General features: G+C 41.9%; 1 long non-coding RNA gene across 1 annotated transcript; it reads right to left on the minus strand.

The window, feature by feature from the left end:
• Positions 1–6,019: 6,019 nt before the first annotated feature.
• LOC105712077 (uncharacterized) lies at positions 6,020–43,825 on the minus strand. Its single transcript, XR_001106236.2, has 3 exons — positions 43,744–43,825; positions 8,108–8,459; positions 6,020–7,884 (listed from the first exon to the last, which is right to left on the minus strand). It is a non-coding gene; the product is annotated as an uncharacterized LOC105712077 (long non-coding RNA).
• Between the last annotated feature and the right edge of the window lie 28,264 nt (positions 43,826–72,089).

Consider the following 72,089-nt stretch of genomic DNA (forward strand, 5'->3'; position numbering starts at 1 on the left):
TATTCCTCTGTAGCAACACAAATGGACTAAGACAAATAAAACAAAATTGGAATCCAGGAAAGGAGAGAGTGGAAAACAAACCCCAGAATAACATAGGAGAGGAATCCCAAAACAACTGTTCAATGAGCCTGAAGAGCAACCAAGGCAGACCGTGGGAGTTTGGAGAACTCTAGGAGGAAAGCCTCAAGCTGGGAGCAGGGGTCAGGTGGGAGAATTCTAGATTATTTAATATCTCTAACTTGGGGAAAACTGTGTGAGAAGCATTTACACAGCTGTCAGAAGATACAAGGAAAATTAGTGATAGGTTCACAGAACACTAAGCAAAGGGAAAAAGAAAGACAGTTATTAACTTCTGGGGAAAACATTGTATAATAAACTAGATGTAAATATAGTACTTATTTGGCTCAGTAGTAATAATATTTACATAGCCACAATAATGTAAACCCTGAATGTGGGCTGTAAATATGAAAATGTGCTGTAAATATGTTGAGGAGGAAGGGAGAGAGGAAGGGAATGATTAGAGAAAAGCTTCACGAACATAATACAGAGTAAATAATATCTAAAACAGATAAATCAAGAATTAGCAATATTAGCAAATTATTTATAAATGTGCAGGGACATAAGAAAAAACTAAAAGCTCTAGAAGGACCTGGCAATGAATGGAGAGAAAATGGGGGTGGAGAAAAGTGAAACTAGGGTGCTGTTAGGTTTGATTTTAAACCTTTAACTGATAAATGGGATGACTGAGCTTGTGTTGGAGGGGTTTGTTTGTTTGTTTGTTTGTGAGACAGGATCTTACTCTGCCACCCAGGCTTGAGTGCTGCGGCATCATCATAGCTCACTTTAGTCTCAAACTCCTGGGCTCAAACAATCTCCTGCCTTGGCCTCCCAAAGCACTGGAATTACAAGCATGAGCCATCATACCTGGCCAAATCGTTAAAATCATGCCCGCATAGATGGCTTTAATACCTATAAAAATAATACTAAATAAATGAATATAAAGAAATAGATGAGAGAGAGAGAGAATGAGACAGACAGCAAAACGACAGGAAGTAAGGTTTGAAGGAATAAGCAGGAAGCCTGCTGTTGATGCCAGAAACCATGAAGGGAGACCCAGGCTGAGCCAGGCACAGGTGCTGTTTTGCCAGAAATACAAGATGGGCATTGGGGAATCAGGCAGAAAGAAATAGAAGATGGGCATCGGGGAATCAGGCAGAAAGAAATTGCTTTTTAGATTATGTAGGAAAGATTCTGGCTTGGACTGAGAGAAAAATAACATTGGTACTAAGGAAAATGTTCTTACTGCTGGGAGAGTCCGGCAGAAATGAACCTGCAGTGGTCATGAGCCAGCCTTGCATTGCCCAACTGCAGGGGACACCATTCCCATCAAACTCCATGTGACCCATGCTCCCTGGAGTTATACAGGTGGATGCACCAGCCCTGTGGGAGATCCAGGATCTAAATTTTATTTCTTAAACTGTACCTCAACTCTTTCAAATTATATTTCTTCTTTGTAACTACTTGCCTGTTTGAAACTGTATCTGATAATTCTTAAGACCTTCAGCAATGAAGATACATTGCCCATAAGAAAGACATTGCTGCCTTAGTCTTAAGAAGATGATACGTTCTAGGAAAAATAATAAAATGACAGGCCCCAAGTGAAGTTCTTTTTTTTTTTAGACAGAGTCTCACTCTGTTGCCCAGGCTGGAGTGCAGTGACATGATCACAGCTCACCACAGCCTTGAACTCCTGAACTCCTGGGCTCAAGCGATCCTCCTGTCTCAGCCTCCTGAGTAGCTAGAACTACAGGTGTGCACCACCATGCTCAGATAATATTTTGCTTTTTTTTTTTTTTTTTTTTTTGTGGAGACAGAGTCTCTCTTAGTTGCCCAGGCTGGTCTTGAACTCCTGGCTTCAAGGGATCCTCTCACCTCTGCCTCCCAAAGCGTTAGGATCACAGGCATGAGCCACTTGGCCCAGCAAGAGGAAGTTCTTAAGTCCTCAAATGGTAGCAGAAGTGATAGCAGGCCAGGTACAGTGGCTCATGCCTGTAATCCCAGCATTTTGGGAGGCCAAGGTGGGTGGATCACGAGGTCAGGAGTTCAAGACCAGTCTGGTCAACATAGTGAAACCCCATCTCTACTAAAAATACAAAAATTAGCCAGGCATGGTGGTGGGCATTTGTAATCCTAGCTACTCAGAAGGGTGAGGCAGGAGAATCGCTTGAACCCAGGAGACAAAGGTTGCTGCGAGCCAAGATCACACCACTGCACCAGCCCAGGTGACCATGTGAGACTCCATTTCAAAAAGAAAAAAAAAAGAAATGATAGCAAAGCTGGTCTTGGTATTGGGCTCACAGCCATTCCCTAACAAAAGTGAGAGATCTCAGGCAGATGACTTCCCTAACCTTACCTAAGTGTCAAGACATTTACTGAGATGAGGAGTTGCACTAAATACAGAGTATGGCCCATTCCAGCTCTGAACACTTAGCTATGTCTAAATTACGCTGCTGGAGGAGCAGCAGCTGCCTTGTGGACAGAAGTTCTCAGCCACTGCCATTCTATCAGGTTCCCCCACAGGGCTGGGTGCCATTTCACAACACTTCAGCTTCTGCCCAAAGGGCTTCCTCTTTGTGCCACAAAAGCCACTCTACTGAATGCTCAACCTGTACCTCGAGTCAGGTCTCATCAGATCTCCTTTTGTGTGTATTTTCTTCTGATTTTAATAAATTCACAGTGAAGAACTAGTCATAATCCTCTACTAGCTCCTTCTGGAACAGGTGTTTGGTGGCAGAGGTCATCATGCGACATCGTTTGGCGTGTCCCTCCTGGTTGTTCCATTTGAGTTGGAAGGTGGCTACGGAGACTTTGCAGAAGACAAAGTCAGGATATAAGACAATCTTCTATAGAGTTGCCTAAAGAAGTGCTAGGTGGTGAAAACGTAAAACACATAGGGTTTGTAAGTTGGCCTTAAACTCAAGCTCTAGTCCATTTGGTCAACATGCCACTCACTGAGTTTTAATGGAAGCCCACTTATTATCAAAGCAGTCAGTGCCCCAGCTGACAAGCAGTATTGCCATTTCCCCTTTCCTGGACTAGGGTCATCAAGATTACTGCAATCTGATTCCAAGTCTTCTCTTCAGCCTTTTCTGCTTTACACACTACACAAAGTAGCCACTCCCCCAACATGCTTTATCATTTCTCATTTTCACCCTTTTTCTCAAATTCCAAATCTCTGGACTGTTTCTCCTTTACTCTATATTTGGAGTCCTTTGCACCTGTGCAAATTCAGACCCTTACCCCCACCCTAGCACACTTTCCCCAAATCTCACTGGCTGAAGGGTTTCCTTGCCCACTAAGCTTCAAGACACTGATCCCCTTGAGGACTCCACAGCATAGACAAACCTTCATAACCCTGCTTCCACCACCTTGAATATTACTTAACTATTCTTCTTATCTCTGCTAATCTCACCAGATTATAAGTATCTTAACAGCAGGATATACATCTTATATTTCACAGTCCTTCCCACAGCAATTGGTCCACACCTCAATAAATACTCCTTCATTATTATTACTAGTATTGCTGAATAAGAAGTGTTTCAATAGGAGACACCTGTCATAGGTCACAATGGATATGAATAACATGTCCATTTCTTCAACTCTAGGATCATTTTTACTCAACATGTCACTTGTGGAAAGTAGAAAAGTTCCTCTTCAAAGTTTCCTTTCTTGTTAAATAAATCCTTCTTGCTTTTTTGTTAATAACTCTTTGTTAAGCCCTATGTAGCTGTTAAACATGCTTACAGGCATGTAGTACATTCTATGTCCTTGTACTTTAACCAAGATATCTGTGCTGGATGTGCTCACAGGCATGTACCAATTATGCCAGCCTATGCCCCTTCCTTATTTGGACTTCCTTTTTGTTCTCCATTGCTTTTACCTGTTTAGAAAAATTTTAAGTTGTAAGCTAATTGGGTTTTAGTTTAGATTTTGAGGTCTGGCTCCAACCAACAGAGATCAGACACAGCAGTAAAGAGAGTCCCAAATGCGTAAGGGATAAATATGTCTGCTTTTCCTTTGTTCATTGTACTGTTGTGGCAAGATGGCTAGCAAGGGTACCCTTCCTGCAGGAAGTAAAAATTGCCTTGCTGAGAGATCCCTTGTCTTCGTGCTAATTTTTCTTTGTGGTACCGAGCATCTATTTCCAACATCACTCAGATTTAATGACCTTCACTACCAGAAGCCCAGAGTTCTAAAGTTAACCATTTCCTACTTGACCCTGGTGCAGTATTGGCCAATAAAGAGGCAGCGTGATGAAAAACAGACAATGGAGCTCGGTGCTCAACTACCTGGGATCTGGGGCCAGACTCCACTTTGAAACTTTGGACCAGTTATTTCACCTCTTTTGACTTCCATTTCGTCCTCTGTAAAATTGTCCTCTCTCCCCAGAAATAATTCTTTGGTGGATCTTAACCTCTTTATGATCCATTATATTTTACAATTCTTCCTTCAAGAGAGAGTTATGCACAGGACTCTGAATGACAATCAAAGAGATGGATCCAAGACTCAGCTGGGCTGATGAGACAACTTCCTTGGCCTTCCCATTTGCAAGCTCTGCTTGAATGACTTTGGTTGTTAGGCACAATAAAAATACTTCTAATAACAAATGTGATGTTCCTACAGGAAATTGAGAGTGTGATGGTTGAAGACAGCTTATCTTTCACCAAATGTTTCTGGTCAGCTTCTGCTCACTCCATGGGGGTGGAAAGGGGTACACAGGCTACTCCTGAAAGAAAGCTATCTCTGAATATCAGTTGGGGTTGAGATTTACACAGTTGAGGAACCTTTTTCTCCTGAGGCTTTCCCATTGAACAACTCTTTTCTCCTGGGGCTAAGAGTTATAGACTGAATGACCTTCCCCCACGGCCTGTGAGCTGCCCTGTACTCTTGGTACTGGGTCAGAAAGACGAGGAGGCTGCTGAAGTCTGTGATCAGCCTATCTGCAGGCTGGAGCCCTGTCACCAGGGGACACTTTTACTGACTTCCATATCCATGTAAGGCAAGAGAAATGACACAATAGCTGTGCACTCAAAAATCACAGTGTGTGTCCAAGTCTTAAGAACCATTTACTACCATAATAATCACCCAGTTACTTGTTCAACCGTCCTAGGGAGAAGCTTATATTTGGGAGACTGGAGAGAAGGAAAGAGAGAGAGAAAGGTTCTCTCTCTCTCTCTCTCTGTCTCTGTCTCTCTCTCTCTCTCTCACACACACACACACACACACAGAGTGAGAGAGGAGACAGTGAAAGAGGAAAGAGAAAAAGAGGGAGAGAGAGATGAGAATTTGAAGAACTAGACAGACATTAAACAGAATGTGCCCTCAGAAGCCTCACACACCGGTGACAAGCCATGCAGCCACCGTCGTGTGGAAGGGCTTTGATGGCTTTATCCTCCAGCCCAAGAGCAGAGCTAGAGCTGCAGGGCCGGGTGTGCAGCAGCTGCTCTCTGCCTCTACCTGCTGCAGCCGAGGTTTGTCCTTAAAGTGCCCGCGAGGCAACGTTTTCATGAGCTGTCTCGGCAATTGATAAGTCGTTGGTCGGGAAGTGGAGACATTCACAGGTTCAGACCTGAAGCTCGGTCCTTAAAATGAATTGGAAGCATCTGGCTGTTTTGCTGTCTGTAGGTAATGATGCAGCCGCGTCACACACCCAGATGTGATTCTACATTTCTGCAGCTGTTCTGGTGGGAGTTTCAACACCCAAAACATCTGCTGCTGGGACTCTGTGGTACAATTCTCACTCCATGTCTCTGGGTTCTTATTCTTTTCCCAGAAAATGTACTTTCTTTCTGCTCAATATTTTTTCTATTTTTCAAAGGAGTTATTCCCAGCAAAGGGATACCCACCAAATTCTATTTCACATGGAAGAGAAATTCATATAATCTTCAAAATTCACAGGCAAACTGAGGGGGTATGATGCTAATTAGTTTTATGAGGTTTGATGAGATAGAACATTAGAACCAGGCAAAGAATTCATAGTTTATTGCACATTTAGAAGAAATGGCTTTAATGAAGTCACTTCTGTATGTTAAACAAAATAGGCATCGTGATTAACATTAACTTCTGTATGTTAAACATAAAGAGAACATCTTTAAAAAATGTTCACCTCTGGGATATCTGTCAGCATCATCAAACTGCACACATAAAGCTCTCTCAGTACTGCAAATTTAGTCAATAAAATGCCCTCGTAAAGCATGATTCCTCAAACATTTTAGGTCATAATATAAAGTCACATAATAGTTTTGAAAATCAACAAGAAATATCAAGAGTCAAAATATTTATGCACTTTCACCCTGTAATTTCTGGGGGTTTATCCTAAATAAATTATCTTATATATAGAAAAGGCTTATGTATAAATATACTTACCATGAGATTAATTACAGTGAAAATGGATTTGATCCATTGTCTCAAAATACAGAAATAGTTAATACGGTTTCTCTACTTCCATAGGACACATGGAAAGTCAATACGAGAGACTGAATTGTTCCAACTGCTTGGGCAGCAATTAAAAAGATATTTACTGAAACTAATCATAATATGGGGAAATGCTTCTGACATATATTAAGAGAAAAAGCGATACATAAAGTTGTTTGTACATTACGCTTAGAATCATACCAAAACTCAGCATTTGAAAATGACTCAAAGTAATTGCTCCAAAACCATCATACCTATTGTGTTTGAGAGGTAAAATTACGGGCAATTTTCTTCTTTTCTCTATTTTCCTAATCATTTATGAAATGGTTATATTGCTTGAATGAATAAAAAGTCAAAGAAAAGTGAGTTCTTACAGTATGGCCAAGACACAGAATCTGCCAAGGCAACAGAGTCTGGTAAAAAAGCAAGACCACTTAATTCTGAGGCACGTCTTCAAAGGCAGTCAGGAGCAAGCTGACTTCAGACAGAGGCCTGTTTCCCCACTATAACCACAGCCTTCTGTCTGTTTTCTCCAGCATTTTAAGAAACCCAAAATGAAATTAACCCAATTCCGACTTTCACCTGACAGAGCTAGAAATACAATGACTAACTTTGATTAAACCAACCCAGCTTCAGATGGAGGCTCATGAATAACTACATCTGGGAAAACTTATTTTCCTTCATTTCAGTGACAGAAAAAACTTGGAACGCAGTTCCTCTCTTTGGTTCCACCAAATAACTTTTCCAAGCCCACAAAACTTGGGAAGGGTGAATACGGTACTTGTGTCTCACTGTACCCAAATGCCTTTGCCAACTCCTATTAAACTTGAAGGAGAAAACAGACAAGTGAACATTGCTTCGGGCTGACTTTTAAAACACTCCTCTCAAATTTTAAAATAGTACAATTGATTTTTTTAATATCCAGAAATAGACTGCTATTTCATAGCATTTTGGAGGACAGTTTTCCTTTAGAATTGAAAAGGGATGATTGAGTGATAGGAAACTGATTAATCTCAGGATTTCTCAAGGAAATGCCGATCCAGCATTGGGCCCTCACACACACGATTATAATTCTTTGATTTCCTGTCACTGCAGATCTGAAAGTAAATAGGAGACATGGAAAATCAATGTGAGGTACTGAATTATTCCAGCTGCTGCGGTTCTGTTAATTACATCATATTTTTATGGAGACATTCGGCTCAGACGTGCCAAGTGACCGCATCTGGAAGCATCGCCTGCCATCCTGTTGGGGGAAGCTCTTCTCCCCAGACATCTCGGTTAACTGCAAAAGGACAAGCTACCCCAGGAAAGCAGCTTGTACAGCCCAAGTCTCGGAGGCAAAATCCGGATGATCAGCGTGTCTTCCGTTACCATAGCAATAAGGTGCGGGGCACTGGAGAGGGGCCACACCTGTGCAGGAAGCAGGTTAGTCGGTATACGCAGTGCAGACCTAAGGAAAACGAGTCTGTTCTACTCGGATGGCCAGGCCTCAGTGGGCTAAGTGGGAGAGAGCCGAGAAGAGACCGCAGCAAGCAGGCAGAGAGGAACAGTGAGAGCAAAAGGACGGGGTTTAAAGTGCCAGGGCCTGGGGAGCCACGATGGGCTTCCAAGACAAAGGCCTTTGAGCACCTACCTCCTTGCCAGTACACTAAAATGAAGCTCTCAGCGCTAGCACAAACTTCACAGACTGTTTCAGTAAAGGCTCTTCCTCATTTCCTTGTAATTTACACACTTCCGAAGTCCTTCTTGGTTTATCTTCCTCCTCTCCATCCCACTTCCTTGCCTTTTTCTTTCCTCTCACCCTTCCAGAAGTTTCCGAGGCCCTACTTTCTTTCCAGCTTTACGGGAGCTAGGGCCAGCTTCTTCATCCAGGCGTCTCTATCTCAGCACAATTCATTCTCTCTTTTGTTTTTCTCTCTACAGCACCTCCTTCCCTCATCTATTTCTTGCTATTTTTTTCTCATTGTAGCTTCTTGCACAAGTAGCTAAATGAAATAAAAATCTAGTGTTAGCAAAGATGCTCTGAGACATTCCTTAATTTCCTGTCCCTGCTGCCCACCTTATCCTTAGTGATGGGGTCTTAGGCCCAGTCTTGGCCCAAGCCTCTGATTTTCCAAATCCTACATTCGTCGGAAGGCATCCAAGGGCTCTATACATATTTTAATTTCATTATTTAAATATGTATTTCAAATGTATGGAACCTATCTCCTATTCGCTACCTCCCAACCTGAAAAAAAAAACTTATCCATTTTTAGTGTAAATTAAATGTACATTACATTTAAATGTCAACACATGAAATATGTATGTACATAAATTTAATACATGTGAAAGTGCATTCCATTTTTAATATAAATTCAATATAAATTGTAAGTTTTTAAAACTTACAAGCTTTAGCACATTGTGAACTTGTGCCTACCAAGTAAATCATTTTGTACGGATCTGGGAATAAAGGTTCTACTAGTCTCTAAGAACTGTCTCTTTGAGTAGGAATGTGGTAGGGCAGCACTGATATTTGTATAAATTCTGGCCTGTGCCTGAAGGTTCAAGTAAAATTGCATACAAGCACACCTTGAGCACATGAGTGAAGGGCTTGATCCAAGGCCAGCAAGGGTTCCTGCCTCTGCTTGGGGCTTCCTCTTGTCATGGGGTAATTGCACTCATGCAATGGTGAGAGGTTGTACCATGTCGGAGACTATTTAAGCTCTGGTTTCAATGCCCTGGTTGCTTTCTGTAGTGACTTTAGGAATTTGAACATTTACTAAACATCGTGAGTGATTCAACCTTCAAATATAAATTTCCTGCTACTCCTCATGCAAGAGTCCAAGTCACTTTGACTAAGGGAATCTCCTAAAATTGGAAAGCCAGCTGCCAACAAACTTGTCCTTTACAGCATTTATCTGAGCAAATTTGCTGATTCTGGATAATTTAAGGCTGAACTGTTATCTGGAGCCACCAGTTTCTAAATTTTGTGTTCATTCCAATAGCTTCATCTATATAATTTATAAAGATAATTGTTATACATTTGAATGAAAATGTATATTAATAAATTACTTAATTGGTTTTATTGACTGGAATTTCCATTTAGATTTCATTTGAAAAGAAATGCTTTGCAAAAGAAAAGTTGAAAACCATTGGCTTCACCACTGCCCCCCAGCCGCCTCCTCCTCTCCGTCTCCCCTACTTCTGCTTTTGGCCCCAGGGGACCCATTGCCTATATCCTGCCTCCCCACCAACGGTCCTTGTTCTTCCAGGCTGTCCTCTGCCCTCCTGCCTCCTCCTTTCCAACTTGATCTCACAACTCTTTCCCTAGAAATCTGGACACCATGCTCTAAGCTGTCTGCTCCAGTGTGATAAACTGATTCACACTAAGGGAATCATTTCTAAAAATGACTTAAGGGGTTACTACTGCCTGGTGGGAGGTGAAGGTGGCAGACTGACATCTTACCCTGACCTCCCTAAGTCTTAGCGAATTGATGTAAAAAGGCAAATCACTCACATTGAAATTTTAGGCACCTTGACATTCAGAAGAATCTATCAGAGGCAACCCATGGTCTATCTCCTACCCTTTCAAAGTGTTTCCCAAACTATCAACTGAGCACCCGAGCATCAGAACCACCTGTGAGGTGCTTACTAAAAAGGCAGATTCCTGGTATCTAGCCTGAACTCTTCAGAGGCTAAGACCTAAAGCCGCCTTTTTAGCCAGCTCCTCAAATAACTCTGCATGTTGAAGCTCAAGGGTGCCTGCCGCCACCATCTGCACGTGGGCATGAAAGGCCAGGGTTGAGTGGGGACACTGTCTCTGCCTCCATGGGAAGATACAGACTGAATGGCAAGCCAGGGAAGAGAAGTACACAAGCAAGACGAGGACCACCCAGAGACAGGACATAACACCCAGTGAGCATTCCAAAAAGGAAAAGATAAATAATGCAAGTTCTCTTTTCTCCAGCTCCAAATTAATCGGTCAGCATTGGCGGAGCAGAAACAGATGGGGGACATCTGAACCACAAGGCAGCCCAGCTCCCAGCACATCCTGGAGGAAACAGCAGCAGGAAGGGGAGGGTCGGGCAGGGCGATGCTTGAAGGCAAAGCCACAGGCTGTGGGGGCCGGTGGAAGCACCAAGCCAAGCCCTGCTCCCTCTGATCTGCCTACGTGGAAGGCGGTCATTGCTGGATGCACTGCCTTTTCAGCACTTCTTCTCCAGGGCAGGCCCAGAATTCCTGGAAGGCCCGGGCAGAACGCACTTGAGCAGATCAAGCAGAGTCCCACTTCCTCAGGCTATCATTTGTGCCTCTGTTCTTCCTTAATAAAAATCCACCATGCACTCCAAAAGAGTAACTAGGACACTTCGTTTTTATTCCACATGCATCTCATTTGTCTTCAGTAGGTTCTTCCATAATCTCATCATTATTGCTATGGCCCTCGGAGGACAGCTGACTTGCATTAATCAGGCGAGCCCCTCATCGCTCACCAGATTCTTTACACTTTTACCATGCCCTGGGGCATCCTAACTTACTTGAAAAATTAATAAACCTCCCCCCTCTTATCTTACCTTATTAATGTCTGTCTTTGTAACCCATTATCCCCGCATATCATCAGAGATCACTGGAGGGTGCGGTGAACACCAGCTTGCTCCCCTAATTCTATTCCTGAAACTGGAACACCCCTCTCCCTGAATGGCCAGAAAGAAAATGGCCTTCGTGGGCCAGCAGGGTGTTTACCAGCTCAGATGGCACCGTGGACCACAGGCAGGAGAATTCTTAGGCTTCAACTAAAGGCTATTAAGGCCCATTAAGTTGTTCTCTTCTCCTCCACGTCCCTCTCCCTCTCTTGTGCACCCTAGTAAATCTGACTCATTAGCTTTAGATGTTTTGAAATAGTGGTACATTAATCACTTGTGTTTGCACACTGTTTATGTGGGTTGTTGGTCATGGTCTGTAGTTATACTGGCTGTCTCCCTTGCTTACTTAAAGGTACAATCCAATTGAAAATAAAGATTTTTGCAGGTTTGCTCATTACACACAGTGTCGGCAGCTGGTGAGTGTCTTTTGCAATTCATCAGAGGCCTCCCAGACCACCTGCTCTCGGCATCCTGCAAACAGCTGGCTCTGGGTAAGTACCATAAGCTATTACCTTATACAACAAATAAATAAATAAAGGGATGGATGGGTAGACAAATAGGTAAATAAGTTGAATTGTCAGCCCTGAATCATTGCTTCTGGAAGGGAAAAGTCCATTTTAAATAAGGGAAAAAGTACATCTAGCCCAAACCTTTGGGGTTTCATTTATAGGAAAAAAAGAGGAGGGAGGTGAAGCTCCCAAAACTTTGAGTGGAAATATTTTGTCATGTGAGTCACAAGGCAGTCAAGAAAAGAACTCTATGACAGGCTGGCAATGTGGTTTGGTACAGAACATGAGAAGGTGGGGGATTGAGTTTAATTGCCTGCTGGATTTTCTTTTTTTTTTTTTCTTTTTTTCCAGAAAAAGCCATAGGGAGGCTTTGCGAAGCTTGAGCTAAAGCCACCAGATGTCCCAGGATTAAGAAGCCAATCCCAGTTTCCAAGGTTGTCACCACTTTAGTTTTTTGTAATGTTTGCCTCAATTTTTAACCCTGAAATGATCCTCTGGGTGGCTGTGCTCTGCTCCAGTCCCTAAAGAAAAGCTAGAGGCAGTGGGAGCAGGAGCTGCAAGCTGGGCGCTGCCAGGAAGGAAGGACAAGGTTAGAGAGGAGACAAGCTGCAGGTCAGCTGCAGTGTGCTTGACCTTGACAATACAGAAACTCTAAACCAGGTGAGGGCCTGGGGAAAGGTGTCATTTTGCGAGACTTCCAACGTTTATCACAGACAGTCAAAAACTTCCCTAAGGTCTACTGGGAAAGTTCTCATAATTTGAAGCTGGATCCTGGATCACCCAATACAAACTTGAAGGAAAAAGTTATTCATGATACTTGTTATAGAATGGTGAGGCAAACTCTATTCAGAGGGGATACTTCAGTGGGTTTTTGTAGTAGGAAAGAGAAATCGGGCTCAACTCAGAATACAAGGAAAAGTGGAATCCACAGGCAAGGTCAAGGAGCAGGGTGGAGAGGAGTCCATGCAAAATTACTAAGAGGAAACCTCAGGGCCGGGTGTAGTGGCTCACACTTGTAATCCCAACACTTTGGAAGGCCAGGGCAGGTGGATCACTTGAGATCAGGAGTTCGAGACCAGCCTGGCCAACACGGCGAAACCCTGTCTCTACTAAAAATACAAAAATTAGCCAGGCATGGCTACATGGCAATGCCGCAAGCACGTGCCTCCAGACCTCCAAGGACAAGTCAGGAGGCTGAGGCAGGAGAATTGCTTAAATCAGGAGGTAGAGGTTGCAGTGAGCAGAGGTCATGCTGCCACTGCACTCCAGCTGAGGCAACAGAGCGAGACTCCATCTCAAAAAAAAAGGGTGGGGGGAACCTGAGGGGTAAGGGGGACTCTGCCTAAACTGACCTAACAGGATTCTTGCTGAGAGCAGGCCAGGGTGGCCAGACATCACCTGAGGGGCCGGTGGATGGAGGATGAAGAACCCCATCAGATATCAAGGGTGATCAGATATCACAGGTGGGAGAGTCTGTCTAAACTGACTTAACAGGGATCCTGCTAAAACTGGACAATGCATGGAATTCAATGAATATAAGAGTTCAAAGGTCAGGGCCTAGTTGGATTCAGGGCCTAGTTGGTTAGAGTTCAGTCCACTAAACAATCATTGTCATCCCCCAGAATGATTTCGTGTAGCCTCTGTGAATTGATCAAGATTTGTCTGTGTCTTTTTACCTTGTCCTTGTAAAACTGGAAGGGAATTCTGGCATAGGATGCGCACCTAACTGACTCACTGTTTACAAGCTTCGTCAATCAAATACCTGAATGAAGCTCTTAGAAACTGTTATTTTTATCTTATGGCTGGTTAAAATCTGAAAAATTCTGCAGGTTTATTTTTGCCCGCTTTTTTAGTGTTTTTTTTTTAAGAGTGTTTATGGATTGAATTAATGTAGAAAAATGTTTTGCATTTTACCAAATTGAGAAGTTGGAAAATAAAAATAATTCAATATTGCTAAATTTTTCTTACTTTAATTCTTCAAGAACCTTGCTGTTAGAACCTAGTTACTCTGTGAGGCTGAGGAGCAGTAGCATCAGCATCAACTGAGGGGCTTGTCAGAAATACAGACTCCCAGAATCAGAATCTACATTTTAACATTTCAGATTCTCAGCTGACTTGTTTGCGCATTAAAGGTTGAAAAAGTTCTTCATCCTCTTCTGTACCCTTAATTGTTTTAGGTCAAATGTATCTGGTAGATTGCTACCAGCCACATCAATACTAAGGTGATCATAAGAATTTGAATAAGAAAATGCAAACCGAGGAATTTCCTCACCAGTGTTTTGGAGAAGCAGCACAATGTAGCAGAAAAGAATGATGGAGTCAAAAGTCTGGGTTGACTCTGACTTTGCAACTTAATAGAATCCTGACTTTGGGCTATCACTCCACTGAGGCTTAATTCTCTCACTTGACAACAGAGAGAACAGCAACTCCGATGCCTCCCTTCAAGGCCATTTCAGAAATACAGGAGTTCCTTTATGTGGAATCATATACTAAGCTCTAAATGTGTTACACATGTACAGTTACGTTGTAGTAGTAATAGGAGTAAGTGATGAGGATCTTGGAGCTGGATGGCTCACCAACTGGATGAGAATGGAGACCCAGCCTGGTGGAAGGTGGAGAAGAGGTAGGCCCTGGCATGCTGCAGTACTGCCACTGTTCACATTTTCCCTGGTGGAAGTGAATGCAACCACTGGTGAGGTCTCTCTGGCCCTTGAGAAGAATGTGGGATATGAAAAATAAAAGGAAGTGCTGAGGACCATTGACTGATTGAAGAGAGATTACAATTAGGATGGTCATTCAACAATTCAAGCAAACTTATCAAAGCCAGAGGGCCTTCTGGGCAACATTTAAGGAAATGCTGATCTCAGGTAGCCAGTGGATGTACAGAGAGAATGATCATGTTCACAGGTAGCAGAGCTTCAGAGAAAGCTGAATTCTCATCCTAGAAGGTGTTCTATGCTAAGATCAGCCTCTAACAGGAAAACCATAGGACCCTGAGACTTGGAATGGAGATATCTGAGTAATGCCATTGAGAATATTCAGCTCCTAGATTCCCGTGCAGAAGAGGCCCACCTCGCTTTGGTAGGAATAGTGCCCTGCAAATTGCTTTGAAGCAAGTGTCTATGTGTGTAGAGTCCCCAAGACCACTCCAAGTTTGATTTTTCACTAGAAGGACTCACAAGACTCAGAATACAGTCATAATCACAGCTGTGATTTATCACAGAAAAGCATACAAAGCAAAATCAGCAAAGGGAAAAGGCACATGGAGTGAAATCCAGGGAAACCAGGCCAAGAGTTCTCTCCCAAAGGAGTCACACAGGACACACCGAATTCTCCCAGCAATGAGTTGTGACAACACGTGGAAAATGCTGCCAATCAGAGAAACTCAATAGAGACTCAGCACCCAGGGTTTTAACTGGGGGCTGATCATGTAGGCAGTCTCTACCCGGCAAGTAGCAAAATTCCAGATTCCCAGAAATAAACCACATTGTTTTAGTATAAACCATGTTGTTTGCACAAACAATTTAGGCACAGTCAGCCACTCTTACCCATTCCAGGAATGGTAGGAACCCTCCCAAAACCCAAGTTACAAATCCCAGTCAAAGGCTAACCTTATCAGCATGCCTTTCAATTAATAACAGCCAGGCCTGCTATGTTAACTCTTTTCTGCACTACCGTTATAATTTTTTAATTTTTTAATTTTTTATTTTTTTTTGGAGACAGGGTCTTGCTCTGTTGACCAGGCTGGAGTGCAGTGGCACAGTCACAGCTTACTGTAACCCAAACTCCTGGGTTTAAAGTATCCTCCCACCTCAGTCTCCTGGGTAGCTGTGGGAGGTATGTGCCACCACACCTGGCTAATTTTTATTTTTATTTGCTTTGTTGTTGTTGAGATGGGGTCTGTATTACCCAGGCTGGTCTTGAACTCCTACTTTCAAGTGATCCTCTCACCTTGGCCTCCCAAAGAGCTGGGATTACAAGCCTTAGCCACCCCACCCAGCCTTATAAATTTTATGTAACAAATCACCCCCCAGGACTTAGTGGCTTAAAACAATAAACATCTATTTGCTCGCAATTCTGTGGGTTAACCTTTGTGGCTGGGATGAGCTGAAATGGTTTGTCTGTGCCTCGTGTGCTGTTGTGGCATTCTCTCCTGAGCTTGCAGTCAGTCAGTCATCTAGCTAGGGATGGACTGTCCCCACAAATCTCCTCACACATCTGGCAGTGAACTGGTCAGCTATAACGCAGAACTGCTAAGTTTTCCTACATGTGGCCTCTCCACCTGGCAAAGCTCACAGCATGGCCACTGGGCTCCATGAAGAAGACAACAACAAAAGTTGCATGACCTTTTGAGGCCTCAGTTTGTAAATTTCACAATATCACTTCCTAGTCTCCTCTGTCAGTCAATGCAAATTACACGATCAGCCCAGGTTCAACAAGGTAGAGCGATAGACTCTACCTCTTGATGGGGAGCATGGCAAAGAGGTACAAGCAGACTTTGGTGCCACGTTTTCCAAATTATCACAGTGCTTGGCCAGTCATCAATTTATTGCCTCTTGGCTCCAATCCATCCTCCTTTGCTCCGCTTTGTGATCCTGGAGCTAGAGTTTGTAATCATTCCTTTATTTTCCGATGGTATAATATCTTTATCAACAAAGGGCACTGGGGTGACACTGCAAGGTCACAGCCAGAGGAAGGAGATTCTTTTACTGGTTCCATAGGGCCATTTTTCTTTGTCCTGGCTGCTAGCAGATCAGCGTGCAGGAGGCCTGGTAATGCTCACCTTACCAGATCTTGTGGACTAGTTCCAGCCTCCCTGCACCCTCCAGCAATTTTCTCCACCACCCAGTGGGCTGTTTCCTGCAGACCAGCTCCATCTGTGCCTTCTACTAAGTTTCTTCATCACCAACATACTGTGTGTTCCCATGGCAACCACACCCTCTCCAAGGGAGTTTGGACCTCAGCCTCAAAGGAGGAAGATGGAGAAGATATCTTTTCTAAGTTCCTCGTCTCTCCCTCAGCTCGCAGTGGTAGCTGCTTTCCATGTATGCTATTTTTATCTTCCTTAGACCCCTCTTTTATGCCTCTCTGTAGTTAAATATATTTTACTACTTAATACTTCTTAGGTTAAATTTTCTCTGTTCAAATTACGGTATGGTTACTGTCTCCTGATTGGACCCTGATTGATGCCATGCCTTAAAAAATAATTTTTGCTCCACCCTGCTGCTCCTCCTGAGCAACAGAAAAATAGCAAGGTTAAATCTCAGTATACCCTAACCAGAGATGTACTGGGCCTGCTAAGAGGCCAGGGCCTGTACACCGAAGAACAGGCCAACAGAAGTTGGGAAAGTACGTGGGAATAGATGCTGAGAGGTGGGGCTGTAGGACACAAAGTTAGACAAAGGAGAGTTAATCAGTGTGGGAATACTCTCCCATGATACCCAACTCTGGGCAAATATTCCAGAGAGAGTACTACTACACTGCAAGCATGGCTTGGAAAATAATCAAGGCCCATCCATCTATTTGACCCAATGAATTAGAAATACCAAAACTGATATGGCAAAAGGTCTGAAAATGGCATTTAAAGCTCAAAGAAGTGAGTATGCTAAAGAGGATGTACCAGGTAAGTTTAGAGAGCCAGAAATGTGCCAGAGGAGGGCCCCAAGGACAGTCTTTCAAAAAAGGGGTAAGGAATACATTCGTGACAATCAAAGGTGTTGCACAAATTATCGAACTAAAAGAAATCAAGAACAGATGATCAAAAGTCTGCAAACCTCTGCCTGAATAAGAAGTTACGATTGTTTAACAAGCTTCTGAACTTGAGCCAGTTCTCAGTTTAAGAATGACTGAAGGAGAAGCCACGTCCCCATGACAAAAAACCGTGCAATATCACAGAAGTATATTTAGTAGTAATTCTCCCAGTTCTTCCCCAAAGAGAACAACAGCCATTTACTTAGATAACTGTCCAGTGGAAAAAAGGGAACACCCAAAACTTCCAAGGATCTAAGTATAAGTTTACTTTGATTCCCAGGGATCCAAAGCACCATTATGCCCCTCCATTTGAATAGAGAAGGATGGGGACCAGTTATGACCCACATCCAGTTCACAGTGGCTCCACTGGGTCCATTAATTCAGCCAGTGATCATTTCCCTGTACTTTGCTCAAAACTTACAAGGATTATTGGGCCAAGGTCTGAATTGACTGTGACATTCAGGGACACAAAGCTCCATTGTGCTTCCCATTATAATAGGGTGAGATGAAGGCTAATAATGACCCAGCTCGAACCTCCCTATGGGTCCAGTGGGTTCATAGATCCAGTCAGTGATCATTTCCCTGTGCCCAAATGTGTAATTGTAATGGATATACATGATAAATGACAGAACTCTTACATCAAGTTCTTGATCTGTGGTGCAAAAGCTATTGAAGTGTGGAAAGCCAAATGAAGCCACTGAAATTTCCCCACTATCCCCTACCAAAGACGATAAATAAAAACATTACCATATCCCAAGGGAAATGGCAAAATTTAGTGCCATCATCAAAATTTTGAAGAATGCAAAACTGGTGATGGACATGATAACCTCATTTTGTTCATCACTTTAGCCCCTACAAAAACTCTATTGATTATTCACTAGGAGGACTCACAAGACTCAGAATATACTAATACTCACTGCTGTGATTTATTGCAGCAAAACAAAGCAAAATCAGCAAAGGGAAAAGGTTCATGGAGCAAAATCATGATACATGATAAATGGCAGTGGACTACCACCAATGATGTGCTGGTAAACATTTAACAACGGGCTCTCCGGGAGTAAAGGAACGATTGCTGCATAGCATTTGCCAATTTCCAGAGTACAATGCTCCCACCATAGGTTTAACAACCAGCTCACAAGGCTCCTGAAAATTTAACGGTTGGCTCTTACAGGCCAGTATGAGCCTGCTTTAGCACAAAAACTGTCACAGCCTTAACCAAATAAAAGTCTCAATTGCAGCTACTATGCCAATGTGGCATCTTTACTAGAACAAATGGTTTGAATGTGTACCCTCCAAAATTCAGATATTGCCAATGTGATAATATTAAGAGGTGGAGATTTAAGTGGTAATTAGGCCATGAGGGCTCCTCCTTTATGAATGGGATTAGGGCACTCATAAAAGAGGCTTCACACAATGTTTGGCTGGTTTGCCTGTCTCCCTTGTGAGGATGCAGCATTCCTTCCCTCCAGAGGATGCAGCAACAAGGCACCATCTTGAAAGTAGAGAACAGCCTTTATCAGACAACTGAACCTGACAGCACCTTGACTTTGGACTTCTGAGCCTCCAGAACTGTGAGAAAATAAATTTTTATTCTTTATAAATTACCTAATCTGTGGTCTTTTGTCTGGCACAAAACAGACTCAGACAAGAAATTTCATCATCATAGCCATAACTGGAATGGGCCAACTTTTTGTTTCCATTTCCATCAGGAAGAAGAATCAGAAAGCAGTTCACATTCATGTGGGATAGTTAACAATACACTCTCATGGTCGTCCCACAGGGCTTCATTAACAGAGTTAACTCTCTGTTAACTGCCCTCACAGCCTCTGTCATAAGATGGTCCAAAGGGACTTGGACATTTCACTAAACACCATATTGGTCCACAACATCAGTGACATTATGTTAATCGGACTCGATTTGTAAAAAGTGACAAGTGCTTTGTAGTATCTCGGTAAGAGATATGAGCTCCAAAGATGGAAGGAAAGCCATACGAAGATTTAGGAATTGCTGATATTAATGAAGAGTTTGTAGGGACCAAGCTAACTAAAGCATGTTAGAGCATCCATTCCAAAACAAAAGACAATTTATTAGATCTCATACCTTTTTAAAAAGTAGTATTATGCAGGTATAATCAATACTGTGACTTGAGTCAAAGATCTATCACAGCATCTGTGACAGGAAAAAAAAAAAGAATACCCTGCGAAGTTTGCAACACAACATCCCACTGAGAACTGGCACTGCCTTGTCCAAGGCTGCTCTCCCCTCGACCAGGGGACAGACCAAACCAATGTCGCTGATGTAGGGGCATAAAGGCTTAACCTTAGCTTCAGTTTGGAACAGTTATCAAGACCTTCTACCCCCGCCCCAAAAATTCCACTGCAGAGATCTGTGGAGAATCAGCTCAGCCTTCAGTTGCAAATGCTTCTCAGATCAGCCTCCCCTTCCACCCAATGCTGCCTTCCTCACTTCTGTATAGATGCCTCTCGGAGTATCCCCCAGTAAACAATCTGCATGCAACTCTCCATCTCGGGGTCTGTTTCCAAGGAACGCAATCTAAAACAGCATACAATGGAACTCAAGTTCACTCTCTCTTTATTTGCTTCTTTCTCTTTTCTTGTTGTCAGCATCACTGTTACCTGGTAAGATTTCATCTGAAGGGAAAAACTTGCAAAGCAAGAATCAGTCAACATCTCAGTGAACTTGAAAGGATCCCTCATGTTCATTGTCTCATAACAAACCATTGTCTGCTAAAACCTGAACTGAAGTTTAGACCCTGCTACCAAGTCCAGTATGGCAAATACATGTTCTTTTCACATGCTACTGGGAGTGACTTCCAGCATAACTTTAAGAAGTGTTCTAAGGTCCTTTTCATCAGAAAACGAGCATAATCAATTAATCATAATTAGTTAATCAACTAAATCAATCAATTAAATAATCAACTAAATAAATCAACTTAATCAATTAGTGATGTGAGCCCTGAGTAGGATGTAAGAAACAGTGGTTGCCTATGTGATATATATTTGCAGAACCATTGTAGAAATTATATAAGACTATGTACTAGGAATGAGTATCAGCACAGGAAATTACTGGTATAAACCCCACAACTAATACAGAATTGGGTATTCCGGGGAGAAGAATGGCCTGTTTTACTGGAAGCAGAACTCCTGGGTTAGAAGCATGGCAAAACAGTTCTTCCCATAAAAGAGATGACACTGCATGAATTTAACCCAAATCACTATCAGATTGGGGGGCACATGCCTCCTTGATCCCAAGGACACTGAACAGGTTGTTCCAGAATTCAGAGACAGCTGGGACACCAAACACAGAATGCTTCTGAGACTGTAGCAACTTAAGAGTTTCCAGGAGGAGGAAGGCTCACAGGATTGGCTATAGAAATCACAAAAAAAGGAAAACCAGTCCTATTTGTGATCGAAAGGAATCAACTAAAAAACTGAAAGTGCTTGAGACTTTGAAAATCCAAAAAGATGACTATTACAAAATAAATAGATAAAAGTTTACAGCATTTAAGATGTAACATAAAAGAAGTAGATCTTACACTAAATGTGTGTATATGTGCATGTGGGGGTGGGCAGGGTAATACAGTTTGGGAAATAACTTAGCAAAAGAATCTATATACCTGCCGAATCTCTATGGGAGGAAAACCTTTGCCAATCTTAACCTCAGATCCATTCCTCACCCTCAGATCCATTCCTCACTCTTCCTCTGCTCTGGTCTTAATATAAAGGGCTGACAACTCCAAGCTACATTTTCTGTCAGGATTTGATCAATGGGAGGCACTTCTGGGAGATTTTTTTCTTCTAGGAAAAGGAAGAAACCCAGGAGTTCTTCTAGGAGAAGGAAGAAATTCAGGTATTTTGCCCCCTCCTCTGTGCCTCAGGCAGCATCTCAAAAGAGACTATTTTCTCTATGGCTCCAGCCGCCACGTGAAAAGTGCTTCAAGCGTCCAGTTGATGCCAGCCACTGGCACCAGTAACACTGTCTCCTCCCTGCCCTTTCAGCCTAGGGTGTGGGGATTTCCCATTGCTGCTCATGTCCAGGTTTCCACACTGTCCCCTGTTGGCCTTCTTAGCTCATTTGCCACTCATATCACCAATCAATAGCATTAAATTGCCTCTGTTTAAAATACTCAAATTGTTAATAATAATAATAATCCCATTAAAAAGTGGGCAAAGGACATGAACAGACACTTCTCAAAAGATGGTATACATGCAGCCAACACGCATATGAAGAAAAGTTCAACATCGCTTTAGAGAAATGCCAATCAAAACCACAATGAGATATCATCTCATGCCTGTCAGAATAGTGATTATTAAAAAATCAAGAAATAGCAGATGCTGGTGAGGTTGCAAAGAAAAAAGAACACTTTTATGCTGTTGGTGGGAGTGTAAGTTAGTTCGATCATTGTGGAAAATGGTGTGGTGATTCCACATAGACCTAAAAAACTGAACTACCATTTGACCCATATATCCAAAAGAATATAAGTAGTTCTATCATAAAGGCACATGCATACATGTGTTCATTGCAGCACTATTCACAATAGCAAAGACATGGAATCAACCTGAAAAGCATAAAGAAAATGTGCTACATATACACCATAGAATACTATGCAGCCATAAAAAAAAATAACAAGATCATATCCTTTGCAGCAACATGGATGGGTCTGGAGGCCATTATCCCTAGCAAACTAACACAAGAGCAGAAAGCAAAATACCATATGTTCTTACTTATAAGTGGGAGCTAAATGATGAGAACATATGGACACATAGAGAGGAACACACACAGTGGGCCTAACAGAGAGTCCGCAGGGTGGGAGGAGGGAAAAATAACTAATGGGTACCAAGATTAATAACTGAGTGCTGAAATAATCTGTACAAAAAAACCCATGACACAAATTTACCAATATAACAAACCTCCACATACATCCCTGAACTTAAAATGAAAGTTAAAAAGAAATACTCAAATTGTTTTTCTTTCTTGCTTAGACACTATTACAAAAAAAAAAAAAAATTACTGCTGAGGAATAAAAACATTTAGTTATTGAAAAGATGAGTTTCCTGCTGCAGCTTCTCATACCACCCTCCCTTCATCTGAACCCTCCTCAGGGAGCCCAGCAGCTAACCACAACATTAACACAGATCATCCAGGCCTCCAGCTCAAGAGGGACATGGAGGATCCAAACAATGGCTAACTTGATAAAGAGTAGAGCAAAATGCTTCAGAAACTAGTATTCAAAACAAACAGCCATCCAGGATAGAAATGTCCCTACTCAAAGATGAACAACATGATACCTAAACAATAATTCTGTAACAAAAACACAAAGAAGGAATGTTTAGTCGGGCATGGTGGCACAATGCCTTTAGTCCCAGCTACTCAGGAGGCTGAGGCACGAGGATCACTTGAGCCAAGAAGTTTGAGGCTCCAGTGGGCTATTATCATGCCACTGCACTCCAGCCTCCATGACAGAATGAGATCCCATCTCCCCTCAAAAAAAAAAGAAAGAAAAAGAAAAGAATGGAAAATAGTAATGAATTAAGAACTGTGTAGATAATTCTTTAGTTTAGGAAACTAAAGAAGCTTTTAGGTGACAACTACTTTGCATTCCCTGGGTAATCAAAGAAATAAAATGAAAGATGGTAGAATAAAATATACTGAGATGAAAAGGGAATTAGAAGAGTTAAGTGAAAAATATTTGATACAAATTATAGCATAGAATTTAAGCCTGTCTTAGAAGCATAATTAAATCCATAGAATGACAATGATGGAATTTAGAGCATAGGTTTGCAGAAATCACTCAGAACAAATAGGAAAATAATTACAATAATGAATTACATTTGAAATAAATAAGTACCTCTTGAAACCTCTTGCTATGTGGGCTCTGGACTAATGACACCAGGTAGCCATAAAATGCCATAAACTGGGCACCATAACTCATACCCTATAGTTACACAATGTATAACCAATCACTAACCACTATTATTTCTGTAAAACAACTTTGAGACTTTCTGTCAAACAACTTTGCATCAGCCCACTCCTTGTTCTCTTTTGCCTTTAAAAACTTGATTATAACTGGCTGGGCACAGTGGCTCACACCTGTGATCTCAGCACTTTGGGAGGATGAGACAGGTGGATCACTGAGGTCAGGAATTCAAGACCAACCTGGCCAACATAGTGAAACCCCATCTCTACCAAAAATACAAAAATTAGCCCAGTATGGTGGTGCATGCCTGTAATCGAGCTATTCAGGAAGCTGAGGCAGGAGGATCTCTTGAACCTGGAAGGTGGAGGTTCCAGTGAACCAATATCATGCCACTGCACTCCAGCCTGGGCAATAGAGCAAGACTCTGTCTCCAAAAAAAAAAAAAAACAGAAAAAAAAACTTGCTTATAACAAAGGCTGAAGGGAGCATTCTCCAAGGCAACTTGGAGGTGTGTCCCAGGCTGTAGTCTTTAACCTTGGCCCAAATAAACTTTCTATGTCAATTTTGCCTGTTTATTTCTTTAGGTTGACAGAAGGAAGGTTTCCACCTAGACTTTAGAGAGCTCATTGTATTCTGGCGAAAATTATCACCATCATTATCATCATCTCACAGCAAATGAGATTCTTACAGCTCTTAGACATTTTACATGAGTCTACTGGTTAGACAGGGTCAGGCTGTTTCTGCCAAATGTTTTAAGGTCATAAAACCATTGTTCCTGTAGTATCTTTGATACTTGCTTACTATGTGAGTTAAAGCTGTAACAGCTGGCTACTGGGCTCCTCCAAAACCTTACACACATATTACTATGAGCTTGTCTTTATCATTAAGCATCTAATTCTGGGGGGTCTAGAGAAGTGACCATGGTGAGGCATGGGAACAACACCTGGGCCTCATCCTCCTTGGACTGGCTGTGCCTCTTGTCCATACTGGAAAAGATTAGATCCTCCAGGAATTGTCCGCACTGACACATAATTAAAATTGCCTACCTCCTGGATTTTTACTGAAAATAAGGGTTACTAAGAGTAAACATTACAGCTATTATATATAATTAAAACTACTGGATACAGGAGAAACAATTCTGTATAACAAGTGTATAGGAAAAGTAGAATACGTTTTTGGTTTTTAAAAAGTTATAAGAAGGCATAAAAATGTGATTTTTGTTAAAAGGAAAGTAATTTTGTCTAGAGGATTTTATAAGTTGTAAATTGAAGGAGCAAATGAAAAATAAAACTAAAAGGATATAAAAAGTTAAGAAAAGAAAAAGAATGAGGCCTGGTGCAGGGCCTCATACTTGTAATCCCAGGACTTTGGAAGGCCAAGGTGGGGGGGATCACCTGAGGTCAGGAGTTTGAGACCAGCCTGGCCAATATAGTGAATACTCATCCCTACTAAAAATACAAAATTAGCCAGGAGTGGTGGCATGCACTGATAGTCCCAGCTACTTGGGAGGCTGAGGGAGGAGAATCACTTGACCCTGGGAGGCAGAGTTTGCAGTGAGACAAGATCACACCACTGCACTCTAGTCTGGGCAACAGAGTGAGACTCTGTCTCAGAAGAAGAAAGAGGAAGAAGAAGAAGAAGAAAGAAGAAGGAAGAAGGAAGAAGAAGAAGAAGAAGGAGGAGGAAGAAGAAGAGGAAGGAGGAGGAGGAGGAGAAGGAGGAGAAAAAGGAGAAAGAGAAGGAGAAGAAGGATGGAGAAGGGAGAAGGAGAAGAAGGATGGAGAAGGATGAAGGAGAAGAAGAAAATGAAGAAGAGGAGGAGGAGGGGGAGGAGGAAGGAGAGGAGGAGGGGGAGGAGGAAGGAGAGGAGGAGGGGAATAAAAAAACTGTAAGAGGATGTATATAAAAGGTTTATGGAAATCTTATTTTATATGTTAAAACTGATGGAGTTTGAATGGATTAGTTTATAAGGTTTTGTTATAATTAGCTTTAGCATTAATACACTAATGCAAATGTAAAATTTGGTTTTCTCTTTTAAACAAGATGTCTGTGTGATATTAATGAGATTTGTTTACCTTTTAACTAAACTGCAAATAAAATAATGGGGAAAGATGGAGAGACAGATACAGTTTGTTTCACAGCATCTTTCTCAGGTCTTATGATTGTTTAGGAAAGTCTTCCTCTATCAGAAAATAAAGGTTTTTGGTTTTTGAAATCTTGGAATTATCACTTTGACTAACTGAAAAACTATTATTTTATAGTGGCATGTGAGTATATTCTGAGCAAGAGTTTTAAACCTTTGATATTTGACAAACTTTCCAACATCAAAATTTTAAATTCTAAATTCAGTCTCTTGAACCTCTAACTAACTTTTTGGATATTAGGGTCCCTGGAAATTCAGGAGAGATATATTAGATTTATTTGGTATGCTGAAGTCATATAGAAAACACTGTCAAATATAGAATGTTCTTTAATTTTCTTTGGGTTATATTTATATAAAGGTGATATTAATATATCTTCCAAAATTGTATGTGATTTCTAAAATTCTGATATGTCTTATTACATGTTATCAGTAATAATTATAATTATTGTGTTTAATTGTTGTATGCCACAAAATAACCAAATTTCCTTGTTAATTGTGTTTTTAACCATGGCTATTCAAACACTTTTGTCATCCACAGACAATCATTGTTTTACCTTGATTATTCTCAAAAAGTGGCTTATCATCAACAGTAGTCTAAAATTTGCTTCTTCTTTAAAGAAATTCATAGAAAAGACTCTTATAAATACTCCTGAATACAGATTTCTGGTTTCTGATAACTTTTGGAGATCATACCATTAGACAAAAAAGAAAAAAGAAAGAAAAAATCCAGAGTTCTAATGGAAAAGCTGCTACATTTATGGGAATTGCTCCACCTAACATTAAATCAAAAAGAAAAAAAAAGATAAGTTAATTACATAGGACTCACTCATAGAAGACTAACATAATTTTTCATGACTTTTTGTTTGAAACATTGCTGATTCTTCTTAGGCTTTGTTTTCCAGAATCAATAAAATGTTTGTTTTCTTTTTTTGAGCTACTTATAGCTTATAATGAGTTGGGTGAAGTATACTTTTGTGAATAAAATTTGAAATTATTGCCTTTCTCTCCACCTGATTTCTCTGGAATTTAGAAACTATTTGTGAGTATTCTTAATTTATAACAATATAGTTATTTGCATAAGTTCAGTAAGAACCTGTTTTCTTTTGTAACAGCACACAATTGAAGACACTGATTATGTTACCAGGGGTTTGACTGGAATGGCATATCTTCAGATGTAAACAGACTGTTTTAAGAAATTGAACCTTGAGGAATCACCACACTGTCTTCTACAATGGTTGAACTAATTTACATTCTCACCAACAGTGTAAAAGCATTCCCATTTCTCTACAGCCTCAACAACAATCCCATTACTAGGTATATAGCCAAAGGAATATAAGTTATTCTACTATAAAGACACATGCACACACATGTTTATTGCAGCACTATTTACAATAGAAAAGACATGGAATCAACCCAAATGCCCATCAATGATAGACTGGATAAAGAAAATGTGGTACATATACATTATAGAATACTATGCAGCCATAAAAAGGAATGAGATTTTGTCCTTAGCAGGGACATGTTAGCAAACTAACACAGGCACAGAAAACCAAACACCATAGTATGTTCTCACTCATAAGTAGGAGTTGAACAGTGAAAACACATGGACACAGGGAGGGGAACAACACATACCAGGGCCTGTGAGGGGGTGGGTTAAGGAGAGGGAGAGCATCAGGACAAACAGCTAATGCATGCAGAACTTAAAACCTAAATGATGGGTTGATAGGTGTAGCAAACCACCATGGCACATGCCTATGCAACAAACCTGAATAATCTGCACATGTATCCCAGAACTTAAAGTAAAATAAAAAAATAAGAAAATTAAAGAAAAGAAATTGAAGTTGATTTTATAGACCTGATACAAAGCTCCTTGGAAAAACTAGTCTGGAATCTGTCTACATGGTTTCTTTACAAGGTTCCTGGCCTGTGGTAAGTAAAGAATGTCACTTTACGTAGGATCAGAAACCTCAAGTTATTCTGAGACCTCAAAAAAAGAGGAATTCACCCAATTCACACAAGTATTACAGGACAGTTTAATGACAAATCTTTGGCTTGGTTAGCCTCAGGAGGCTTTTGAAAGTCTTATCTGAAATTCCTTATAAAAAGTTCCAGCAAACCCAATTTAAAAAGACCATATGTGGCCAATCACTATTTTTGCCACACTTTATGCAAACAATCAGGCCAAGTAAAATAAGACTAAGACTTATTTTGCAAATAAATTGGACTATGATTTGTCATTGGTAGAAACAGGGGACTGGAGGAAAATTATGTTTCAGAAGAAAACTTTAATATATCTGTTATTAGATTCTAGCCTTGTCCATTGTTTTTGAGTTTTTATTATTTACCTACAATTTGGACTGAATACTGAAGGTTTTACTGGCTCCAAACTATCGTTTACAAGTTTTTGACTTAAAATCACTAAAATTAAAATTGCTTTTTTTCCTAAAGCCTTGTAAGCTAAAGCTAGACAACTTGATTTAAAAAACATCAAAAAAAAATCATTACAGCAACTTCATGTATAAACAGCCTTTGTGCTGGCTGGCGTACAGACTACTCCAAAAGTTCACTGGAACACGTGATACAAACTACAAACCAGAAAAAAAATCTGTCAGATTGCCACTGTCTGCTCTCACTTCATCAGAAGATGCTTCAAGCCCAACATCTAAAAATCTTAACTGGCTTCCCTCTGGATCAGAAACTAAGTTTGTAGTTTGTTCTAATCATTAGCCTTTGTTTTTCTTTTGTTTCCATAGGAATGCTTCTTATTAAATATCTGACTGCTCAAATCATACAGAGGCCTGACTTTGGTGGAAGCCCATCTGCAGCACTACTGCCTGCAATGAGACACAGTATTAACTGCTTAATTGGACTACTTTATTCTCAGGACTGAGAGACTGATTCAGTGGATTATAAAACAATCCACCAACCCAATATCTGGACTGTGAAACTTCTTGGGGAAGTTTCAGACTGGGGAATGTAAGGGTTCAGAAAACAATATCCTAAAATGAAGGCCTCAGAAGCAAAAGCTTTTTTCCAACCTTCTCCTACCCTCCTGTCTCTCAGAACCATTTTCCCCCAAGGCTATCCATAGAAACTAGAATCCCTCTTCTCCAAGGCAGGTCACAGAAACCAGAACCCCTTCCCAAAAACCAGCCATAAAACCTAAAAATATTCATCTAACTTTCCCTTTGCCTTTCTGTATAAAAACTGACCATAAAAAAAATTATCTGATCTACGTTTTTTGACTGTAGGTCCTAAGACTTCAATTTCAGAGGGCCCTACCCCATACCCAGAACAAATAAAAAAGAAAAAAGCATACTCAGAGAGGCCACAAATAATCTAGACAGATAGATCTTGCTGGGTTCCTCCACTCAGTCTATTAGCCTTAGATCACACCCTTTTTTTTTTTCAATTATATTTCTACAGAGCTGTCCATACTTTCACCTAAGTATAAAAATGGAAAAATTTCCCTGTATATAGGGGTTTTCATTGTGGAGGCTCCCATGTATACATGTTAAATAAATTTGTATGCCTTTTCTCCAATTAATCTGCCTTGTGCAAATTGATTTTTCAGTGGAACGTCAGAGGGCCAAGGGGAAAGTTTCTTGGCCCCTACATATGTTTACGTCATACATCTTTATTTGTGTGTGTGTGTGTGTGTGTGTGTGTGTGTGTGTGTGTGTCTGTGTAAATCTACAAGTTCATGCTGGTACCTCCAATTCCAATCCAACACTACAGGGTTTATTTTATCCAAGATTACCAGATAAAATACAAGATGCCCAGTTAAATTAGAATTTCAGATAACAACTTTCTAGTATAAATCTGTTCCAAATAGTGTTCTGTATTTTTATTTGCTAAATTTGGAACCCCAATTCTAGTCATCTCCATTTCCATATTCCAAACAATAAGAGATCCAACTCCAATTAGCCTCAAGGCATTTCTCAGTCCTCCAAAACATAGCAATTCACTTAACACAGCCTCCTTGTCCACAGGCCTTGATCCCTGCTTGGCTTGCCTACTTCATTCTGGCCTGCTAATCATTTTCAACGATGAATGGAGGAGGGGAAGGAGGAAAGAAAATAGTTTTAAAGAATTAAAGAATGAATGGGGTAGAGGAAGGGAAACATGGTAACTGCAGTAGCAAACAACCCCAAATCTCAATGACTTCCCCCAACAAACATTTACTCTTGCTTGCAGGTCTCAAGGTGGGCTGCAGTTCTGCTGTGCTCAGCTGAGCTCTGACAGCTCCTTATGTCTTCTCATTCCATGTCCCAAGCTGAAGGGGCAACCACCATCAGGGGATTCTTGTGCCAGGGGACAGAAGCTCCAGGGACAAGCCAAACTCATGGTGTGTCTTAAGCCTCTGATCAAAACTGGCCACTGTTCCTTCCATCTACACTACATAGGTCAAAACAACCAACCCCATAGCAAAGCCCAAAGTCAATATGGCAGGAAAGGAAAGTATACTCTGCCTGCTATAAAATACACCTAAGTGGGGAAGTGGATAAATACTTGAGAACAATAATGCAATCTATCACCATTGCAAATTAAATAAAAACAAACACAACCAACATAACAATTATACATAAAGAATAAAGCATCAATGCAAAAACAAAAAACAAAACCCCTCATGCTGAATCAAAAACTGAACTCAACTGAATTGTGTATAAAAGAAAAACACCTAAAATAAAATAACTCAGGATGCTTGAAAGGGAAAGAATAATTGTAAAAAGAGCAAAGAAGCATGTTATTACTGTCTAAAAATTTGACCCCATATCCCCATGCAGAACTCTCTATTTCATCAAGCAATTACCTTTCTTCTTTTTTTTGTGAGATGGAATCTTGCTATGTCACCAGACTGGAGTGCAGTGGTACAATCTCAGCTCACTGCAACCTCCACCTCCCAGGTTTAAGCAATTCTTCTGCCTCAACTTCACGAGTAGCTGGGACTATAGGTGTGCACCACCACCACACCTAGCTTCATTTTATTTTTATTTTTATTTTTATTTTTGTATTTCAGTGCAGACAGGGTTTCACCATGTTGTCCAGGATGGCTCAATCTCCTAACCTTGTGATCCACCTGCCTCCATCTCCCAAAGTGCTGTGATTACAGGCGTGAGCCATTGCGCCCAGCTAATCAAGCAAATACTTAATCTAAAAGTCAAAAGGGTCTCCTCCCCCAACAAACCAAATTCCAAATTTCAAATCCCTTTTTTAAAAAAGTTCAAACCCACATTTAGCAGTAATTGAAATTACAGATAAGAAATTAGACATAGGTATATACTACATAGAGATTGTATTAATATCTTCTTATAACATTTACAAAAATTGAACTATATTATACTACAGAAAAAAAATAAATTCCAACTAATAAGTGTTCTTCAGACCATATTCACTGACCACAAGAGAAAAAACAGATACAAATAGATTAATGTTATCGAAAGAAACAAGGAATGAGACCCACTCCTGAGAGATCAGAACATTCAAATTTCACTGGTAAAGGGAAAAAAGCAAAACCACACTTGTAGAATATTTAAGAGAATAACAATAATGGGAACACTACATATATATGCTAAAGCTGGCATTTCTAATTAAAGAGGAAAAGACGTTGGAACAATTAGCCAGCCTTCTGGGAGACAAAAAGTAAATTTGATTCCTTGCTGCATAATTCTTTAAGCTAGATGAATTCCAGATGGATTAAAAATTAAAATATAAAGAAGAGAATTCATACTTAGCCATAGATTTATTTTTACATTTTAGGGGTGGCCAAGACATTTTTTTATGTTGAATCAAAAGCAGAAACTAAATAGATAACATTGGTATATTACACACCATTAAAATTTAAAGTTCTGCAGAGAAAACAAAATGGCTAAAAGAAATTAAATTCTGAGGGAGACACTGCTAAAATTTTTAAACAAAATGTTTAATAGCCCTAATATGCTAAAATGATCATGTAAGTCTACATGAAAATACTGAAACCCAACCAAATAAAAATGCAAATTACATAAACACTTTAGAAGTGAAAAAAATTAAAATTTTCAGTAAGTATAAAAAGAGATGTTTGGCCTGGGTAATAATGTGTGCTTAAGTCTACATGCCCATGTGTGTAAATCCACAGGAAAATGTCTGGAAAGATAGAAAATGTCTAGGAAAGAAAGATGTTCTTTGGTGTTTTCCAGTTATTTACGATAAATAGTTTTTAAAAAATCAATAGTTTTTAAACAATGAATGCTATAGCTGCTAAAAGTAATAGTCCCAGACAATGAGGCCCTCATAATCATTGCAAAGTTTAGGAATCCCAGTTCTATTTTTCAGGAATAAAGCAGGGGCCCCATAATAAATGCAGAGTACTGAGCAATCCACTTCACAGATTCTGTAAACCAGGGACAGAAAGAAAAATACTGCATGATCTAAATTATATGTTGAATCTAAAAGTACTGAACTCATAGAATTAGAGAGAAGAATGAGGGTTGGCAGGACGGGGAATGGAGAGATATTGATCAAAAGGTAGAAAGTTTTAGTTAGATGGAAGGACTAAGTTTTAGCGAGCTATTGCATAGCATAGTGACCATAGTTAATCATGGTGTATTGTATATTCCAAAATTGCTCAAAAAGTAGATTTCAAATGTTCTCACTACAAACAAATAAAGTATGTGAGGTGATGAATATGTTAATTAGCTTGATATAATAATTCCACAGTGTATACATCAATCAAAACATCACATTGTACTTTGTAAATATACACAATATTTGTCAAAGTAAACATTTAAAAAATAAGTTTTAAAATAAGAGTGGAGCTGTTTATGCAGCATCTAAGCCTTGGTAACAACTCCCGCTCAACAAATATTATGGGGCACCTTATAATACCAGGCATGAGAGGAGATGAAGAGGAACGTGATAGAGCCCCTCTCTTCATGGAGCCCACAGCCAAAAAGAAAGATGAAGTGAATACACAATGTGAAGTGTGCAATGACAGGCCCAGAATGGAAGAGGGTGTGAAGGAGAGTGACCAGCTTTCTCAGTTAAGCAGGGACTGAAGGGACATGAGACTTTCAGTGCTAAAACCAGGAAGTCCTGCCCAAACCAGAACAAGATGATCACCCCAGAGTGAGGACTGGGGCAGCTTCCAAGCTCAGGTTCATCCTAAGTGGTGTTCTGAAAGATAACTGGGTATATTTTTAGGAGACAGAAGTCCTGCCCCATGGTTTCATCCTTGCCCAGATCTTTGTTGGGAAGGCAAAAGATTGTGTGGAGAACAGAATCAGGTTTGCAGCAGATCATTTGCTGCTTTGGGGGTTACCAAAGCACTTTCAGAAATGAGATGAAAATGGATTCTAACCTTGACAGAGGCCTCGAACCTTGCTTCCTATAAAGAAGCTGGGCCGGGCGCAGTGGCTCAGGCCTGTAATTCCAGCACTTTGGGAGGCTGAGGTAGGCGGATCACGAGGTTAAGAGATCGACACCATCCTGGCTAACATGGTGAAACCCCATCTCTACTAAAAATATAAAAATTAGTGCATGCCTGTAGTCCCAGCTACTTGGGAGGCTGAGGCAGGAGAATTGCTTGAACCTGGGAAGTGGAGGTTGTAGTGAGCTGAGATCACACCACTGCACTCCAGCCTGGTGACAGAGCAAGACTCGATCTCAAAAAAGGTCCCCAAAAAAAAGAGTGAGGGAGGACTTTCGCCAAGATGGCCAAATAGGAATAGCTCCGGAACGCAGATCCCGGTGAGAGAGATGCAGCAGGTGAGTGAGCTCCGCATTTCCAACCAAGGTAACAGGTTCATTTCAATGGGACTGGTTGGGCAGTGGGTGTAGCCCAAAGAGGGTGAACTGTTTCAGGACAGGGTGCTGCCCCACCTGGGAAGTGCAACTTCCCCAATCCTCTCCTGGCCTGAGGATTGGGGACTTTACCCCGGCAAGTTGGGGACTTCACCCTCTCGGCACTCCGGTTCAGATACTGCGCTTCTCCCATGGCCTTTGCAACCCACAGTCCAGAAGAACAATGCCAGGCTGAAAAGCGCTGCAAGTTACCAACACAGATCTAAGCAGCAGCTCCAGCCGGCCTGGCACTGCAAGTTGTCGGCACAATTGGGGCATAAGTTTTGACTAGCACTGAGAGTGTCTGCAGAATGGATCTATCTGCCCCCCAAAAAAGAGGGAGAGCTGAAAGCAGGGATACAGGTGATATGGCTTGGCAGGTCCCATCCCCATAAAGACCAGCAAACTGGAGCCCTCTCACTTGAGAGTTTCGCAGCCAACCCCGGAGGAACAAGGTCGACGGCGGGGAAGGGCATCCGCTATTACGAAGGTGGGTCTAATCTCACCTGTGTAAACAAGAGCCAGAGGAAGCCTACACAGCAGCCAGGCTGAGTCCGAGGCAGCCCAGCAGTGCCTCTGCAGGCAAACAAGGGACACACTGCCTCCTCAAGCGGCCCCCTGACCCCTGGCTAACCAAAACAATACCTCACACAGGAGAGCTCTGGCTGACATCTGGAAGGTACTCTTCTGGGACAAAGATACTAGAGGAAAGATCAGGCAGCAATCCTCACTGCTCTGCAGCCCCCATGGGTGATTCCCAGGCAAGCAAGGTCTGGAGTGGACCTCCAGAAGTCCTATAGCAGAGGGGCCTGACTGTTAGAAGGAAAAGTAAAAAGCAAAAAGAAATAGTTTCAACATCAACAGAAAAAAGGTCCACTCAGATACCCCATCCAAAATCACCAACTTCAAAGACCAAAGGTAGATAAATCCACAAAGATGGCAAGAAACCAGCTCAAAAAAGAGTGAAATTATCAAAGACCAGAACACCTCTCCTCCTCCAAGGGATCACAACTCGTCATCAGCAAGGGAACAAAACAGGATGGAGAATGAGTTTGACAAATTGACAGAAGCAGGCTTCAGAGGGTGGGTAATAACAAACTTCTCTGAGCTAAAGGAACATGTTCTAACCCAATGCAAAGAAACTAAAAGCCTTGAAAAAAGGTTAGACGAAATGCTAACTAGAATAACCAGCTTAGAAGAAAAACATAAACAACTAGATGAAGCTGAAAAACACAGCACAAGAACTTTGCGAAGCATACACAAGTTTCAGTAGCCAAATCGATCAAGCAGAAGAAAGGATATCAGAGATTGAAGATCAACTCAATCAAATAAAATGAGAAGGCAAGATTAGAGAAAAAAGAGTGAAAAGAAATGAACAAAGCCTCCAAGAAATTTTAGTATTTATATTTTAGGATTATGTTAAAAGACCTAATTACACTTCATCGGTGTACCTGAATGTGATGGGGAGAATGAATCCAAACTGGAAAACACTCTTCAGGATATTATCCAGGTGAACTTCCCCAACCTAGCAAGACAGGCCAACATTCAAATCCAGGAAATACAGAGAACACCACAAAGATACTCCTCAAGAAGAGCAAACCCAAGGCACATAATTGTCAGATTCACCAGGGTTGAAATGAGGGAAAAAAAATGCTAAGGGCAGCCAGAGAGAAAGGTCACGTCACCCACAAAGGGAAGTCCATCAGACTCACAGCAGATGTCTTAGCAGAAACCCTACAAACCAGAAGAGAGTGGGGGCCAATATTCAACATCCTTAAAGAAAAGAACATTCAACCCAGAATTTCATATCTAATCAAACTAAGCTTCATAAGTGAAGGAGAAATAAAATCCTTCATGGACAAGCAAGTCCTGAGAGATTTTGCTGCCACCAGACTTGCCTTACAAGAGCTCCTGAGGGAAGCACTAAACATGGAAAGGAACAACCACTATCCGCCACTGCAGAAACATACCAAATGGTAAAGACCAATGATGCAATGAAGAAACTGCATCAACAAATGGACAACACAACCAGCCAGTAATAGCAGGATCAAATTCACATATAACAATATTAACGTTAAATGTAAACAGCCTAAATGCCCCAATCAAAAGACACAGACTGACAAACTGGATAAAAAGTCAAGACCCATAGGTGTGCTGTATTCAGGAGACCCATCTCACATGCAAAGACACACATAGATGCAAAATACAGGGATGGAGGAAGTTTTACCAAGCAAATGGAGAGCAAAAAAGAGCAGGGGTTGCAATCCTAGTCTCTGATAAAACAGACTGTAAACAAGCAAAAATCAAAAGAGGCAAAGAAGGGCATTACATAATGGTGAAAGGATTAATGCAACAAGAAGAGCTAACTATCCTAAATATATATGCACCCAATACAGAAGCACCCAGATACATAAAGCAAGTTCTTAACAATCTACAAAGAGACTTAGATTCCTACACAACGATAGTGGGAGAATTTAACACTCCACTGTCAATATTAGACAGATCAACGAGATAGACAATCAACAAGGATATCCAGGACTTGAAAGCAGATCTGGACCAAGTGGACCTAATAGACATCTACAGAAATTCCCGCCCCAAATCCACGGAATATACATTCTTCTCAGCACCACATTGCACCTACTCTAACATTGACCACATAATTGGAAGTAAATCACTCCTCAGCAAATGCAAAAGAACCGAAATAATAACAAACAGTCTCTCAGACCACAGTGCAATCAAATTAGAACTCAGGATTCAGAAACTCACTCAAAACCACACAACTACATGGAAACTGAACAACTTGCTCCTGAATGATGACTGGATAAACAGTGAAATGAAGGCAGAAATCAAGATGTTCTTCAAAACCAATGAGAATGAAGACACAACATACCAGAATCTCTGGAACATATTTAAAGCAGTGTCTAGAGGGAAATTTATAGCAATAAATGCCCACGTGAGAAGCAAGGAAAGATCTAAAATTGACACCCTATCATCAAAATTGAAAGAACTAGAGGAGCAAGATTTAAAAAAACTCAAAAGCTAGCAGAAGACAAGAAATAACTAAGATCAGAGCAGAACTGAAGGAGATAGAGACACAAAAATCCCTTCAAGAAATAAATAAATCCAAGAGCTGGTTTTTTGAAAAGATCAATAAAATAGACAGACCACTAGCCAGACTAATAGAAAAGAGAGAAGAATCGAATAGATACAATAAAAAAAAACGATAAAGGGGATGTCACCAATTCCACAGAAATACAAACTACCATCCGAGATTACTACAAACAACTCTATGCATATAAACCAGTAAGTCTGGAAGAAATGGATATATTCCTGAACACTTGCACCCTCCCAAGAGTAAACTAGGAAGAAGTTGAAACCCTAAATAGACCAATAACAAGGTCTGAAGTTGAGGCAGCAATTAATAGTCTACCAACCAAAAAAATTCCAGGTCCTGATGGGTTCACAGCCGAATTCTACCAGACCTACAAAGAGGAGCTGGTACCAAACAATACAAACTATACCACAAGGCTACAGTAATCAAAACAGCATGGTACTGTTACCAAAAAAGAGATATAGACCAGTGGAACAGAACAGAGACCTCGTAAGCAATGCCACACATCTACAACCACCTGATCTTTGACAGACCTAATAAAAACAATCAATGGAGAAAGGATTCCCTGTTTAATAAATGGTATTGGGAAACTGGCTAGCCACGTGCAGAGAGCTGAAACTGGACCCCTTCCTTACACCTTACACTAAAATTAACTCCAGATGGATTAAAGATTTAAACATAAGACCTAGCACCATAAAATCCTAGAAGTAAACCTAGGCAATACCATTCAGGACATAGGCATAGGCAAGGACTTCATGACTAAAACACCAAAGCAATGGCAACAAATGCCAAAATAGACAAATGGGATCGAATTCAGAGTTTCTGCACAGCAAAAGAAACAATCATTAGAGTGAACTGGCAACCAACAGAATGGGAAAAAATTTTTGCAATCTATCCATCTGACAAAGGGCTAATATCCAGAATCTACAAAGAACTAAAGCAGATTTACAAGAAAAAAACAAACCCATTCAAAAGTGGGCAAAGGATATGAACAGACACTTTTCAAAAGAAGACATATACGTGGCCAATAAATATATGAAAAAAGTGTTCATCATCACTGCACCTTAGAGAAATGCAAATCAAAACCACATTAAGATACCATCTCACACCAGTTAGAATGGTGATCATTAAAAAATCTGGAGACAACAGATGCTGGAGAGGATGTGAAAAAATAGGAACACTTTTACACTGTTGGTGGGAGTATAAATTAGTTCAACCATTGTGGAAGACAGTGTGGCAATTCCTCAAGGACCTAGAAATAGAAATTCCATTTGACCCAGCAATCTCATTACTAGGTATATAACCAAAGGATTATAAATCATTCTATTTTAAAGACGCATGCATACGTATGCTCATTGCAGCACTGTTTACAATAGCAAAGACCTGAAACCAACCCAAATACCCATCAAAGAAAATGTGGCACATATACACCATGGAATAGTATGCAGCCATAAAAAACAATGAGTTCGTGTCTTTTGTAGGGACATGGATGAATCTAGAAACCATCATTCTCAGCAAACTGACACAAGAATAGAAAACCAAACACCATGTGTTCTTACTCATAGGCGGGTGTTGAACTATAAGAACACATGGGCACGGGGAGGGGAACATCACACACTGGGGTCTGTTGTGGGGTGGGGGTTAGAGGAGGGACAGTGGGGGGCGGGGAGATTGGGGAGGGATAACACTGAAAGAAATGCCTGATGTAGGTGATGGGGGATGGAGACTGCAAACTACCATGGCACGTGTGTACCTCTGCAACAGTCCTGCAAGATCTGCACATGTACCCTAGAGCTGTAAAAAAAAAAAAAAACGGGGTCTCAAAAAATAAATAAATAAATAAGAAGCTGAGCCAGAGCCAGGCATTGTCGATGATGGATGGGCCTGCTATTCCTCTTGGAAAACATCGGGTGTAAGGCCCCCATGCTGCACAACTACAAGGCTACAGTAATCAAAACAGCATGGTACTGGTACCATGCAAGGAACTGCTCTCATTTGGACGGCAGCTGCCCCTGTCAGGAGTTAGGTAGGATGCCCTTCAGGTCCTATAGGATATTGAGGACTTCTTTCCTGCAATCTAGGGGAGTTTCCTGGAGGAGCCCCATAGACACCACATTCGACTCTGAGTAGCTCACTCATCCTTGCCCATGGAGGGGTCCTCTCTTTGCAGAGAAATAAAGACAAAGCAAGTTCCTCCACTCTGCCTCTGGAGAAGAGAACAGATTGATGTAAGCACCCGGAGTGATTCCAGGCCAAGCAAAAGCCAGGGAGGAAGCTAAGCACCGGCCAATGGTGACCTGTTCAGTAGGTGATCTGAGAGCAGAGTCTGAGTGGACAGTGAGTCACAGAAGTGGGGCTTCATGGGGGACTCCAGGGGAGTTACAAGGTAGCCAGTTCTACAGAAGCAGGAAGACAGAGACAGCTGGCCACAAGGTATGAGGGTTCTGGCTGCGATCCCAGGGCTCCATGACACCGTATTCACCCAGCATTGCTACTGATCCCTGGCATCTTGAAGAGGCCACTTGGACTCTGACCGTTACACTGTGACCACACAGTTACTGAAAGGGTAAAGTGAGCTCCTATGTTTTCTGTTTCTAAAGGACAAACAAATTCAGTGATGTTCCAGGCCTTTTTGCCAAGTCATTTCCCATCCCAGCATGCCTACCACACTAACACTTACTAAAATTATGGTGAGTTTGCTATTTCATGAAAGAAAGCTCTGGTATTTCTATGGCTTCCTCTGAGACTCATCCTCCTGTGAGCAGAGAGGACAATAACGCCCCCTCATTTCCGAGTGGACAGTGCCATTCCCTGGGAATATCAGAAAGCAACAGGTCAGAGTTCCTGGAGCAGGAAAACACTCCCCTGGGATATATTTCAAAAGCTACAATAGCATCCCCACCCCCTCACCCCCATCCCCTATCACCCCTACCCCCCATCAAATCAAGCCAAGATTTGCTTACACATTGTTGAAGAGAACAGAGGTGAAGAGCAGTGTGTACTGAGAGACACTTAGGGGCTTCTCTGATCTGCAATATACTGCAGCCATCTGCCAGGCCAGGTGGTTCCAGCGTGGCCCAGATCAGCCTCCTAAATACTTGCTATAAGCAAACCACTGAATGTGCTCCATCCCTCCTGAGCTATACTCTGCTCTAGGGCTTTACAAAATGGGCCCTTTGGAATACTAGTCCCCTGAGGTGCCCTCCATCAAAAAGAGCTTCTTGACCACATGAGACTGGGCAAACGGCCTACTGGGCCCCGTGCTCTGAGGCCAGGGCGACTACCCAAAGCTGCGGTCTAGCTGCACTCCCCATCTTTCAGGAGAAGGAGGTGGCAACCGCACACTGTGACCGCTCTCTGCTGTTTTCATGGGAAGGACCTGTGTATGTTTCCTGAAAATACAGTGTATTTTCCTGGGCCAGAAAGAAATAGGACCCAACTCGGAAGGTTCCAGAGGCTTAATCCACTGACGGGACTATTTGCAGAGCTGTGGGCGGAGTGAAGGGAATGCCCAAGGAGAGGTTGAGGCACCAGGAGATTAGGCTGTGGGAAGTCTTGGCCACCCTAGGTCAAGGGCAGGGGGAGGAGAGAGCTTCCCCCACGAGGCCAGTGAGGGCTGGAGCCATGGGGAGGGGCTGCCCACGGGAGATGCCATCGGAGCAGGACCCGGCTCTTCCAGAAACACACCATCAAAGAGGGAGGGAAGTTGGTATAGAAGAGAAGGGTGCCTGTGGCGCCGTCTGCAGCGAGCTTCCTGGGGACAGAGCTGGAAGGAAGACGTGGGCGTGGGGACTGCAGGAGCTGGGATGCAGCCAGCAGGGACTAACCAGAGCAGAGCTTATGCATCAGCAACAAAGAAGCAAAGCATGAAAAGCATGCCGTTTCACGTGAGACTCCCGTGAGACTCTTAAAAGTTCTATTTTCTTTTGAATGTTTTAAGAATAAAGGGGGAGGGGACGTACTCCTAAGCATCCTCAATGAGGTGAGAATGTTGAGTTGTGCTGTCACCCTTGCGGTCTGCAATTTCTGTCCTGAGGAAAGCAGTGAGAAGCACTGAGACCACGTTTCCCTTTTTAGAACGGTTGCCCTTTTGTGCTGGCAGGGACGTGGTTGCAGGCAGAAGGCACCTCTCTGTCATCCTTCCCTAAAGACAGTGAACTGTGCCAGTTCTGGGCCCTGAACACTTCTGAGAGCCAAAGGCTTTATTCACCTTCAGGCAGAGGCAATAATACCCCCATGGTATTTAGCACTGCATCATGTTGGAAACAAAAAAAATCCAACCTCTTTCAGTTGGTGTCTATCTCTTGATGTCTTGAAATTTACATTTCATTGCAATAAGAAAAAAGAAATCAAAGAAGAGCCTGCCCCAGAGAGGACAGTTGACCCTAATTTTGATGGATCATGAAACACCCCTTCTTGGAGATCTGAAAGGTACATCATTAAAATCTCTAAGTAGTCCTCCAGAAGGAAACCCGTCTAGCTCTGCTTAATCCAGGATTTCCCATACTTACGTAAAACTAGAACCCTTTTTATTTTTAAATCCGAGTACACTTTGGAAAGTACTGTGATCTTCTGTAAGCCATATTTCTGCGGTCTGTATTTAGCAGGAGACTTAGCAGTGCAGTCATTCTTTCAGACAGCTAAAGAGTACAGCTAATAAGACAATGCTCAAGGCAAGAAGGAAAAGTTATCAGAAAGCAAACTTACCAGAAGGGAGAAGATTGGCCTCACAACCTGCTAAAAAAGAAAGGGTCTGGTAATCTGCATTTAGTCCACCTGCATTTAAGGTGACATAGGCACACCCACACACACAAGAAGTAGTTTGCCTGATCCTAACAAGAAAGATCTCTAACAGAAATCTAAGACAGATGTGGGAGAAGCAGAGAAAAATGGCACTTTAGGAAGACATGGTGCTGACAGCTTTTCGGAAGTGGCTGCCATAAATTGTGTGTGGCGTGCAGCAAGGCTTTTTACCGACAGGAGCAAAACACGAATGGGCGGCAGCAGGTGGCAAGGACACCTGAGGAGAGCTGTGACCAAGGGAAAACCTGAAAGTCCGGGATCAGGGTTTTAAATCTGCTTCCAGTGAAGCAGGAACAGAAAGTCCAGGATCAGGGTTTTAAATCTGATTCCAGGAACAACGGAGAGCCATCGAGGCTTTGGAGCATCCTGAAAATGAAAATAATGTGCACTGCAGTGCACAGGATGGCTTGGAAGAGGACCAGATAGAGTTCAGAGTGCCAGTGAGGAGATTATACTAGTCCTCATTAAAGAAGGCTGACGGCAAAACTAGGGCTGCGACCTTGGAGCTAGAGAGGCAGGCATGGAGCTGAGAAGTAACAAAGCTAGAAACCTTCTTACTGGTAAATTGTTACAAGGGACTAAGGAAACAAGGGAGTTGAAAATGAACTAAATTTATGAGCCTGGTATGGAATGAGCCTTTAGACTATAATCTACCCCAGCTTGAATTTCTTGGCACTCCTTCCTCTCCATCTTAGTGCTTCATTATACTCTGGGTCAGCTGGCTTCTACGCTTCAACACCTTCTGTGCTCATCAGCCCCAACGCCAGAAACAAAGGTGGCTGGGTGAAGAAAATATAGCCAGAAATAATAGAAACCCAATGATAAAGGGAGGCTGGAATGGATTCTTTGGAGCTAAAAGAAAATGAAAAGGAGGCCTAATGATAACCTTATAAAACCTAACTACAAGTCAGTTGTATCCCACGATCTGGGGTCCAGAATCCTTCCCGGACCTCAGAGCTGAGCTTCACAGCAGCCCTGTCTCTACTTTGGAGACTGAAAAGCTCAGCTGTCATTCTAAATCACCCTGAAATACATCGGTGCACAAGTGGATGATGTTTAAATAATCTTCTGCCCATGCCTGAAGAACATCTCTGTGCATGCCAGCATCTCACAAGCACATTCTGATGGTGCCTAAACTCAATATCATCATAGAATCTAAGAAGCATTAACTCGAGTTCAGCTTCATACTGAAACAGATGGAGGCTGACCTCAGCTGGGTGAGGCAGGAGAAGTACCTGTTCTGGTCTGTCAGTCATTATTGTACCAGCACATCTTCATTATTAGCCCAAAGCCCCTTCATTCATCAAATTGTTGGCGTTCACCCGGCCATTTTCCTGGTAACCCAAACTCAAAAGCTGGTAGTCATCTTTGACCTCGCCCTCTTCTTCGCTCAAGTTTTATTAGTTCTGTATCCACAATGTTACTGAGTGTTTTCTCCTTTCTGTTTTCACGGAGCACATCCTGTAAATACAGGCTCCCGTCATTTCCATCATGTCCTATTGCTGCAGCATCCTAAAATGGTTTTTGTGACCTGCTTCTTGTCCCCCAAGTCCACTATAACTACCTAAAGCCAGAATAAGTACCTCAAGCACGGTTAAGGCCAAGCACATCTGGCTCGACCGTAATTGCCTGATTCCAAAATGTCCAAAGCCCTCTTTGCACAAGGTATATTTGCATGGCATTAAATGTTACCATTTTATGTGCCAACATAGTTCTTTCAACATATTATTGAAAGACATATCTCCCCTTTGACTACACTCTTCACCACAAATATACTTCCATTGTTTCCTATTTGGCTTGATGACATTATTTATATACCACATGGCTTTTTCAAAAATATAAGAACTCACAAGTAGAGAAGTATTATTATCTCTACCTGTCAAAAATCTTGCCGACATCAAAGCCAGAGCCCTTCTCAAATGCCATAGATTCCCAGGCGCTTCTGCTAAATCCCTTTTTTTAAAAGTAATTTCTCTCTCTTTTGACCTCTATGGAAGGTTTCAACACAATCTTCATTGTATTCGAGTTAATTACATTCCTATCTCATCTCCCCTATTTGAACATAAGCCCCCTGAGGGCCAAAGCAGTGCCTTACTCATCCTCACACCCTCATGTCTCTTAGCTTAGTGCCCTGCTTGACAAACATTTACTGTTTAGTGATCAAATAAACAAACAGTCTTAGTTAGAATCCACACCCCCTTAGCAAACCGGAAATAAATGGAGAATATGGAACATCAATGGGAGGCATCACTCCAGCTGCTGCTCCAACACTGTTAATTACACTATACTTTTATTGAGCAATTCAGTGGTAATTCTTGCCGCTATTCCTCCTTAATAAGATCCATTGTGCACCATAAAATAGTAACTGGGACGCAGTTTGTATTCCACATGCATCACATTTCTTTTTAGCAGGTTCTTCCATATCCATAATCTCATCATTATTACTATTACCCTCAGAAGACAGTTGACTTGCATTAATCAGTCCTGCTGCCATTCCCTTGCCAGATTTTCTGTAGTTTTATTGTGCTTTTGGACATTTTAATTAACTTGAAAAATTAATTTTAAAATCTTACCTTATTAATGCTCTGCTCCCTTGGAAATCCCTCCTTCTTGTTTATTATCACTGACCATTTGAAGATGAGGTCATTAGTGATTAAAGCACCAGACAACTTCCACGCCCATCCTGCTGCAGATTCTGTGCTATTTTTAAATGGGATGTGAATAATAACCCCAACTTTTAAGCAGGTGGGGAGTGAGTTCTGTTACTTGGGGAGTTAAAAGACTTATAATTTCGATTATGCCATAACATTTACTCCACAACTGCTGCTCTCTACAGAAGCTCAACAACGTTCATTTATTAATACCATATACAGAGGTAAGTTTTGTTTTACCCAGTTGACAAACTGAAATGAGTAAGGCACCAGACTTGGCAACTCAAGAACACTGACACAAAGCCAAATAAGCAAGATGCGTCAGATAAAACTAACTGGTTGATTCTCAATGCTCTATCTGGACCCTAGGAAAATAACGGGATGGTCATTGAACAACGTGGGTTCTTCATTTTCTAAACAAGAAATGGTAGCATCTCACAGGCTAACTCCAATCGATTGGTAGTGGCTTCTTGAGCATTATAATGAGAGTGTGAGGTTGTATTGGAACCTGCTGGAAAGAGTGTCCTTATCAGTGAGAGCTGCCTGCTATTTGGATGGGATTCGTGAATGACAGCATCATATCTGTCTTCCCCATTATAAAGGCTGGATACCCTTTTAACATAATTTACAGTAGTGATTCTCAATTTCTAATTATGAGGATTTACTCAATTTTAGAGAAAGGGCAGACTCATATAAAGTGTTGATATAGAAAGGACTGACGAAAAGCTAGTATGGGTTCAGTAATTATTTTACAGGAATCCGGAATCCTTGTTTTATAGATATTAACTACTTCTCCATTTAGAACACACGGTCCACACGTTGTGCAGGATATATTATGTATTCGGTTTATGGACAATTCTTGATATACCCATGTATTTGCACCCTTCTTGTCTAAACTATCTTGCCAGTCCCCTCCCAACCCTACACCTCTGGCCAGGGCTCAGGTGCCCAAGAAGGATAAACCCACTAATTTTAGTCATACAACTCAAGACATGAACATTCAAACCAAAATATAAATGTCTAACTTTGAACATTTTCAAACATTTGAACGTTTTCAAATGGGGACTTATTTTTACTATGATTCTATTTGTAGAATGATAGAAAAATAGAGGACTACTCTATCCAGCTGCCTCCAAGAATGTCTAAGCTAAACATAGCAAGCTGTCTAAGGTACCTGTTGATTGGAAGGAGCAGACAACCCTGTAAAACTAGTTTGTTACAAGGATATTTTAGGAATACAGAGTAATAAGATGAGACCAATTTGCAAACAGTATGGCCTGTAATTCAAGTTCCTATCATGTCATTTACTGGCTGGCATTCTTAAGTAACTCACCTACCATCTCAGAGCCTTGGTTCCTTTGTTTATAATATAAGTGTCTGGATCGTAAGGATATTGAAACTATTAGATGCACATCAAGAAATTTGCCTAGTGCTTGGAACATAGTAAGAACTTACTGTAAGGCCGGTTGCCTCGCCGGGAGCATGGACGCACACCCACCCCCCAACCCAGCCGGGAGCTCAGACACTCCCCACTCCCTCGCTGGGAGCTCGGACACTCCCCCCTCCCTCGCCGGGCACTCAGACACAACCCCCTCCCTCTCCAGGAGCTCAGACACACCTCCTTCCCTCGCCGGGAGCTCCAACACACCCCTCCTCTCTCTCCGGGAGCTTGGTCACACCCCCTTCCCCAGTCGGGAGCTCAGACACTCCCCCCTCCCTCACCGGGAGCTCGGACACACCCCCTTCCCTTGCTGGGAGCCCGGAAAAAAAGCCCCGCCAGGACCTACCCGATAGCATTTTGTTCCATCTGGGCCCCACTCCCCGCCTACCATTTTGTTCCGTTCTGGCCCCACTCCCCTCCTACCATTTTGTCCCATCCAGGCCCCTCTCACCTTGGGCACAACCAATCAAACACCTCCACTCCCTATAAAACCCCACGTCTGAGAGGAGTCCGCACGACTTCTCCAGCCCCTCCTGTCGGACCGCAGAACCTCATCCAGGAGCCTGAATAAATTCCTTCACATTGGATCCTCTTGTGCTGGCCTCAGTTTCTTCTCTTTAAACTCGGTGAGAACAAACCTTACACTTACTAGTTGTTAGCCAGTAATAGCAGCAACAATAGCAATAGAGGTAGTGGTAGAAGCATAGTTGGGTCACATGGGAACTATATGAGCTCATTTCTCCAGATCTCCAAGTCTGTCTTTGTCTGCAAGGCTGCAGAGTCTCTTGTTGATCTGCTCAATTCTCTTTGCTGCAGATTCTCTTTCTCTTAGCTTCCTAGTTTCTGCTCATCTGTAATTCTGCCTAAATATAGCTAATATGAAGCTCTGCAACTAGAATAGAGGATCCATGAGGGCAGGTGTTGGGGCTGATTTTTTCCCCTATTGCCCCATACAATGATGCGCACTTATTAGGCCTTCAATCAATCAACATTTGTGAGAAGTGTGCGTTGTCATGACACCCACTCTGAATGCAACTCTACATGGTCTTATTAGTGCCAGTGATCCAGCACCATCCGAGTGATCCGGTCTCTGTTTTCAATTACATATCCCAGGAAAAAGGATATGACTGGCCCTCATATGGGTTATGGGTCCAGGGTCCATTGTAGTCAACTCAGCAGGGGCCAAAGAGGAAAAGTCACATATGGCTGCCCACTCTAGAATAAATTCTTTAAGAAGGAAATGGAAATGAGTAAAGCATTAGACCATCTTTTGTTTACATAGCATAAAAATTCAAAGGAGAAAGGACTGGCAAGAGGGATTAAGGATGGCTTCATGGACTAAGCATTATTTCAGGTGGGTTTTAGAGGATAGGTTAGGGTTTGATGGAAGATTGTTTTATATTTTTAATGCTTATTATATTTTGCTTAATATTTTACAGTGAGAAAAGACACACTCTATCATTCTAATACAATTTTTGCTGAATATCTATCAATATTATGTACAAAGCTCCATAGTGAACACTGCAAGATATTCAAAGACATATGAGCAGATTCTGCTTTCAGGATTTTTCTATTGGTTGAGGAGAGAAGGCCTAGACATAGGAAAATAAGAGCTCTCTGAGTTCAGGGTTTGAAGAGAACCCATTAGGCTAGAGCAGAAGTAGAGCCCAACTTCTGGAGGAGGTGAGACTTGTGCTGAGCATTGAACTCAGCATGAGTAGGCAGACAGAATGAAGGAGGAGAATGTGGCAGGCACTCTTCATGGCATACAGAAACTCTATTCCCAACCATCTTCTCCCTTCCTACCTTCCTTAGAGACTGAAAAGCTACACACTCATTTCCAAGCTTTCCTTGGAGCTCAAGGCAACATAGGATTTCTGGTCAATAAGACATAAATGGAAAGCAATGTGGATTTTGCTCTCCTAATAAAGAGACAGGCATCGCTGGAGCCCTTTCTTCTGGCCTCAACAAGAATGTGATGCCTAAGACTGCAGTAATGTTGCTGCAACAGTGAGTCTTTGTTTGAGAAAAGTAAGCTCCCTTAAACAATCCCAGGCACAGAAATTTGAGGAAACCTCCCCACCACCCTTTACAGCTTTCTTTGGATAATTTGTCACAAATTTTTCTTATGATCCTATATGTTTAATAGTTTCATTTCTAAATTTAGATCCAGACTTTGCTTTGCTTTCCTAAATAAATTAATATGATCCTTGAACTGTCACCTGGTATTTCATTCATGATTTACTGGAAATAGATTCAGTCCTCTCAGAGTATCTCCCTTGCCAAGCCAACGCACGTAGTCCCCAAGTGCTCTTTGGGGATGAGAACTCTGCTCATGACTCATTAACTTTTTTTTAAGTATGAAAGATTTTTAAGGAAGAAATGAATAGGTGGAAATGCCTTATTAACTTCGAGGAGGAGCCACAAGAATGTCTAAATCTGGCTCAATATATGGAAAATCAGCCATGGTTTCAGTATTCCATGACAACCCATCACCTTGATACACTGACTTCATCTTTGTCTCCAGATTCAATGAACTGAGTAAAGTGAGAATTTTAATAGAAACTAAAAATGATCTCCATGGCTAGCAGCCCTCTGCTTTTTAAGGGTCCTGATAGTCTCTGTCTTCAGATGCTAAGTGTATAAGAGCTGGTATTATTCACCAGTGTATAAGAACAAGGGAAGGGGACTTAGAAAAAAAATGAAATTTGGCTGGGTGTGGTGGCTCACGCCTGTAATCCCAGCACTTTGGGAGGCTGAGGCAGGAGGATCACTTGAGGTCACTTGAGGAGTTCAAGACCAGCCTGGCCAACATGGTGAAACTCCGTCTCTACTAGAAATATAAAAATTAGCTGGGCGTGGTAGCACGTATCTGTAATCCCAACTACTCAGGAGGCTGAGGCAGGGAAATCACTTGAACCTCAGAGGTGAAGATTGCAGTGAGTTGAGATTGTACCACTGCACTCCAGCCTGGGCCACAGAGCAAGATTCCAATTCAAAAAAAAAAAAGAAGAAGAAGAAGAAGAAATGAGAGAAATGAAACTCATCTGGAAATTTTCACAAGGACAAAGTCACTGCTACTATTCAGTTAATTCAACTACAAGAGACTGAATATTTGTGTCTCCTCCCCCCATCAAATTCAAATGTTGAACCTTAATCCCCAAGGTATTTAGAGGTGAGGCCTTTGGGAAGTGCTTAGGTCATGAGGGTGGAACTCTTATGCATGGGATTAATGCCCTTATTAAAAAAACCCCAAAGAGCTCCCTCACCCTGCCACCACATGAAGACACAATGAGACATGAGCCATATATGAGCCAGGAAGCGTCATTCACTAGACACCGAGTCTGCTGGTGCCTTGATCTTGGACTTCCCAGGCTCCAGAACTATAGGAAATACTTTTCTGTTGTTTGTAAGCCACCATGCCTGTGGTATTCTGCAATAGCTATCCAAATTGGCTAAGACATCAACATATATTTTTAACTACATAATCAGGATTAGGACCCAGAGTTTAATGACCTCTCTAACTCAGAACAAGCAGGAGAGTTGTTCTGGAAATACACCCTTCCCTAAGTACCTCACAGGTGCTGGAGGAAGTGAAATGCTGCCGAGGCTGTGGCTAGGATCCAGCCACATGGACCAGGCTCAGTTTTGAAGGGTTTTGGGCCTATTTCAGGCAGTGAATTGGTCCTATCCATGTGTGCACAATGGTGGAATGTAAGAGTTCTGGAATCAGACACCAGCTCTTCTATGTCCTAACTGTGTGACCTTGAATCACAGTACATAACCTCTGTGCAGGTAATGGGGCTTTCTCATCTGTAATATAGAGTTGTGAGGATAAACTGCTAACATTCATCTAAAATGATTACTGCAGTGCCTAGCACATAATAAGAACCTAACAAATATTAGCTTTTTATATTGCTATTATTATTTTTACCACCAGTAGTTTCAAAAGGAATCCCTAATGCCCAGAAGGCACTTGGCAGGTACAGAACAAACAAACAAAGGAACAACAATGGGACGATTGTCACAAGGCACTGCATGATTCACTGTGGATTCAATGGAATCTCAGGTAAATCATTTTCTTTCAGCCTCATCTTGCTTTGAAAATATGTGTTCATTTTCAAATCAGTCTCAGTCTTACAATCTGTAGATTTTTAAAAAATATGTTTCTGGAACAAAATTCCTTTAAGTGGACAAAATATTACAAATGTTAGTGTTTGCCAAATACCTGGTTGCTCAGAAATGGGAAGCAGTGCTTATTAATCCTCATCGCAGGGAGATCTACTTAAGAGTCTCATTTGCTTTGTTGAAAGGCTGAGAACTCAGGTTGTTACATTCACCCAGAGAGGATGCTTCTTAAGGAACAAGTTAGAAAATGGATATGCAGCTTCCCTTTAAATGTTTGTTGAGAACTTCTTGAATAAAAGAAGAAAAAGAGGAGCTGCCCACCTTGTCTGTATCACAGCAGGTCACGCGTGGAAGGAGCTCCTTGAAAGGGAAGCTATTTAGAACCATCTCGGATCTCAGAGTGAGTAAACAGGTGTGGAGAAAAAGTAATTAACAGCAGCATCGTAGGTAGACGCAAAAGCCAAGCTGGTGGAAAAGATCAGACAGTGACAAAAATGACCCAGGACAGTGAACGGACAGGAGAACCATAGATATTTCAATCTTGGCTCAGAGCAAGCATTAAGCCAGCAGCCAGAAATGAAATATTCTTGTGTATTTTTTTAAAACGTATCACCCAAGACTTATGCAGATTATACACAGAAAAATGAAGCAAAGAAATGTATTTGCTGTTATGTAAGGTAAGGTACCTTAAGGTTCGATGGGGCACGCTTGTGCTTTTAGCCTGGCGTTATTATTGAGACTTGGATCTCCTTGTTCAGTTGATCAATTCTGTCTCCCAATCGAGCCCACCCTAGGAGCCAGCCTTCAGCCTTTGCCTCAGGCCAATTCAGAGTGTATTTTTTCTGTTACCCCTTAACTACAGCCTTGAACTTCTATGTCAAGACCATCTTCTACGACAAAATGCATGGCATATTCAAGAAACGGCAATGGCTAGGCCTGGTAGCTCCTAGCAATTTGGAAGGTTGAGACGGTAGGATCACCTGAGCCCAGGAGTTGGAGACCAGCCTGGTCAACACAGTGAAACCCCTTCTCTGCAAAAAAATTTTTTAAAGTAGCCAGGCATGGTGATGTGCACCTATAGTAACAGCTACTCAGGAGGCTGAGGTGGGACAATCTCTTTTTTTTTTTTTTTTCAAGTTTCAGGATACATGTGTAGAATGTGCAGACTGTTACATAGGTATACATGTGCCATGGTGGTTTGCTGCACCTATCAATCCTTCATCTCGGTTTTAAGGCCCACATGCATTAGGTATTGGTCCTAATGCTCTCCCTTCCCTTACCCCCAGCTCCCCGACAGGACCCAGTGTGTGTTGTTCCCCTCCCTGTATCCATGTATTCTCACTGTTCAACTGAGGTGGGAGAATCTCTTAAGCCCAGGAGTTCAAAGATGCAGTGAGCTATGACTGTGCCACTGCACTCCAACCTGAACAACAGAGTAAGAGTCTGTTTTTTAAAAAGAAAAAGAAAAAAAAGAAACGGCAAGAATGCCAGGATGAGTTGAATGCATAGTGCCCAGAAAGGGAGAGCACGTAGTGAGGCTGGAAGGGGAGGTTTGGTCCAAGTAGTGGAGCTCATGAAACCATGCTAAGCAGCTCAACCGCAGGTCACAGGCACGAGTGAGGTCTGGTCTCTGCAGCACTGGAGGTCTCTGTGCTAGATACTCCTTTCTAGATTCACTCTGTGACTCTATAGTTTGCATGCAAGGCTTTGTTTAAAGTTTGTTTTGTTACGTTTTTTAATGTGATACCCAATTTCAAAAATAATCAAATGACATTTTTACCTTGTATTAAATATTTTATAATAATGCTGTCCTTATCTGCATGCTTGCCTCCTAAGGACACTTTTTTAGTTTGTACCCAAATTGCTCACCTAGTTGACTCTTGGTTTATTGCCTCCCTCATTTTGACAAGAAAATATTTTTTTCTGTAAAATTCCATACTGCTCCCCTGTTGACCACACAGATTCTCCTCTGCTTTAGTGCCAGTGCTATTCCTTGATATCTACTGCCTGTCTTCATGATTGTCTTCCTCTCTAAGCCAGTGATCTCTCTTCATTCTCATGAGGGAAGTATCATGGCTGTCCACGTCCCTGAACCTGCAAGACCTTACATCCCAGGGGATCATCACTACTGAGAGGCTTTTGAGTTTCACAGTTCAGTATTTAAAAAAAAAAATCGGATTGGCTCAATGTGAGTCAGGGGTCTATCCCCTGTCCAATCAGGTTAGAGGAGCTGGGCCATCTGGCAGACACAAGTCAGGAAGCCCCTCTTCAAGCCAGGACTGTGGGGCACTTCCAAAGACCTGAGCACAGGCTGGTCACAAACCACAAGTATGCCTGCTTTATGTCCCTTCTTCAAACATGAATGCTTTTCTTATGGGGGCAGTTTCGTGGAAGCTAAAGAACTAATAAAGAAAAAGAAACCCATTAACACAATTTGATTCTAACTGCATTGTCACTGATTGCAGTTTAATTCTGGATGGGTTGTTACTCTTAGTTAACCGGGAAGGAAAGATATAACGAATCAGGGTAAATGAGGAGATAGAACATAATTCACATTATTTTCTGATTAAAGTCTCTAGGCCTGAGTTAAAGTGATAATACCAGGAAAAAGTATGTTTTGAAAAGCAATTCAGTTTATCATATATGTAATCAAGATGTTATTGGGATTTCCATACTTCTTAAGATCTATACGCCATGGCCTCACTCCCATTTCACACTTGTAAAAAGTCCAAAGTCTACCCAGGATTCCTGTGGGTTCTTAGCCACCTTTGTCTCCAGGCTTCTGCTTTCACTGATTAGTGCAGGTTATGAATCAATGCACCACCTGTAGCTGCTGCCCATATCCCTTCCTTTTGCATTGCATTAAATTAAGATGTGGACTCCGCTTCTTTCTGTCTTCCCACCAAATCAGAAACAACTCGTATAAGCAATAGTAGACTGCAATGAAGAGAAAGAGGGTAGCACCCCCAAACCAGGACCCTCCTACAGCTGCCCCTGCAGGTGTTCAGCCCAGAGAGAGAGGGCTCTGCCTTGAGTTCAGCAGCAGCCCCCAGAGAAGGGGAAGCTGGAAATGGAGAAGTGAAGGCTGGGAAATGGCCAGGCCTATGGATGCTATTCAACAGAAGCCAAGAAGGCAGGAAATCAGATGGAGGGGCCTCCAGGGTCATTGCCATCAGACATCTAGAAATCAGGAGAGCAACACAGCAATAGGAAACCCAGGCTAGGGTTAGACATAGCCAAAGCTCTTTAAACCATCCCCCTCCTGGCTGACTGTTCTCTATAAAGCATCCTATACAATGCCCATGGCGTACTGAAGCCCAAAGGCCAACAGGCTACACTGTAGTAGCTGAACACCTAGCAAGAGTCAGTGTGTTTGTTCCTAAATCTGTTTATATCATGTACATGTATACCATGAGACTTATAAGTGGGAAAATAAATAGCACTAGTGTTTCTGCAAAGGCTAAGTTGAACTCCATGGAAAGACTTGTTAATACAAATCACCAAAAACTTGGTGTCCAATAAGCATAAGGAAAGATGCTTGCAAAAGATGAAAAAATAATAAAAATCAAAAACCTTCTGAACCCAAACTTCTTTGAAAGTCTTAAATTATCTTTCCACTAAAAAAAAAAAAAAGAAACAAAAGAAAGAAAAAGAAAAAGGCCAAAAGAGCTAGAATGGACACATACTGCATCATAGATGTGACTTATGCATAGAAAACTGTGAAAAACTCCAAAGAAAAAAAACGTGAAGAAGAGGAGTTCTTAGCCCTATGTCAAAACCATGTCGACTTACAGTTCATTTTAAATTTTTTTGATTCTTTATTTTAATTGTATTTTTAAAAATTGCTCCAACAACATGATTATGTCAAGAAAGATGGTTTATGCTGAGCCTGGGAATTTGGAAAGCTGATGCTATTCTTCATGGCACATTCTCTGTATTCTACAGATTCTTAGTCAGCAATTACAAAGTACAGGGACCAAGCTCAAAGAGGAAACCAGGACGGGCTTAGATAGAGAATGACGATCTGTGTCAAGGGGAGGTGGTTCCGGATGGGGCCTAAATCCTAGGAAGATCCGGTAGACACAGGATGGGACACTGGAGAGAGGCTGAGGCCTAGGGCTGGGGTGGGAAGCAGAGATTAGTGCAACTGGCTGTCCCAGGCTTGCTGCTAAAGCCCAAATCCGGAGTCTAGTTGGCAGCAAAGAGACTTGAGCAGCAGGAACTTGAAGACAATGGTAACTAGGAAGCCACAGGAATCTTGGGTAGACATCAGACTTTCTACAAGTGTGCAATGGGAGTTGAGGCATCAAGATCTTAAGTATGGAAATCCCAGTAATACATTGATTATGTATTATAATCGTATGATAAACTGAATTTCTTTCCATTTCTTTTCAGGTTATGGATCAACACACCACCTGTATCTACTGCCCATGTCCCTTCCTTTCGCAGTGCATTAACTTCAGATGTGTGCTCTGCCTCTTTCTGTCTTCCCACCAAATCCAAAACAACTCATGTAAGCAATAGTAGACTCCGTGAAGTGCAGCCATCAGCTTTCCAAATTCGCAGGCTCAACATAAACCCTCTTTCTTGACATGATCATGTTGTTGGATTACAGCAGGAGTAACGGGGAGGGAGAGGCTGGTGGTAACTTACACAAGGGACTCAGTAGGTCTGCCTGAGCCACCAGGTACCAGAAAGGTGACCTTCATTCAAATGCTACTAGACAAGAGTGGAGATGGTTAGGTCACAATGGTTATTGCCCTATGTATTGTCTTAGTTGGGAATGCCTCAGAAACTGGAGTGGTTCTCAGCCTACAGGTGGAGGAATGACAGATTCAACTCCTAGAAGGTGGAAGAGCAGGAAGAAAAGAATCCACCCAGGGCTGCAGAGCCCAGTTATTGGGGCTTATCATGGATCCTTCCACCCCCTACCACCAGTCTCAGGTGTTTTCAGAACTGAGAAAAACCCTGGTGCTCAGAAAGGCTCTAGGACTCAGGATTCACCGGAGCTCAATGACTTCAGTTTGGGGTTCTGGACTCAGGTTCAAAGCTCAATGGGTTCAGGCTTCTGAGGAGCTTGATGGTGTTCAGCAGCTTTGTGAACTTAGAGCAATTAGCACTATACAGGGTGTGTTTGTAGTTATACAGGCATCTGTGCTCAGCCTGAGCTCCTAAACATCATTTGGAAAGATGTTTCTATGGGAAAACTGTGCCTCCAAATACAACTGTTCCTCTCTCCCATGCACACATTGCTGTGCATGCCATGTTGTTTTAACTCATGAAGAGGAGAAAACTGAAATAATATTGAGCTTGGGTTGGCTTGACATGAATGTCTCCCATATGGCATCCTTTCACACTGAATAATCCAACTTTGGGGAAACTGATGTCAGATGGTTGTGCACTTGTTCTGTTAATGCCACGGGACCAGAGGATGTCCCTGTGGCTGGGCATGTAACCCTCTCTGAATGGAATGAACATTCATGGGGACAAGCACTTTAGGAAGAGGTCAATCTGAGGCCCAAAATATAGAGAAACCTTTTTATAACCTACCAAAAGGAAAGTAGAGGCTTCTTGGTGAAGAGGATTTTTGTGAAGAGGGCTCTGCAAGCAGCATACAAGCCAAAGGTGGTGCCCATTTCTGGGAATGGTTAAGGCCAATAGCTGGTATAATATAGTTGGAGTCAGTGAGTAATTCCAAGCGGTTTTGTTTTTTTTTTTTTTTTTTTTTTTGCATGGGGACTGATCAGGAAGATATAGTTTCCTGCATAACTCAATCTGAACCAAGGATTGCAGTTTTCCTCCTTGCCTTCCCTTCTGTGTGACCCCTTGGCAAAAAAAAAAAAAAAAAAACCTACCCTGTTCTGGTTTTTTCCTCCCTTTAGTTCCACTCCCAACCCCTATCCCACAGTGTCCTTCTTAGAGATAAATAATAAGGAAACATCTTTCATAGCCACATTAAATAAGAGAAACTGATATATATTATTTTTTCTTTCTTTTTGAAGATGACTTATAAGAACCCTGAAGTGCGTATAGGTGAGACAATAGAAATAAGATCTTCAGCCAGGCCTTTCTGAAGCAGTTATTCTGCTAAAAATGGTCTTAGTTGTCTGACAAGCCAGCTATTGACCCTCTTCGTAACAGTATCAACACTGGCTTCTCCTGGTTCATTTTCTGCGTGTGAGAAGTCAGTGGTAACTGCTGCGGGCTTATACATTCGTGGCAACTGGTTTAGAAAACAAAGCCTGTAAGCCTGGGTGCACCACTGTTTGCTTCAACAGTATATCCTACTAACAAGCCTCACCTGTTTAATCCAGTGAATTTTAAATCTAAATCTCATTCCCTTCCTCTTTCCCTACCTTTTTTCTTTTCTTTTTTTCTTAAAATTTTTTTTGTGTTATTAACAGAAATTCATATTTGGTGTGGCTTAACTGTATTTCAGAAGGTCATCAGATTGTGAGACTGCTTCCTTGAAACATTCTTATGCTATTGTTTAAAAAGAAATAATAATTTAAAAACAGCGTTAATAAAAATGTCAATTTAAAAAACTAGAGAAACTATGGAGGTAAACCTTAGATAGAAGAGAAGGAAACACATTTCTCTGAATCTGGGGATCCATTTGGATTAAGAATGCTGTGTAGAGAGGTAGAAACATTCAGGAAGATGAAGACAAGCTATCTTTAGCCAAGTAGGAGATAGGCAGAGAGCTGATCTAGTAGAGCAGTGCTCCCCAACCTTTTTGACACCAGTTTCATGGAAGACAATTTTTCCATGGATGGGGTGGGGTGTGGTTTCAGGATCAAACAGTTTCACCTCAGATCATCCAGCATTAGATTCTCATAAGGACCACACAACCAAGTCCCTCGCATGCGCAGTTCACAATAGGGTTTGTGCTCCTATGAGAGTCTAATGCCACCACTGATTGACAGGAGGCAGAGCTCAGGTGGTAATGCTCACTCACCTGCTGCTAAGCTCCTGCTGTGCAACCTGGTTCTCAACAGGCTGCAAACTGATACTGTCCGCAGCTCAGGGATTGGAGACCCTTGTAGCAGAAGACCCAGTGCTGGGCTGTGTGTGGCTATCTGTTGTAAATTATTATCTCTAGTGAGCTTCCTTTTAGTATTAGTCAAAACTCTAGGCTGCTTGTGATAGAACTCAAATCAAACTAGCTTAAAGCAAAAATATAATTTATTGGCTCATAGGAAGGACTGAACAAACAACCCAGAGAAGCAAGGATGAAGGTAGAAATCAGGAGCATCTGATCTGAACCCAAGGACCTGAATGCTTCCAAGGATCCTGTCTCTCATTACCACTTCTACCTGCATGATAATATTCTCTGTTTCACCACTGGTGTCTTCATGTAGCAGTGAACATGGTCACTGTCAAGTCTTAACTTTTACATCTTACAACGACTGCTGTCAAAGAGATGGCCAGGGCCTTTCTCTTAGCCCAGGGAGAAAGGGTCAATTCTTACTGTCCCTGTCAGGATCACTCCACCCCATACAGTCACTCACTTTTTCGTGATCCCCATAGCAGGCATCATGAGTTGAATTTATTTTATTTACTTAATATGTCTACTTTGTCTTATTAACTGACAAAAAATTGTTTATATTTATAATGTACAATATGATACTTTGATCTATGTATACATTGTGGAATGGCTAAACCAAGTGAATTCGCATATGTATTACTTCACATACTTTTTTTGTGGTGAGTACACTTAAAACCTAGTATGTCTACTATCTGTCTTCCTGACCGGCATGTAAATTTATGAGAATAGACATATTTCTGACTTGTTCACTACTAGATCCCCAGCACCAAAACAATACTTTGGCTGGACATGGCTGCTCATGCCTATAATCCCAACACTTTGGGAGGCCAAGCTAGAAGAACTGCTTGAGGCCAAGAGTTCAAAACCATCCTGGTCAAAATAGTGAGACCCCATCTCTACAAAAGAAATTTTTTCAAAAAATAGCTGGATGTGATTACATGTGCCTGTAGTCCTAGCTTCTTGGGAGGCTGAGGCAGGAAGATCTCTTGAGCTTGGGAAGTCAAAGCTGCAGTGAGCCATGATTGCACCACTGCACTCCAGGCTGGATGACAGAACGAGACCCTGTCTCAAAAGAAAAAAAAAAAGAAAGACAAGAAAAAACAATATTTGATATTTCTTAAGAGCTACTCAAGAATTACTTCTAACTCAACATACAAGAAATCCAGTCAAAACCAAGCCATATGTGAAGTCCATTAGCCATTAAAAATCATGTTGTTGAAAAAAATGACTATGATAAAGGAAAATAAGTAGATAAAAAATCTCCAGGCCGGGCGCAGTGGCTCACGCCTGTAATCCCAGCACTTTTTAGGAGGCCAAGGCAGGTGGATTGCCTGAGCTCAGGAGTTTGAGACCAGCCTGGGTAACACAGTGAAATCCCATCTCTACTAAAATACAAAAACTTAGCCTGGTGTGGTAGCATGCACCTGTAGTACCAGCTACTTGGGAGGCTGAGGCAGGAGAAGCAGTTGAAATCCAGAAGGCAGAGGTTGCAGTGAGCCAAGATTGTGCCACTGCACTGCAGCCTGGGAGACAGAGCAGACTCCGTCTCTAAAAAAAAAATGTTTTTAAATCTATTTCTAATATAATCCTAATTTATAAATAAGCTTAGCTTTAAAATGCAATGTCTCAAATGGGAAGATAAAATCCACAGCAACTATATAGCTTCCCATCAGACTATAGAGCTACTGCATACCCTCATTCCATCCAAAGGTAATGAGGAAGGAAAGAAAAAAGAGAGAGAGAGATGTTGTGCCCCATGTAGAGCTGTCAGATAAAATGCAGGATTCATAATTTTTATTTTCAGATAAACAACAATTACTTTTTTAGTATAAGTATGTTCCGAATATTACATACTAAATAATACTAAAAACATACTTATTGTTTCTCTGAAATTCTAATTTAACTGGGAATCCTGTGTTTGTTTTTGCTAACTCTGGCAGCCCTAGTCTCCCTGGTGTCCACCCAGGGAGCCCCAGTGGTGCTGAAGTAGCAGTTTGACACATAGAATGAGAACGGAAGACGGGACCTTGGGTCACTCTGGCTTCAGGCTGATGTGGAAGGAATGTTCCAGCTGTTCCTGCATGCTCCCAGCAGAGGAGGTAGACAGTGGCTGAAACGTATCCCCAGAGTGGAGGCTGAGGAGTGGGAAGCCCAGGCCAGCTTCCGGGCAACTCATGGCCAGGACTCAGGATCTGTTGTGGGACAGAGCCTATAGAAAATGGACCCCTTGACACAGGCGATGGATCCCCTGATCAAGCCCAGAGATGTACCTCTGAGTGATGCCAGCTTGGAACCCAGAACTAACCCTAGCAGCAAACCAGAAAAGACAACAGGCATTTCTGAACAGAGTCCATGGATCTTCCCCAATCACTAGGAAGATTTAGATGCCATATTGTGGAGAAAGGAAGGGGGCAAATCTTTCAGAAGAGAGAAAGTCACAGTAAGGAATTTAAACCTCAATATTTATATAGCCTGTAAGGGAAATGGCTGCTGTGTAGTCAGGAATAGGCTGAGGTGGCCTTCAGGCACAGCTTGGCTCAGCAGGTTTGGAGTGCAGGCATATAACGCCACACATTATGTAACCATGCCACGTAGGGCTCATTAGGTGATCAGCCACGTGAGCTCATGCTTGGCTTGGAGCCACTATTGTCTGTATAAGGTATAATTACCTTGTCTGTGCTGTACATACAGCTCACACCCAGGCTTGCACCCATGGCTTGCTTGTGCCCACCACTCATGCCCAAGCTTACTCACACGCAATGAGAGTAAAAGCCATGTGGAAACTACAGTTCCTCGAGTTTTTTCCAGCTACATACCATTTGTCCACGCACTCTCCTTGTTCCTTGGCTTGGACTGGAACCTGACACTTGGCATAACATAGCCCCCAACAGTGTTTCACACCAAGTATGTTATCTTTCTGCCATCAGTGGAAATGCAAATATCAGAGAAATATGAAAACTAATACAGAAAATGAAGAGCATCACCATTTCTTCATCTAAGCATCCATCTACACATCCATTAGTGAGCAGGGAAGTCTTCCTAGGGACAGAACTGATCATTTAAGAGCCTTCCTTTGAATATGGAAAGAAAAGCACCCTGAGCATGGACTGAAAAGGTAGGATTAAGATAAGAATTTAAATGTTCCCTACAACAAAGTAATCAGAATTTTAGAACTTCCTCCCCAGGAGAGATTTGAGAGTTCTGGCTGAGGAGGAGTGATCCATGGATAGGAGCAAGCTTCAGGAATATGATGAAAACTTTAGGCCAAAGAAAGAAGCAGCCCGTGGAAATATTCCCTTGTTCAAGATGGCCCAGGGATATTTAAGATCAGGCATGCCTAATCTTCCATCATAACTTGTTCTCTATTCTGGGCAGAACTGTTATCTAAGGCCCTGTCCATTAACTACAAGCCCTCAGGGAAATCCACTGAACATAAAAGCTGTGGCAGAGTTACTGCAGACCTTAAGGCTCAACGGTGAAAGCATGAATTGCCTTCCAGATTGTGCAGTGCACAACCTGCACACTCATACTTGGTGACTCTAACTAACTGGACTGGAAATGAAGAAACTTTCCTTCTTCAAAGTATATTAAAACAAGATGGCCCTCAAGAGGGAGGATAAGGAAGACTAAATTGTACTATTACCTGTACTATTACTATTCAAAAGGAATATGATACAATAAAATGTTATTATCTGTAGGTGCTATAATAGTGACTTTTGGGCCAGGCACAGTGGCTCACACCTGTAACCTCAACACTTTGGGAGGCCAAGGTGGGCAGATCACCTGAGGTTGGGAGTTTGAGACCAGCCTAACCAACATGGAGAAACCCCGTCTCTACTAAAAATACAAAATTAGCCAGACATGGCGGCACATGCCTGTAATCCCAGCTACTTGAGGGGCTGAGGCAGGAGAATTGCTTGAACCCAGGAGGCAGAGGTTGTGGTGAGCTGAGATCACGCCATTGCACTCCAGCCCAGGCAATAAGAGGGAAACTCCATCTCAAAAAAAAGGTAAATTTTTAGTATCTTTTTAGTGCTAAATAGTGCACTAATCTGTGTTAGTTTTGATGTCAGGAAGAATGATTAAGAATCAAAGAAATTATCACACCCTAGACAAACAGCAGTAGTTACGTCATGGCTGGTACCCAGCCTCTCATCTCTGGATGCCAGCTGGGGTCTGAGTCAGCTGACATTCCACTTGCCTTGGTGCCTGGCTCAGGAGTTGGGAGGTCCAAGCCTCACCTGAAAGATGCCAGTGCCAATAACAAGGATGAGAATGCCGGCAGGGTGGTGGTGCTTGGGAAGGAGGATAGGACTGTGACGAGGGAGGGCAGGTGTGGCACAGCCACATTTTGTGTTTGGGGACAATGCTGAGACGTGTAGTTTACCATAGCAGAGACCGACCAAACTGCTCTAAATGTTAAGCAGAAGTCATGGAATGAGGAAGTGCTTCCATATTTTTATCTAGTACTTCTTTCTAATTTGGTTTCATCACTCTTTGTAAAAATTGTACATGTCAAAACTAGCAGATGTTTGCATCCTACAGTTTTTAATTTCTAAAGGGCTTTAGAAGCTGTGCAATTCTACTTCCTCCTTTTACAGATTGCAAACGTGGGCCTCAGAGAGGAGAAGGGTCAGAGCTAGGATTCCATAGAGTTAGATTGTGCAGAGAAACAGCACCAAGACAATGTACATGCATATATACATATATATATATACACCTCTCTCTCTCTCTCTCTCTGTCTCTTTCTCTCCCTCTATTTACATATAAAGTGTTTCATTTTAAGAAATTAGCTCATGTGGTTAGGAAGGCTGGCAAGTCCAAAATCTTCAGGGTAGACTGGCAGGCTGGAGACCCAGGGAAGAGTTGATACTGTAGTTCAAGTTCGAAGGACATCAGGCTGAAGACCCAGAAAAAAGCCAGTGCCGTAGCTTAAGCCCGAAGGCTGTCTACTGGCAGAATTTTTTCTGACTGGGAGGAGGGTCAGTCTTCTGTTCTATTCAGGCCTTCAACAGATAGCACGAGGTTGCCCGCATTAGGAAGGGCAGGCTTCCTAACTGAAAGTCTACCAATCCAAATGTTGATCTTATCCCAAAACACCATCACACAAATATCCAGAATAATGTCTGACCACACATCTTGGCACCATGGCCCAGCCAAGGTGACATATAAGATTAGAAGTGGGAGGATCACGAGGTCAGGAGTTTGAGACCAGCCTAACCAACATGGTGAAACCCCATCTCTACTAAAAATACAAAAATTAAATGGGCATGGTGGCACACGCCTGTATTCCCAGCTACTCGAGAGGCTGAAGCTGTAGAATCACAAAAATTCAGCTATATCAACTTGGAAGTGGGGAAAGCACACCTCACTAGACCACATAGTTCCTACACACAAGCCATTCAGTGAATCTGGTTTCAACCAAAAAAATGGCAAAATGTTCTGACGGCGGAGGGAAATTTGACCCTGGATGAACTTACGAACAGGCAGCATGAGATACACTAATTCATCTGTGCTATATTTGACAGGGGACTTTAATCTCCAAGCAAGGGTACTTTTGATTCTGTAATTTTTTGTTGAATGACCTGTCTTCAAAAACTAACTCCAAACTAAGACTCAATTTAAAATGAATCATGACAAAGTTTAAGGAAGAAAGTGAGAGTGCAACTGGCTGGCCCCAAAAAGACGAATGAAATTTGTGTTAGTGGGCCTGGCGCCGTGGCTCACGCCTGTAATCCCAGCACTTTGGGAGGCTGAGGTGGGTGGATCACTTGAGGTCTGGAATTTGAGCCCATCCTGGCCAACATGGTGAAACCCTGTCTCTACTGAAAATACAAAAATTATCCAGGTGTGGTGGTGGGTGCCTGTAATCCCAGCTACTCTGAAAGCTGAGGCAGGAGAAATGCTTGAACCTGGGAGGCAGAGGTTGCAGTGAGCTGAAATTGTGCCACTGCACTCCAGCTTGGCTGACAAGAGTGAGACTCCAACTCAAAAAAAAAAAAAAATTACCTAAGTGGAGGGTGGGAAGAAGAGACAGCATTCTCAGGAGGGAACGGTATAAGCAAAGGCATAGAAGCAAGAATGCAGCTTCTATGTCTTGGGCAGGTCTTCTCAAACTGGTGTGTGCAGGAATGACCTGGGAAACTCAGATTCTCCTTCCCCCAACAGCTGGATGACTCCTGAGTTTCTGCATGCTAGGAAGCTCCCAGGTAGGACTGATGCTGCTATCTGAAAACCTCACTTTGATTACAAAGCACCTAGAAGGGGATAAACTGAAAAGATGTCTGCAGGGACAGGGCAAGATAAAAGGCAGGGTCCTTTGTTACGGTCAGGTTAAATAGGGCTTGGAAAACCGACTGAGGAGTTGGACTTGTGATAAGTTATTACACTTGAAATGATCAGGCAGTGAAGCAACACTAAGTGTTGGCAGGAAAGTGTTAGGAATCCTGACTAGCAGAGCCATGCAGGGACCAAGCCGGGAAGAACATTTTGAGTTAATTAACACAGAAGGTTGGAAAAATTTGCGTCTCAAGGAGAAAAATTCCGTGACAGAGGGCAAATATTTAGAGAGGTAAGAACAGTAGAAGCAGTCCACTTAACGAGATTTCATTGTAACTTTATGTTCAAAGGTTCTAAAGTAGGTGGTAATCTATGTCTTAATAAACGTCTCTGAACAATTATAATAATCTCTCTCCTAAGTTTGAAAAAACATTGTATTTATATATTAGAAATATCAAATTGCTATTCCAGAAAGCACTTCAAAGAAATACCATAATGGGCAAATATTTATACACCAGCCTAACATTAAACCCTAACATCTCTCCTAAGGAAAAGACAACATTTACAAAATTAACTATAACGGCAGAGAAAGTTCATGCTACAGAGAGACTTTTTCTTCAATGTTCTATGGCAAGTACATACAACATGGTTGGAAGAAAAAGGACAAAATTGAAATGCAGATTTTGTCATAATTTTGCTACCAATCACTTGGCAGAACTGCTTTTTAAAAGCTGATCAGTACTTCAAGGTGCATTATTTGAGTCCAGCTCTAGATAAAGATAAACATTCATGCTTCCAGGGACTAGAATCACACGACTGACTGGCAAAGTTCATAGGAGCAGAAAGGCCCTGGTGCCAATTAAAAACCATATATCCCATCACAGCAAGGATGGGAGCTATTGAATAATTGAATACTCTCAAGCCATTCCAAAGGAGAATAAACAGATGATGGCCTGATCCCACGGAGACTGGATGGAGCTGTGTGCATTAGGCTGCGCTATATTCTCTTCTTACTTTGATTAATTATCCAGCTGTGCAACTGTCATTAACAAGGATACCTCTGAATCATGTAGCTCCGACAGTAACCAAATCTGGCTGTTCCTTTCATTTTTTTTTTCACATGGGTAAGCACCTTGCTGTTTGGAAGAGAGTTGCCTGGTATGTCACTTGCAACAGGCAAATTCTCCTTTCACCCCAGACAACAATGGTCTCATTCTTCAGATGGTCTTGCAAGTGCTGCTGATAGGCTAGTCACAGAGGTATACCCAGTGGATGAGAGAAATATGCCCTCCTGTAAGTTGATCTTTCACTGGAAGAGGTTGGGAAACACCAGCGTAAAGTGTGAATGATTGTCATTTTTTAATTGTATTTGTTTGCTTATTTTTGTTGATCTCTTTGTGCTAGAAAACACCACCCACATCCCATCATTTCAAAAGGGGCTTGAACGTGTCAGGCTCAATATGGCATTTTTCTAAAGACTGTTTTGATCTGTAAAGTACCAAGGGCTTAAGCCAAAGAAAATCATTTCAAACTGTAGGAATTCCATCTTTTCCAACCAATCATAGGAGGAAATAAAGACATGGGGGTGGGGGATGCAGGGGAGGCTCCTGGAATAATGCCATGTCAGTAGCTGCCTATGCTACCTGCTCTTGGTAGCTATAGCCAAGGTGACCATGTGTTCCTGAATAAGTCACTTAATCTTTCTGTACCCAAGTCTATCCACTGATTAAATCTGAATAATAATGTATATTTTCCATATTTCCAGGGAGTCAGCACAATAGTAGGAAGAGACAGCATGTTCATTAATATTTCATCTGTTCCCTACATTTCCCAGCCCTCTTTCAGTTAACCAGGACCATATGACTGGTTTTAGCCAGTGAAATGTGAACAGAGTGACATGAGTCAATTTCAGGCAAATACAATACAACTTTCATGCATCATTTTCTTGTCTGCTTATGTTCCAGAATGTGTAACTGTAAGACAGTGGCCCTTCAGCTTGGGTCCCTGAGTCAATGTGTGGAGCCAAGACACTTGCCAGTTTAGCTTGTAAATATACCATGAGCCAGAACTAAACCTTTGTTTGGTAGAGACTCCCTTCTCACCTCTACCAGGGGAAGTTTTATTCATCCTTGAAAGCCAATCTCAAATGCCACTTCCTCCATAAAACCTCCCCAGATATGAATTCCCATTGTACTTTGAACCTCTATTTTTAACAAATGGGGCAAAATTCTTAATTTTGCCTAATATTACTGAAAATCTAAAAAGCATATCTCAGGCTCTGTGGCCAAATATACTGAGATTCGATTCTCAGCCCGAGCATACACAAGCTGTTTAGCCTTAGACAAATTATCAGTCCTTCCTAAATCTCAGTCTTCCTACCTGTAAAATGAAATTAACAAGAGATATCATGAGATTTAAGTGAGATAACATGTTAAAAACTTGGTACAGGGTCTGATATGCAATGAAGATTCATTCTGTTATTTTTGTGAATTTGTCTTCAATCTTACAAGACTGTAAGAGTCTCATATATGGAAATGATATGCTCACCTACTTTCTGTCTTTTATAATACCTGGAACATGATCTTACACATAGCAGGTTTGCAGTAAATGTTTGAGAAATGAATGAACTAAAAATAACAAAATAAATCCATGAAATGATAAAAGACACAAAAATTCTCTGAGAAGTAAAAAGGAAGTAAGAGAGAGAGAAAGGAAAAAGGAGAGAAAAGTCTTCTAAAATGGACAATAGACTGACATTAAATAAATCATGTTGCTTTGAGGAATGTAGGTGGATGTAATCTATGTTTATAGGTGATCATTTTTTGAGAGGGTCTCAGGTGCAGAAAGTGGAGTAATTCTAATCCTCTGTTCACAACACATGTCATTTTTATTCTTCTGAATTTTATAATGTTTCAATGAAACATTTATATTTGAAAACTCTTCAAGTTTTAAACATATAAGATATTTAGACATAATGGCACTCTAAATTCTTCAGAAGAAATCATCAGGTAAGACCAAAACAGTTTTGATATTGCTGAGTAAAGGAAAAATAATAATAAATAAAAATTTAAAAGAAAGCTTTGGGATACAAGTCAGCTGTTTTAATGTTTTACAATGTCTTTTATGTGTATAAAAGTGTTTCTCGTATTGGAACAGCAGTCTTCCATCTTCCTGAAACTTCCTTTATCAGCTAATCCTCACAAAAGAGCTTTCGTATCTATTTAAGCAACAGCGACATCATGCGGTCTCTCTGGTAGACAAAACTAATTTAATAGCGTAACTTCATTTGGTAGTCTTCTCTCCCAGATGAATTTCCCCAGGGAGATACCGAAAAATTGAGTGCCACCTTCCCATTGCAATAAAGTCATTCAAAAAACATCCAGTGGATCAAGGGTGGATTCCATGCTTAGAACACGTATCTCTACATAATCTTATCTAAAGGATCATCCCATCACCATTAAACTCTTAAATCAGCAGACACAACCTATTCAGAGACAGGTAGTCACACAGCAACCAGATCAACTTGTATTTGACAAAACGTAATTCAAATATACTAGAGATGAATGTGTTCTATAAGTCCGATTCAGTAATCATGACACATACACAGTGTATGCATGGGCTTTTCCCACTATTGTCCATAAGAACCCCAGGACCAAGTCGAGACCCCTTGTTGTGTACTTCTGTGACTTCTTGTAATTCCTCTCATAGAATGTATCACACCCATGTGATTGCCAAGTGCAAGGCTTCTTCACTAGGCTAAATGCTCCATGATAGCAGAAGCCTTTTGCTCACCTTCATTTCTGCAGTCTCTGCCTCTCACTAGTTGATGCCCATCTATTCATTCAACAAATATTTATTGAGCACCCATATGCACCCCGCATGGTTGTTGGTGGTGCAGACTTTTCAGTGAACAAAACAAGTCCTTTCTCTCACGAGGCTGACATTCTAGTTGGAGTCATCAGGTAGCAAACCCCTAAGCTGGAAGCTGGGAGTAAATGCCATGGAGACTAGGGAGTCCTGAGGGTTAGAACGCCACTTTATGCTGGGCGCAAAGGGAGAGCAGTGACCTAAAGGAAGTGGGGAGCCAGTTGTGTAGTTAGAAGACGTCTAGAAAAGTGCATGGAACTTAAGGGAAGAGGGGAAAGGAGGAGAACCTGCGTGTCACTGGACGTGGGGAAGAATGAGACAGACAGTGTCACTAACCAGCAGTGCAAACTCAGCCTTTCCTTCCCCTCCCCAAACCTCATTTTCTTCACTCTTTAGATTAGATAATTGCTAAAGTCCTAGCCAATTTTAAGACTATCATGAAAATTCAGAGGTTGTAACCTTCGATGGCACTTTGTGTGTATGTACGTGTGTGGACATGCATATGTGTGTGGTTAATTTCCCAAAGCAATTGCAGACATTTGTATTTCTTCCAGAGTGATTAGAAAAAAATTACTATGTGCTCATTTAAAAGAAACTGATCTAGGGTCTGTGGGTTTCGAGGTTGGTTGGTCTCACACTAAGATGTACATTAAATGAGATGTGTCATTACTTGCCCAAGCACAGTAATCGTTAAAACATCATGCACTGCAATTCGGTCATCATAACTATTCAGGTGAAGGTGAGGTGTACAGTTAGCTACAAGATATCAGCAACTGTGAAGTACATGACATTTCACCAAGAAATGAGCTCCCAGTCTGGTAGTTCCCTGGTAGTTTGATGGTTTCAGTTGTATTAATGAGGCTTAGGTTAAGGATTTCTGGTGATACAATGACAGATACAAACAATACAATCACAGAGAGACTAAATGAGTTCTAGGTTTAAAATGGTGATGTATTTGGTAATATGTTTCTCCACCTTCCATCAACATTCCCACATGTAGAGCCAGCTACAGAAGACAGAATGGATTATGTTCTAAGAGCATCAAGGAGCTCATCATCGAGATTTTAGGAATCAGTAAATACTTGCTCAGAAATATCTTCTTCAGTGGACCACCATGCTGTAAATATCATCAGTAGAGATTCATTCTTGAGCTAAGTTACTATTTCTAGAAAAACAAATACAAAGATATGTCCAGAAAAAGCTGCCTATTCCTTTTTGGCTTGTTTTGTTTTGTTTTTTGAAATGGAGCCTCACTCTGTTGTCCAGGCTGGGGTGCAGTGGCAAGATCTCGGCACACTGCAACCTCCGCCTCCCAAATTCAAGCGATTTTCCTGCCCCAGCCTCCCAAGTAGGTGGGACTACCAGTGCACACCAACATACCTGGCTAATTTTTGTATTTTTAATAGAGATGGGGGCTTCCCTGGGTTGGCCAGGCTGGTCTCGAACTCCTGACCTCAAGTGATCTGCCCGCCTCGGCCTCCCAAAGTGCTCCGTAACAGGTGTGAGCCACTGTACCTGGCCCCATTCCACTTTTAATTGTCACAAATGCCTTAGGAAAACTAGTCAAGATTAGGGGAGAGGTTTGATGAACAAGCCTTGGACACAACTATGAACACAGGGTGAGAGGTCAAGGTCATAAAGCAATGCTGTAGGCAGATTAAGCTAAAAAAAAGTGAGTCCCATTTGATGAGTTTCTGCTGTGTATGCTAGTTTCTACAGCTGGACTACCAACGCAACATAGACCCCATTGCTCCCATTTTTACAAATGAGGCAACTGAATCTTACCTGTCTTCCAGTTGGTTGTGGAGCTGGGGTTCCATCCCAAACCCACAGATACCTCATTGTGTCAGGCTGCTTCTCTGCTAGGGGCATTGGCTACCCCAAAGAGGTGGAAATATTGAAAAGGAAGAGGAGGGCAGTGACGGAGGCTATAAGAAAATGAAAAATGATCAATTTGCCATGGTGTCCTGAATCAGCCCTGTTCCCTCCCTGAGCAGTAGAGTTTCGGATACCGGGGCAGCAGGCATCTCTGCAGCAGGCATGGGTTGCCTTGACTGGGATGACTTGCAGCACATTCTGGGGCAGTGCTTTAGCAGTTGACCCATGTTGAACAAAAGAGGCTGAACAGTGTTGTAAACAAACGACAACTTCAACTCTCAGCCTCATCGCTTCTGGACTGTGAAGTCCTGGGCAAGCCACTTACTCTCTCAAAGCCTCGGTTTCTTCCTCTGTAAAATGGGGATAAGAACACCTTCCTAGGAGGGTTTTGTGAAGACAAAATTCTATCAAACCTAGCTCAGTGCCAGGCACATAAGACATATATCAATACATGGGATCCCATCATTTTTTCATAGAGAAAAACAAGTAAATTAAGGAAAGCTGAGTTTATTATACCCAACCCACGCTCCTTGTCCTGTGAGCTGTACCTGCTCCCACCCTGAAGTTCCACAGTGGCAGAAGATCTGCTGAACATCTCATTTCCCAGAAATGCCACTCTGTATGTAGATCGACACTCGTTCATACAATTCCCCAGCCAGGCTCAGCTGAATGTGAGGCTCCTTCTCAACTATGGCATTCGTGCCACCCCCAGAGAACACCAGAGTACATCCTGGCACGAGGTGGGTTAAGGTTCTAAGGTCCTTTGAGCTTATACTAGATTAAGAGTAGGGTTCAGGGGAAAGTTGAAGAGCTGAGAATCTAGGAAGGCAAATCATCCCTAATCGATTAGAGCCAAGAGGTCATAGAATGCCCTTGTAATATCGACACCTGGGACAGAGGCATCATTTTATTTCTCACATCACTAAAGAAAGGGTCAAGGATACTTGACTTGGGGGAAGGAAGACAGTCTAGAAGACAGCTCTGCTCCTGGCCCTTTTCCCCATTCTCTTCCCACTCCTTTTGGGTCTGTTGAGTGTTTAGTACACAGTAGGCACACAATAAATATTTTACTGATGAATTAATGAGTTACAAATAAATCAAATATTGGGCAGATGGACAGACAGATGAATTGATGGGTAGATGGATGGAGGTTTATCTACATAAACTTTGAAACAGATTTTTTTTAATTGAGCTGCATTCACTAGCAAAGTGATTTGCTGCAGTGCTGTGCCTTTGCTTGCTAATATTTGGTACACCAGTGGGAGGACAGAGGCCAACAGTCAAGTTAATTATTCTTATACCCTAATATGCTCTGAACCCCATAGCCTGACAGGGTAACACTGCCATATGAAAAGATAATATCCAGAAGAAAAATAAGGTTCCACTGGTGTTACTACAATGCCCCTGAAAGAAGAAGGAGCATTTATTTCTTCAAGCCAAGTTAGAGATGGGTACACAGGTGTTAGTTGCTTTATTGCTCTTTAAATTGTCCATATGTGATTTATATATTCTTATGCCTGTAGATTTCCAAGTGATATTAATATAAATTTTTTAAATGAAAGAAAGACAAGGAGAGAGTTAACAGCCGCCTTGAGCCTCTGCAGAAAAGAATAAATCTTTAACCTAAGGCCTCACGCCTTCCCGGCGGTGGGCAGCTCCGTAGATGGCAGAAGCACAGTGTGGCGCCCAGATGAACAAGTAGACAATGAAAGAAAGAGATCCTGTGATCTTTCCATCCTTGGATAGTCTTGAATTCCACACAGCTGTTCCTGGACAAAGGGACATTCTGGAACTGGAGTCTTCTCCCTCGGGATTGATCTTCGTGTCCTTTATTACCGGAGAGTGGCGGGTCTTTGGTGCCAATGATGAAAGCCGATTCACAGGCTGCAGTGGACATAAAGGCTCTTTGTGATTTCCAAGGGTGTGAGGAGGCAGGCACCGGGCACTCTCGCAACCCCACTCAGATCTCAAGGACGCTGTGGCGCTCGGCTCCTCCCTGCTGACCTGAGAAGGCCCCGACAAGCCACTTCAAGGAGATTACCTCGTTTCTATTTTGCAGCTTTCTCTGGGTTTCCACAAGGTGGTTGTCTGGACATAACACACACTGGCAGTTCATCTTAATAGAAAGCAGAATGAAAACAGCCCGATCAAATCCCTACCTAAAGGAATTCACAGTGGCTGCTTTCAGAGGGCCCAGGGCTCCCTTCGGCCAGACATCCCTGTGAAAGAATGCAGGGTTGGGGGCATCCGCTGGTGGGGAGGGAGGGTGAAATAAATGCAAATTCCCACCAAGAAGATACCTTTCTTCCCCATTGGCACACCCATGCTTTGTGGACTGCAACATTCCCACTGAAATATTTTTTTGAGAATGAAAGTGACCTCAATTTTAGAATTATTTTCAAGTTTGGGTGGATCATTGATTTTTTAATATATTTGCAATAAACACTCACTGCAATGACCTTGTGCAGGACCTGCCAACAGTGATCCCTTCCCCCTCCCAAACGTAGCCACTACCCACACACATCTTGAGATCATTAAGCAAGGTCTCCCCAATTCATTCTTTTCTCCCTTTCTTCATCTTCCCCCTCTTATCTGGCATATAATATGTCTTTCTGAATGGGGTGTATGTGTTTGCTAGGGCTATTGTAACACCATCAACTGGGTGGCTTAAACAAAAGAAATGTATCATATCCCAGGTCTGGAAGCTAGAAGATTGAACTCAATGTGTCAAGAAGGGTCGGTTTCTTCTGAGGACAGTGAAGGCAGGATCTGTTCCAGGTCTCTCTCCTTGGCTTGTCATTAGCCATCCTCTCCCTGTGTCTCTTCACATCATTGTCCCTCTATGCGTGTCTGTGGCCAAATTCCCTCTTCTTATAAGAACACCAGTCATATTGGATTCAGGTCCAGTCTAACGGCCTCATTTTAATTTCACACCTCTATAAAGACCTTGTCTCCAAATGGTCACATTCTGGGGATAAGGACATTTGAAGTTGTGGAGGCACACAATTCAATCTATAATGTGGGGGGCTTTGCCAAAATCCCTTTTTCAGGTGGTGACAGTGCCCTTAGAACACAGCCTGGACACTGTAGCAAATAAGAGGTCTGCACTCAAAGCGGTTACTTACTTAAGTAGATCTGCTCCACAGAGCACCAAGGAAAGATGCAGATTTGGTTAAAACACCAAGAGAATGGGAAAGGTTCTTCCCCAAACAAGATATGAGTTGCTTTCTACTGGGAATCAAGCCACAGAGATTTTTGTTTGTACACATCCATTTCCTTGAGGCACACTATTTATCTTCCTTTCCATTACCTTTGTGTTTCATATTTTTCATATTTATTCATAAATATACACCTTGATAGGTGTGGATAAATCCACAGCTCTCCACAACTATTTATTTAATCCATACTGTGATTCTTTAGTAGTGCAGACAGCTTATGCTATAACCTTGGGCTGTTCAAGGGCGAATTGGTGAGACCTCCTGTCATCTACCATCAGAGAGGGAAGGAACAAGATGGGGAATTTGAGCACTTTGGGTCCTCTCTCAGTTTATCCTCCCCTTCCTGTGTCTCTTCTTTAAGTGGTATAATAAATACCAGCTAATAAATAACCAGAGAGAAGCAGGTGAT

This window comes from Aotus nancymaae, unplaced genomic scaffold, assembly GCF_030222135.1.
Source record: "Aotus nancymaae isolate 86718 unplaced genomic scaffold, 86718_ANA_hifiasm-v0.15.2.pri h1tg000020l, whole genome shotgun sequence".
NCBI classification, from domain to species: domain Eukaryota; kingdom Metazoa; phylum Chordata; class Mammalia; order Primates; family Aotidae; genus Aotus; species Aotus nancymaae.